Source organism: Oncorhynchus keta, unplaced genomic scaffold (genome assembly GCF_023373465.1).
Source record: "Oncorhynchus keta strain PuntledgeMale-10-30-2019 unplaced genomic scaffold, Oket_V2 Un_contig_4759_pilon_pilon, whole genome shotgun sequence".
NCBI classification, from domain to species: Eukaryota; Metazoa; Chordata; class Actinopteri; order Salmoniformes; family Salmonidae; genus Oncorhynchus; species Oncorhynchus keta.
In genome coordinates this window covers 12,720-84,436 of record NW_026287945.1, presented here as the reverse complement: position 1 = coordinate 84,436, position 71,717 = coordinate 12,720, and the positions used below count along the sequence as shown (strand labels likewise).

The window sequence follows — 71,717 nt, the reverse complement described above, 5'->3', positions numbered from 1 at the left end:
GAGTTATAATAGAGTGTAGAGGGAGTTATAATAGAGAGTAGAGGGAGTTTTAATAGAGAGTAGAGGGAGTTATAATAGAGAGTAGAGGGAGTTATAATAGTGAGTAGAGGGAGTTATAATAGAGAGTAGAGGGAGTTATAATAGAGAGTAGAGGGAGTTCTAATAGAGAGTAGAGGGAGTTATAATAGAGAGTAGAGGGAGTTATAATAGAGAGTAGAGGGAGTTATAATAGAGAGTAGAGGGAGTTATAATAGAGAGTAGAGGGATTTATAATAGAGAGTAGAGGGAGTTATAATAGAGAGTAGAGGGAGTTATAATAGAGAGTAGAGGGAGTTATAATAGAGAGTAGAGGGAGTTATAATAGAGAGTAGAGGGAGTTATAATAGAGAGTAGAGGGAGTTATAATAGAGAGTAGAGGGAGTTATAATAGAGAGTAGAGGGAGTTATAATAGAGAGTAGAGGGAGTTATAATAGAGAGTAGAGGGAGTTATAATAGAGAGTAGAGGGAGTTATAATAGAGAGTAGAGGGAGTTATAATAGAGAGTAGAGGAGTTATAATAGAGAGTAGAGGGAGTTATAATAGAGAGTAGAGGGAGTTATAATAGAGAGTAGAGGGAGTTCTAATAGAGGGTAGAGGGAGTTATAATAGAGAGTAGAGGATTTATAATAGAGAGTAGAGGGAGTTCTAATAATAGAGAGTAGAGGGAGTTATAATAGAGAGTAGAGGGAGTTATAATAGAGAGTAGAGGGAGTTATAATAGAGGTAGAGGAGTTATAATAGAGAGTAGAGGGAGTTATAATAGAGAGTAGAGGGAGTTATAATAGAGGGTAGAGGGAGTTATAATAGAGAGTAGAGGGATTTATAATAGAGAGTAGAGGAGTTCTAATAGAGGGTAGAGGGAGTTATAATAGAGAGTAGAGGGATTTATAATAGAGAGTAGAGGAGTTCTAATAGAGGGTAGAGGAGTTATAATAGAGAGTAGAGGGAGTTATAATAGAGAGTAGAGGGAGTTCTAATAGAGAGTAGAGGGAGTTATAATAGAGAGTAGAGGGATTTATAATAGAGAGTAGAGGGAGTTCTAATAGAGGGTAGAGGAGTTATAATAGAGAGTAGAGGGAGTTATAATAGAGTAGAGGGAGTTCTAATAGAGAGTAGAGGGAGTTATAATAGAGAGTAGAGGGAGTTATAATAGAGAGTAGAGGAGTTATAATAGAGAGTAGAGGGAGTTATAATAGAGAGTAGAGGAGTTATAATAGAGAGTAGAGGGAGTTATAATAGAGAGTAGAGGGAGTTATAATAGGAGAGTAGAGGAGTTATAATAGAGAGTAGAGGAGTTATAATAGAGAGTAGAGGGAGTTATAATAGAGAGTAGAGGAGTTATAATAGAGAGTAGAGGGAGTTATAATAGAGAGTAGAGGGAGTTATAATAGAGAGTAGAGGGAGTTATAATAGAGAGTAGAGGGAGTTATAATAGAGAGTAGAGGGAGTTATAATAGAGTGTAGAGGAGTTATAATAGAGGTAGAGGGAGTTATAATAGAGAGTAGAGGGAGTTATAATAGAGAGTAGAGGGAGTTATAATAGAGAGTAGAGGGAGTTATAATAGAGAGTAGAGGGAGTTATAATAGAGAGTAGAGGGAGTTATAATAGAGAGTAGAGGGAGTTATAATAGAGAGTAGAGGGAGTTATAATAGAGAGTAGAGGAGTTATAATAGAGAGTAGAGGGAGTTATAATAGAGTGTAGAGGGAGTTATAATAGAGTAGAGGGAGTTATAATAGAGAGTAGAGGAGTTATAATAGAGAGTAGAGGGAGTTATAATAGAGAGTAGAGGAGTTATAATAGAGAGTAGAGGGAGTTATAATAGAGAGTAGAGGAGTTATAATAGAGAGTAGAGGGAGTTATAATAGAGTGTAGAGGAGTTATAATAGAGAGTAGAGGGAGTTATAATAGAGAGTAGAGGGAGTTATAATAGAGAGTAGAGGGAGTTATAATAGAGAGTAGAGGGAGTTATAATAGAGAGTAGAGGAGTTATAATAGAGAGTAGGGAGTTTTAATAGAGAGTAGAGGGAGTTATAATAGAGTGTAGAGGAGTTATAATAGAGAGTAGAGGGAGTTATAATAGAGAGTAGAGGGAGTTATAATAGAGAGTAGAGGGAGTTATAATAGAGAGTAGAGGGAGTTATAATAGAGAGTAGAGGGAGTTATAATAGAGAGTAGAGGGAGTTATAATAGAGAGTAGAGGGAGTTTTAATAGAGTAGAGGGAGTTTAATAGAGAGTAGAGAGTTATAATAGAGAGTAGAGGGAGTTATAATAGAGAGTAGAGGAGTTATAATAGAGAGTAGAGGGAGTTATAATAGAGAGTAGAGGAGTTATAATAGAGAGTAGAGGGAGTTATAATAGAGTGTAGAGGAGTTATAATAGAGAGTAGAGGAGTTATAATAGAGTGTAGAGGGAGTTATAATAGAGTAGAGGGAGTTATAATAGAGAGTAGAGGGAGTTTAATAGAGAGTAGAGGGAGTTATAGTAGAGAGTAGAGGGAGTTTTAATAGAGAGTAGAGGAGTTATAATAGAGTGTAGAGGGAGTTATAATAGAGAGTAGAGGAGTTATAATAGAGAGTGTAGAGGGAGTTTTAATAGAGAGTAGAGGGAGTTATAATAGAGAGTAGAGGGAGTTATAGTAGAGAGTAGAGGGAGTTATAGTAGAGTAGAGGGAGTTATAATAGAGTGTAGAGGAGTTATAATAGAGAGTAGAGGAGTTATAATAGAGAGTAGAGGGAGTTATAATAGAGAGTAGAGGGAGTTATAATAGAGAGTAGAGGGAGTTATAATAGAGAGTAGAGGGAGTTATAATAGAGAGTAGAGGGAGTTATAATAGAGAGTAGAGGGAGTTATAATAGAGAGTAGAGGGAGTTATAATAGAGAGTAGAGGGGAGTTATAATAGAGGTAGAGTTATAATAGAGGGTAGAGGAGTTTAATAGAGAGTAGAGGGAGTTATAATAGAGAGTAGAGGGAGTTATAATAGAGAGAGGGAGTTATAGTAGAGAGTTATAGAGAGTTATAATAGAGTAGAGGGAGTTATAATAGAGAGTAGAGGGAGTTATAGTAGAGAGTAGAGGGAGTTTTAATAGAGGGTAGAGGGAGTTTTAATAGAGAATAGAGGAGTTTTAATAAGAATAGAGGGAGTTTTAATAGAGGGTAGAGTTAGAAAAGAGGGGATGATGAAAAAGGATGATTTGAGGTCATCTCATGGATCAACATCGTTGCTTTGTAAACAACAGGTGTAGACGAACAGTGAAATTCTTACTTATGGGTCCTTTTCCAACAATGCAGTTAAAGATAAAGCTAAAAAAGAAACATCTAATTACAATGTGAATCTATTAGACCGTAATCCATAACCATGTCATGCTATTTTCAGGGCTCTGCTCTAAGTTGACAAGCATCACCATCTTTCTCCCTCCATCCGTTATTATTGAATCTTTCTTATCAGTAGTCTGTGTAGATAAACACTGTAGATAATGTAGCAGGCAGAATGAATGTAGCCTGGTCCCAGATCCCTTTGTGCTTTCTTGCCAATTGAACCCCTTTGATCATTGTCAGCACAAACTGATCTGGGACCAGGCTAAAGGGACTGCATGGGGCTCAGTCTAGGGAACAGTGCTTCTAGCTGTCAGACTGGTTTACAATTATGTCAGATTTATAAAGTTGCAGTCAGCCGATGCTAATCTTGTAGTCACTTCAGCTTCAGAGAGATGTGTAACCCAAGAGAGCAACCGTGGAGAAACTCAGGAGGGACTCTCTCTTTCTCTCCACTTTCATTCTCTTTCTTTTGCTCTTTCTCTCTCTCTCTCGCGCTCTTTCCGTACCCAAACTCTATTCACATTTCTAATCCACTGCACTCTCTCTCTCTCCTTCCCTCTCTCCCCCTTCTCTCTCTTATCTCAGTTGATTAAGGAAGCTCCATACGATCAGATGTGGTGTTATTAGCTCTGAGGGCTGAATTCACTGAGAAAATGCCACCAATGGAAAATGTACACGTGATCTGGTCCTACAGTATATATGGAACCAGCCTGGGTTAAATGTGGAGTCTAATGTAGAGATAGTGTCCTGGTGTTTATGTATGAAGTATGAAGAGGACATGGTTGTTATGTATGAAGTATAGAGAGGACATGGTTGTTTATGTATGAAGTATGGAGAGGACATGGTTGTTGTGTATGAAGAATGGAGAGGACATGGTTGTTATGTATGAAGTAGAGAGAGGACATGGTTGTTATGTATGAAGTATAGAGAGGACATGGTTGTTATGTATGAAGTAGAGAGAGGACATGGTTGTTATGTATGAAGTAGAGAGAGGACATGGTTGTTATGTATGAAGTATAGAGAGGACATGGTTGTTATGTATGGAGAGGACATGGTTGTTTATGTATGAAGTATAGAGAGGACATGGTTGTTTATGTATGAAGTATAGAGAGGACATGGTTGTTTATGTATGAAGAGGACATGGTTGTTATGTATGAAGTATAGAGAGGACATGGTTGTTATGTATGAAGTATAGAGAGGACATGGTTGTTATGTATGAAGTATAGAGAGGACATGGTTGTTATGTATGAAGTATAGAGAGGACATGGTTGTTATGTATGAAGTAGAGAGAGGACATGGTTGTTATGTATGAAGTATAGAGAGGACATGGTTGTTATGTATGAAGTATAGAGAGGACATGGTTGTTATGTATGAAGTAGAGAGAGGACATGGTTGTTATGTATGGAGAGGACATGGTTGTTTATGTATGAAGTATAGAGAGGACATGGTTGTTTATGAAGTATAGAGAGGACATGGTTGTTTATGTATGAAGTATAGAGAGGACATGGTTGTTTGTATGAAGTGAAGAGGACATATAGAGAGGACATGGTTGTTTGTGTATGAAGTATAGAAGGACATGGTTGTTTATGTATGAAGTATAGAGAGGACATGGTTGTTTATGTATGAAGTATAGAGAGGACATGGTTGTTTATGTATGAAGTATAGAGAGGACATGGTTGTTTATGTATGAAGTATAGAGAGGACATGGTTGTTTATGTATGAAGTATAGAGAGGACATGGTTGTTTGTGTATGAAGTATAGAGAGGACATGGTTGTTTATGTATGAAGTATAGAGAGGACATGGTTGTTTATGTATGAAGTATAGAGAGGACATGGTTGTTTGTGTATGAAGTATAGAGAGGACATGGTTGTTTGTGTATGAAGTATAGAGAGGACATGGTTGTTATGTATGAAGTATAGAGAGGACATGGTTGTTTGTGTATGAAGTATAGAGAGGACATGGTTGTTTATGTATGAAGTATAGAGAGGACATGGTTGTTTGTGTATGAAGTATAGAGAGGACATGGTTGTTATGTATGGAGAGGACATGGTTGTTTGTGTATGAAGTATAGAGAGGACATGGTTGTTTATGTATGAAGTATAGAGAGGACATGGTTGTTTATGTATGAAGTATAGAGAGGACATGGTTGTTTATGTATGAAGTATAGAGAGGACATGGTTGTTTGTGTATGAAGTATAGAGAGGACATGGTTGTTATGTATGAAGTATAGAGAGGACATGGTTGTTTGTGTATGAAGTAGAGAGAAGACATGGTTGTTATGTATGGAGAGGACATGGTTGTTTATGTATGAAGTAGAGAGAGGACATGGTTGTTTATCTATGAAATATAGAGAGGACATGGTGTTTATGTGTGAAGTATAGAGAGGACATGGTTGTTATGTATGAAGTATAGAGAGGACATGGTTGTTATGTTGAAGTATAGAGAGGACATGTTTTTATGTATATGAAGTATAGAGAGGACATGGTTGTTTGTGTATGAAGTATGGAGAGGACATGGTTGTTTATGTATGAAGTATAGAGAGGACATGGTTGTTTGTGTATGAAGTATGGAGAGGACATGGTTGATTATGTATGAAGTATAGAGAGGACATGGTTGTTTATGTATGAAGTATAGAGAGGACATGGTTGTTATGTATGAAGTATAGAGAGGACATGGTTGTTTGTGTATGAAGTATAGAGAGGACATGGTTGTTATGTATGAAGTAGAGAGAAGACATGGTTGTTTATGTATGGAGAGGACATGGTTGTTATGTATGAAGTATAGAGAGGACATGGTTGTTATGTATGGAGAGGACATGGTTGTTATGTATGAAGTATGGAGAGGACATGGTTGTTTGTGTATGAAGTATAGAGAGGACATGGTTGTTTATGTATGAAGTAGAGAGAAGACATGGTTGTTATGTATGGAGAGGACATGGTTGTTATGTATGAAGTATGGAGAGGACATGGTTGTTTGTGTATGAAGTAGAGAGAGGACATGGTTGTTATGTATGAAGTATGGAGAGGACATGGTTGTTTGTGTATGAAGTATAGAGAAGACATGGTTGTTATGTATGAAGTATAGAGAGGACATGGTTGTTATGTATGAAGTATGAGAGGACATGGTTGTTATGTATGAAGTATGGAGAGGACATGGTTGTTATGTATGAAGTATGGAGAGGACATGGTTGTTATGTATGAAGTATGGAGAGGACATGGTTGTTATGTATGAAGTATGGAGAGGACATGGTTGTTATGTATGAAGTATAGAGAGGACATGGTTGTTATGTATGAAGTATAGAGAGGACATGGTTGTTATGTATGAAGTATGGAGAGGACATGGTTGTTATGTATGAAGTATAGAGAGGACATGGTTGTTATGTATGAAGTGGTTGTTATGTATGAGAGGACATGGTTGTTATGTATGAAGTAGAGAGAGGACATGGTTGTTATGTATGAAGTAGAGAGAGGACATGGTTGTTATGTATGAAGTAGAGAGAGGACATGGTTGTTATGTATGAAGTAGAGAGAGGACATGGTTGTTTGTGTATGAAGTATAGAGAGGACATGGTTGTTATGTATGAAGTATAGAGAGGACATGGTTGTTTGTGTATGAAATATAGAGAGGACATGGTTGTTTATGTATGTATGAAGGACATGGTTGTTTATGTATGAAGGACATGGATGAGAGAGGACATGGTTGTTTGTGTATGAAGTATGGAGAGGACATGGTTGTTTATGTATGAAGTATAGAGAGGACATGGTTGTTTGTATGAAGTATAGAGAGGACATGGTTGTTATGTATGAAGTATAGAGAGGACATGGTTGTTTGTGTATGAAGTATGAGAGGACATGGTTGTTATGTATGAAGTATAGAGAGGACATGGTTGTTTGTGTATGAAGTATGGACATGGTTGTTATGTATGAACATGGTTGTTGTTATGTATGAAGTATGGAGAGGACATGGTTGTTATGTATGAAGTATGGAGAGGACATGGTTGTTATGTATGAAGTATGGAGAGGACATGGTTGTTTGTGTATGAAGTATAGAGAGGACATGGTTGTTATGTATGAAGTATAGAGAGGACATGGTTGTTTATGTATGAAGTATAGAGAGGACATGGTTGTTTGTGTATGAAGTATGGAGAGGACATGGTTGTTTATGTATGAAGTATAGAGAGGACATGGTTGTTTGTGTATGAAGTATGGAGAGGACATGGTTGATTATGTATGAAGTAGAGAGAGGACATGGTTGTTATGTATGAAGTAGAGAGAGGACATGGTTGTTATGTAAGGTTGTATGTAAGGTTAGCAGTGTGGTTATAGTTAGGGGTAAGGTTAGCAGTGTGGTTATAGTTAGGGGTAAGGTTAGCAGTGTGGTTATAGTTAGGGGTAAGGTTAGCAGTGTGGTTATAGTTAGGGATAAGGTTAGCAGTGTGGTTATAGTTAGGGATAAGGTTAGCAGTGTGGTTATAGTTAGGGGTAAGGTTAGCAGTGTGGTTATAGTTAGGGATAAGGTTAGCAGTGTGGTTATAGTTAGGGATAAGGTTAGCAGTGTGGTTATAGTTAGGGATAAGGTTAGCAGTGTGGTTATAGTTAGGGATAAGGTTAGCAGTGTGGTTATAGTTAGGGATAAGGTTAGCAGTGTGGTTATAGTTAGGGATAAGGTTAGCAGTGTGGTTATAGTTAGTGTGGTTAAGTTAGGGATTAGCAGTGTGGTTATAGTTAGGGATAAGGTTAGCAGTGTGGTTATAGTTAGGGATAAGGTTAGCAGTGTGGTTATAGTTAGGGATAAGGTTAGCAGTGTGGTTATAGTAAGGTAGGGGATAAGGTTAGCAGTGTGGTTATAGTTAGGGGTAAGGTTAGCAGTGTGGTTATAGTTAGGGATAAGGTTAGCAGTGTGGTTATAGTTAGGGATAAGGTTAGCAGTGTGGTTATAGTTAGGATTAGTAAGGTTAGCAGTGTGGTTATAGTTAGGGATAAGGTTAGCAGTGTGGTTATAGTTAGGGGTAAGGTTAGCAGTGTGGTTATTAGTTAGGGATAAGGTTAGCAGTGTGGTTATAGTTAGGGATAAGGTTAGCAGTGTGGTTATAGTTAGGGATAAGGTTAGGTGTGGTTTATAGTTAGGTGGTTATAGTTAGGTAAGCAGTGTGGTTATAGTTAGGATAAGGTTAGCAGTGTGGTTATAGTTAGGATAAGGTTAGCAGTGTGGTTATAGTTAGGGGTAAGGTTAGCAGTGTGGTTATAGTTAGGGATAAGGTTAGCAGTGTGGTTATAGTTAGGGATGTGGTTATAGTTAGTGTGGTTATAGTTAGGGATAAGGTTAAGGTTATAGTTAGTGTGGTTATAGTTAGGGATAAGGTTAGCAGTGTGGTTATAGTTAGGGGGTAAGGTTAGCAGTGTGGTTATAGTTAGGGATAAGGTTAGCAGTGTGGTTATAGTTAGGGATAAGGTTAGCAGTGTGGTTATAGTTAGGGATAAGGTTAGCAGTGTGGTTATAGTTAGGGATAAGGTTAGCAGTGTGGTTATAGTTAGGATAAGGTTAGCAGTGTGGTTATAGTTAGGGATAAGGTAAGGTTAGCAGTGTGGTTATAGTTAGGGATAAGGTTAGCAGTGTGGTTATAGTTAGGGATAAGGTTAGCAGTGTGGTTATAGTTAGGGATAAGGTTAGCAGTGTGGTTATAGTTAGGGGATAAGGTTAGCAGTGTGGTTATAGTTAGGATAAGGTAGCAGTGTGGTTATAGTTAGGGATTAGCAGTGTGGTTATAGTTAGGGATAAGGTTAGCAGTGTGGTTATAGTTAGGGGTTAGCAGTGTGGTTATAGTTAGGGAAGGTTAAGTGTTAGTTAGGGATAAGGTGTGGTTATAGTTAGGGATAAGGTTAGCAGTGTGGTTATAGTTAGGATAAGTAAGGTTAGCAGTGTGGTTATAGTTAGGGATAAGGTTAGCAGTGTGGTTATAGTTAGGGATAAGGTTAAGGTTTAGCAGTTAGTGGTTATAGTTAGGGATAAGGTTAGCAGTGTGGTTATAGTTAGGTTGGGGTTAGGTTATAGTTAGGGATAAGTTAATAGTTAGGGATAAGGTTAGTGTGGTTATAGTTAGGATAAGGTTATAGTTAGTAAGGTTAGGTTATATAGTTAGGGTAAGGTTAGCAGTGTGGTTATAGTTAGGGGTAAGGTTAGCAGTTAGGGATAAGGTTAGCAGTGTGGTTATAGTTAGGGATAAGGTTAGCAGTGTGGTTATAGTTAGGGATAGTGTTAGGTTATAGTTAGGGATAAGGTTAGCAGTGTGGTTATAGTTAGGGGTAAGGTTATAGTTAGTGTGGTTATAGTTAGGGGTAAGGTTAGCAGTGTGGTTATAGTTAGGGATTAGCAGTGTGGTTATAGTTAGGGATAGGTGGTTATAGTTAGGGTAAGGTTAGCAGTGTGGTTATAGTTAGGGATAAGGTAAGGTTAGCAGTGTGGTGTGGTTATAGTTAGGGATAAGGTTAGCAGTGTGGTTATAGTTAGGGGTAAGGTTAGCAGTGTGGTTATAGTTAGGGATAAGGTTAGCAGTGTGGTTATAGTTAGGGATAAGGTTAGCAGTGTGGTTATAGTTAGGGATAAGGTTAGCAGTGTGGTTATATAGTTAGGGATAAGGTTAGCAGTGTGGTTATAGTTAGGTGGTAAGGTTAGCAGTGTGGTTATAGTTAGGGATAAGGTTAGCAGTGTGGTTATAGTTAGGGTAAGGTTAGCAGTGTGGTTATAGTTAGGGATAAGGTTAGCAGTGTGGTTATAGTTAGGGGTAAGGTTAGCAGTGGGTTATAGTTAGGTAAGGTTAGTTATAGTTAGGGATAAGGTTAGCAGTGTGGTTATAGTTAGGGATAAGGTTAGCAGTGTGGTTATAGTTAGGGATAAGGTTAGCAGTGTGTTATAGTTAGGGATAAGGTTAGCAGTGTGGTTATAGTTAGGGATAAGGTTAGCAGTGTGGTTATAGTTAGGGATAAGGTTAGCAGTGTGGTTATAGTTAGGGATAAGGTTAGCAGTGTGGTTATAGTTAGGGGGTTAGCAGTGTTTAGTTAGTGTGGTTATAGTTAGGGATAAGGTTAGCAGTGTGGTTATAGTTAGGGATAAGGTTAGCAGTGTGGTTATAGTTAGGGATAAGGTTAGCAGTGTGGTTATAGTTAGGGATAAGGTTAGCAGTGTGGTTATAGTTAGGGGTAAGGTTAGCAGTGTGGTTATAGTTAGGGATAAGGTTAGCAGTGTGGTTATAGTTAGGGGTAAGGTTAGCAGTGTGGTTATAGTTAGGGGTAAGGTTAGCAGTGTGGTTATAGTTAGGGATAAGGTTAGCAGTGTGGTTATAGTTAGGGATAAGGTTAGCAGTGTGGTTATAGTTAGGGATAAGGTTAGCAGTGTGGTTATAGTTAGGGATAAGGTTAGCAGTGTTATAGTTATAGTTAGGTAAGTTAGTTAGCAGTGTGGTTATAGTTAGGGATAAGGTTAGCAGTGTGGTTATAGTTAGTTAGGATAAGGTTAGGTTAGTGTGGTTATAGTTAGGGTAAGGTTAGCAGTGTGGTTAGTTAGGGGTAAGGTTAGCAGTGTGGTTATAGTTAGGGTAAGGTTAGCAGTGTGGTTATAGTTAGGGATAAGGTTAGCAGTGTGGTTATAGTTAGGGATAAGGTTGGGGTTAGGTTTAAAATAGAATTTGAAGAAGAAATAGGCAGTGTTTACGACTTTGTGGCTGTGATAACTAGTGGCGACAGTATGTTAAGACAAGGTGGTTTTACTGACCTTGTGACTTAACCAGGAAATAAACTTTGAGCCCCCAGTGTTTCGTCCGGCGCTAAGAGCGCTCGTCAAAACGTATGATTAAGCCCCGACCTTTTACCTACTCAGGAAAACTCCTGGGCCTATATAGATTACGTTTGGTGAGGGAAGGATATAACATACCTCTGATTGGCTATCCGGATACTCATCTGTCTGTGGTGGAGGCCACATGCCCAGCTTCCCAAGAGACTGTCGTGCTGGAGAGAGTGGGAGGAGGAGAGGAAACTATGGTTACATCATGATCTATAATTGACAATAAAACTATAATTGCTCAGACACGGAGTCACAGAGGACTCTTGTTGTATTAGCACACCCTAACCCTGGCGTTCCTCTATTCAGTACTGTACCCAGATCAGCCTGTCCCTGTCTGTCTGGCAACTACTGTGGGCCTACCGCTGACAACATACACAATACGCCCAGCTTGCCTTGGCACAGCACATCGTAATAATACTGGCACTAATTATTACTGTGATAACAGCTTCATTTGAAAAGCATTTTTCATACTGGTCACATCACTAAGCACTTTGAATGATTTCCAAGGGCGATTTACACCCTGAAATGTATAACCATTAGATTGTATTAGCTCATTACATATTCAGTCAGGTTAAACATTCCCTTAGTGTCTACTAACTCCCAGAATCTAAAGTTGCCTCACAAGCATATATTCTAGGCTGGGTTCTACAATTCATCTTGGAAAAGATTTTCTACACTTTGTGCACTTTGTGTTTTGGTGACACAATGAAGGGTCAAGACATGAGTCAGTGATTTTCACTTTCATATATTTTCACTCACTTTTTGATCTGACAGTTAATTGTACAGACGATCCCAACTTTAGTTTAATCAGTTACCCAGTAGTGTATCATTCAGCCTGTTGGCAAAGGTTGCTTACCAAACAGCACCCACCCTATTCCGTGCACTACTTTGGCACCCTATTCCCTATTTAGTGCACTACTTTTGACCAGAGCCCTGGTCAACAGTAGTGCGCTATTTAGGGAATAGGGTACCATTTGGGATACACACAAAGACTGTGATCTCTGGAGCAGAACTATTGACGACAGTGAGAATGTTGTATTAGATGTTTGATGATGTAGCACTACCTGACCCAATGGGAGATGAAATAATATCCTCACTGAACTATTACATTGTCTTTTCATCATCTCTCCTGACACAGAAGCACACACACACACACACACACACACACACACACACACACACACACACACACACACACACACACACACACACACACACACACACACACACACACACACACAAACAATTGAACACACACACTATACACTAACCTGTTGGTGTTGCAGAGGCTGTCCGCGATGAGGGGGTAACAGATAGGTCAGGGGTCACCAGTCCGTTCTGTAGTAGTAGAGGTGGAGGAGGAGAAGTGGGACTCTGTACCTCCCTACTGGCTGGCCTCCCCCCTCCTCCTCCTCCTTCCCTGTACAGACTGCTCCTCTGCCTCCGCAGCTCCTTCTCTCTCTCCCTGGCTTCCCGGATATCCTGCTCCACCTTGTCCTGAGACACCGATGAGGAGCGCAGCTTGAAGAAGGGGTTCTCCTTTGGAACCTCCTCTTCCTCCTCCTCCTCCTCCTCCTGATCCATCCTCCCTCCATCCTCATCCCTCCAAAACCCCCTTCTCTCTTCTCCGCTGAATGCACTGGTTGAGGAGTATATAGAAGCGGAGTCGACCACGGTGAGGCCCTGTGTCTCGGTGAGCGTGCCCGTACTGTGGGAGTGCCTGAGGGGCTTGGAGACGTGGTGGACGTGGGCCGGAGCGGGGAGAACCAGGTGGTGGTGGTTATCCAGGATGATTATCTGGCCCCGGCGCCCGGAGAGAGTGGGGCCCCGGGGACAGGGGCCCCATGAGGGGTGTAGGTGATGCCTTTAGGTGTTCCGGAGGGGCTCTGGTTCTGGGTCTGGGACATCAGCTCCAGGCTACTACGTCTTCTCTCCCCGAACGAGCCTCCGACAAAGGACACGGATGAAGCGTCGTTCCCCTGGATCTCCAGAGTGGAGAGGTCACTCGCCGAAGCCCAGGAGGGTGCCTTGCTCTGGGACAGTATCATCGAGGAGCCCAAGGATGTCTCCTTGGGCTCCTGGAAAGCTTCGAATAACTTCTTCCTTTCCTTGAGCTGGCGTACTGTCCCCTTGTCATAGGAACCTCTAACTTTCCCTAGTCGAACCAGGACCTGTTCCCTCTGGGTCTCTACACTGATCTCCTTCTGCATCTTCTTCCCCGCAAACAGACGGTCCTTCCCCCCCTGGCTCTTGTCCGACTTGGAAGGCAGGGTCTCAGTCAAGACTGACTTCCTTAGGGGGATGTCCACATATTCCTGGGTGGGAGGATTGTTGTGGAGGCCCCTGGATCTCCTGAGGGACTGCTCACGCTGCACTGCCCGACGGATCTCCCTCTCGATGGGGGTCTCGTCGGCCGGAGGCGAGGTGAGGGTGGGGGTGGGGGTTTGGAGCTCCACAGTACTACCAGGGGAGAAGTCGGCAGATACGCCACTGTCACTCTGGCTGTCATCGAACAAGTCCCCTCCCAACTTCATCTTGGAAGCTTTGCTGTGACTGTCTCTCGACATCAACAACCCAGAGTTTGTCCTCTTTTCTTCGATCCGTTCTCTTTTTCTTCCTGTCTGCCTCGCCCGCTGCGCCAAGTCCACTCGCTCTCTGCCCTCTCTCTCCACCTGTTTGCCTGTTGTCTCCCTCCCTCTTTCCCACCTTTCTCTCTCCACCCGCCTGCTCTTTCACTACAACACAGCCAGAGCCAAGGAGATCTGCCTTGACCTGATTAGCTGGCTCCTTGGCGACTGTCGCCAGGGGCGGAGCCAGAGTTGCTCCCTTGAACACCTGTTGTGCTGCCACTTCCTGGTTACTATGATGCGTCAGAGCAGCAGTGACATTTCGTAACAACTGCTCCCCCTGCTGTTTGTCTGGTGTAACTACACCCGGGGCTGAGCCAGGTCTACTAGGTGGCTACAAGAGGAGGATCTAGAGGAGGTGGATTGCTCAGGCTGAGGGAGTTTGCTTCTGGTACTGTCCAGCCTAACCCATTGCCTCCGGGCTGAGCTGATGTCTAAAGGCTTGGAGTCTACACTCTGGTTCTCCTCTCCATCACCGGCAAGAGCTGATTCAGGATTTTCCGGGGACTCAGAGAATATGTCATCGGAACTCTCTTTTTAGTGGGGAGTGGGTGGTAGTGCTAGTTTCAGCAGCCTTCATAGTATCATGGTTGTTATTGTCTGACATTGTCTTCTCTCTGTCACTACTGATTGGGCACTCACTAACCTCTTGCTTGTCAGCTACCTGCACTGATGGGGGGCTACTGCTAGTTTCAACAGGACCCCCTTCTACAGAAGCCTTCTCAGTAGCACACACCGTCTCTGACAGCCCCTGCTCAAATTCACTCCTATCTGGACGCTCTGCATTCAACTGCAACCGTACAGCGCCATTTTCCATCATCTCAACAGACTGAAACTCCTCTACTTTGTCTTCCTTGGCACCATCTTCTTCTTCTTTGTCTTCCTCCACAACGTCATCAAGGTGAGATCTCGAAGGCCACTCCTGGCTACCCTGGCTGTCAGATGACGACATTTCCTCCTCTACAGAGTTACAGATCACCTCCACCTTACCATCGCTGATACAGTCAATGGTCTCCTCTTCTTCTTCTTCCTCCTCAAATGGATATGGCTGGGTCTCTGGAGCGCCCTCTGCAGGTGAGGCTTGGCCAATGCAGGCAAGAGGCGACCGAAAAGCAGCGACATCTTCCTCCTTCTCACAGTGATTGTCATCTATCATTTTAAGGTCTCGTTCCAATTCACTATCACCCACCTGGATTCTACTACTAGGAACCTGATTTACCCCAGAAAGTGCCTCCTGCTCCATTTTAGGAACCACTTCTTCCATTTTGTTTGTTGAGTCTGTAAGGTTCTCACTTGAGGGAGACACTTGGGGTCTAGGCTTTGGAGTATCTGGAGATTCTGACCCCAGATCTTCTGACTTTGCTCTGGGTGCCTGTTTGACCAACGGGTGAGGAGGAGGGGTAGTGTCCTGGGCCAGAGTGGGGTCCATTTCGCCCTCCTCCATCCCCCAAACCTCGCTGGCCCACTCGACCAATGAGTCGGCTGAGCTCTGTCGGTTGGCCACCGGCTCCATTGTTGCCATGATGAGACGGGTAGACTGCCAATTGGCTGGCTCTGTTGACTTGAAACAACAGTCTGGACTAGAACAGTTTATAACAGTCAGTCTTCAGCAGGTCGGTCTGGGAGAAAGAGGACAGAGAGGAAATGGAACGATTAGCGGAGCTGAACAAAAAACAAACCTGGCGTGAAAACCCATTTCACCAATTTTCAGATCCATTTTCTGTCCTCAAATAGTGTTGTATTATGTCATTCATACTGTATTCCCATACTCCTTACTGTTTGACACACCATTCACTCTGTGTTGTAAAGCTAAATGGTTTATACACCTGTTATAATGCCAACCAGTTGTTGTTGTTAATGCATTGCAGAATGGTTATGGTATTGTATTGCATTGTGTTAGTCTTTGGCAATGAGGTAAAAAATGACTAATACACACGATTCTCCTCCTCTGCAGTAGCCTGACGACTCCAACTGAATTCTTCCTCTGTTCTGTAGTTCGCTACGTACTTCAGTGAAGAGAAGAAACGCTCATGGGCGTGGCGCCGGTTGGAGCAATATGGTTGGGTAGCCAGGCAACCTCTGCAGTGCAACTTGGAAAGTTTTCTGCTGAGTGGGTCAATCTTTAATGTGCTTAACCACCTCAGAGCCAGAGGCTCAGCAATGCTCTCTCTCACACACATGCATGCGAGTGTTGTACACCAGCTGAGTGAGCAGAACAATGGGTCTGTACTTTGTCCTCATTATTGCCATGGCACCCATGGCACCTCTGTCTCTCTCCCTTTCAAACAACTTGAATAGGTTCATTTACACTCCAAAACAGTCTCACCTTCTAATTTATCACTTAAGCCCCCAAAACATTATAGTATATTTTTCTCCCCATCCTTACTTTAATCAACACTTTCTCTCTAGCATCTCATTTATCCCCCTTCTCTCTCCCACAGTCACACTTTCTCTCTAGCATCTCATTTATGCCCCTTCTCTCTCCCACAGTCACACTTTCTCTCTAGCATCTCATTTATCCCCCTTCTCTCTCCCACAGTCACACTTTCTCTCTAGCATCTCATTTATCCCCCTTCTCTCTCCCACAGTCACACTTTCTCTCTAGCATCTCATTTATCCCCCTTCTCTCTCCCACAGTCACACTTTCTCTCTAGCATCTCATTTATCCCCCTTCTCTCTCCCACAGTCACACTTTCTCTCTAGCATCTCATTTATCCCCCTTCTCTCCCAGTCACACTTTCTCTCTAGCATCTCATTTATCCCCCTTCTCTCTCCCACAGTCACACTTTCTCTCTAGCATCTCATTTATCCCCCTTCTCTCCCCCAGTCACACTTTCTCTCTAGCATCTCATTTATCCCCCTTCTCTCTCCCAGTCACACTTTCTCTCTAGCATCTCATTTATCTCCCTTCTCTCTCCCAGTCACACTTTCTCTCTAGCATCTCATTTATCCCTTCTCTCTCCCAGTCACACTTTCTCTCTAGCATCTCATTTATCTCCCCTTCTCTCTCTCCCACAGTCACACTTTCTCTCTAGCATCTCATTTATCCCCCTTCTCTCTCCCACAGTCACACTTTCTCTCTAGCATCTCATTTATCCCCCTTCTCTCTCCCACAGTCACACTTTCTCTCTAGCATCTCATTTATCCCCCTTCTCTCTCACACAGTCACACTTTCTCTCTAGCTATCTCATTTATCCCCCTTCTCTCCCACAGTCACACTTTCTCTCAAGCATCTCATTTATCCCCCTTCTCTCTCACAGTCACACTTTCTCTCTAGCATCTCATTTATCCCCCTTCTCTCTCCCACAGTCACACTTTCTCTCTAGCATCTCATTTATCTCCCTTCTCTCTCCCACAGTCACACTTTCTCTCTAGCATCTCATTTATCCCCCTTCTCTCTCCCACAGTCACACTTTCTCTCTAGCATCTCATTTATCCCCCTTCTCTCTCACAGTCACACTTTCTCTCCAGCTGTCTCATTTATCCCCTTCTCTCCCACAGTCACACTTTCTCTCTAATTCCTGGTTACTCAGGTCATCCCAGTTTCTAACACCAGACAGCTAAAAAAGACACTTTCTCTCATCCATCCCCCTGCTTCCCCTCCCTGCTAAACCATTCACAGTCACACTTTCAGCTATCTCATTTATTTTACAGTCACACTTTCTCTCTAGCTATCTCATTTATCCCCTTCTCTCACCCACAGTCACACAGCATCTCATTTATCCCCCTTCTCTCACAGTCACACTTTCTCTCCAGCTGTCTCTAGCCCCCCTTCTCTCACACAGGTCCCCAGTTTCTAACACCAGACAGAAAAAAGATTCATCCATCCCCCTGCTTCCTCCCTGCTAAACCATTCACAGTGTGATTCACAGTACTGTGGGTTTTAACACACACACACACACACACGCACACACACACACACACACACACACACACACTCACAGTGCCCTGGGTTTTGTCACGCGCTGTAAGGAATCATTAGCAGAGGCATGTGGGACAGAACAGAGAGGACTGGGGGTGAACCAATGGGATGAACAGTAGATCTGGGACAGTATGACAGTGTGCAGCGGTCCTGGCCTGGCATACTGCAGGTTACATTCAGAAAACAATGCCATGTCCTGGACGTGATTACATTCACATAACAATGCCCTGTTAGAGCGGACAAGCCTGGACACCTTCACTATGAATGGAGGAACATGGGATAGGACATGGGGTGATGGGTTTATAACTGGCCATAGGGGCCTGGACTGCAGGCTATTCATTGGTTCACCTCCTGCCCTGCAGGTTATTCATTGGTGGGAAAATGTTGTGGATAGAGCTAGAATATCAAGATTGGACATGCACCTTTTTACAGATAAATTATATTGTGACAGACAAGGCTGTCCCCTCTAACCATTACATTTCTATCTTCAAAGTAGATAATACTTTTTACAACGTAAGAATATTGGAAACGTGCAAGTCAACCACAAAGGTAGTGTACATTGGGACGCAGCCTGACTTGGATTCCAACAGTGAATACATTTCAAATGGATATGTAAATGAGTGTTCCTCCACTTGAGAAAATAACAGGTCCTTGGGCTATGAAAGAGGAGGGACACACACACACATGAAAATGATGTTTCGCCACAGTAGGGAGGAGTAAACATTTAACTATTGTGAGAAAGAAAGCTCCTTAAATCCCTATTTAGGAACACACACACACACACACACACAGACAGTCTTGTTTAACTAACCTTGTGGGGACACACAATTGATTCCCATTCAAAATCCTATTTTCCCTAAACCCTGACTCGAACTTTAACCCCAAAACCTAACCTGAACACTAATTCTTGCCTTAACCCTAAACGGCTAGAATTAGCCTTTTTCTTGTGGGGACAAACAAAATGTTCCCAGTTGGTCAGATGTTTTTTTGTTTACTCTTCGTGTGAGGGAGCTCTAGCAGGGCAGAAATTTGACAAACTGACTTGTTAGAAAGGTGGAATCCTATGACGGTGCCATCTTTAACGTCACTGAGCTCTTCAGTAAGGCCATTCTACTTCCAATGTTTGTCTATGGAGATTGCATGGCGGTGTGCTCGATTTTACACAACTGTCAGCAACGGGTGTGACTGAACTAGCCGAATTCACTAATTCAAAGGGGTGTCCACATACTTTTGCATATATAGTGTATTTTACAGGGAGCACAAAGCTGACCTCCAATGGGACTGTCCCAGGATATTCCCATGTGCAGTGAGGTAACAGGGAGTTGGGAAGATGCAGATCAGTGGGATATAATATAATAGGCTAATATCTCTCCTCATTAGCAACGAGGCTTAACTTGATGAAAGGAGCTTCAGAAAATGTGATCATCATTAAATATACATTTCCCACAGGGGGTATTGCATATAATCTTCATATTTTCTTTTATGGCTGGCAATTATCTGGCAACTAGTGGTATGTAAAGTATGTTTTCCATGTAATAAACATTGAATTGAAAACATCAAACCAACAGCATATTACAAATGAGATCTGTAACAGGAATTTATAATCTGATAAAGCGAACCTTCTCCACACAAGAAGGACTACACTGTACCAGTAGCATGGTTACATACGTTGCATGGCACACACTGTGACATCACTTTAAAAGGAGCTCCTCAATACCTAGTAAGTTTATGGCACCTACCTGTTGATATGGTATCGTCTGTGCTGGTGACGACGCCACTGGGCTGGAACGTTCCTGATCTACAGGGGACCTTCTTATTCTTATTCTTGTTGTGGGATTTGGGACGTCGATCCTACAGGTACGTCATGTCTAATCAGAACCAAGTACCCAAGTAGGACCATGTACCCAATAGTTCTGAAAGTAGGTTACTCTCTCCCTGGTCCTGTCCATGTCCGTACTCACACCCACATTTCCCCCCTTGCTTGTGCACACGCCCACATCTGCAGAAACACTCTCTCTCTCTCTCTCTCTCACAAATGACTAATTGTTCACTGTTCCATCCAGTTTAATCTGAGAATTAACAGTATGAGCACTTTAATGCATATGGACAAATGAGGTTATGCCAAATTATACAAAAGTAATCCAATTATAAAATACTTTTCTTTCCCATTGTGCATAGAGTCCTAATGACGTCCCGACATTCCCGCTGGATCCCACTGTCTCTGTGAATCAGCTTCAACTCTGGGACATTAAATCAGTCTGTGAACGTAATTACATCTGTTAAAGAAGCAAAGAAGACAGAATAATATGACAAATCGTGCATCTTTTTCCCCTCAAAATTCTACAGGTCATCGACAAACAGTAAACACAGAAATGTTGGATTAATAATAATAATATACAAAACAGACGACAGAAAACGTGTCTCTACATCGGTCTCAGGGCCCCCACTCTCTGATCGAGCTTCGTCTTCTTCTCCTCGTCCTCAGTGTTTCCAGGGGAGCTGATAGGAACCACAGAGGGCATCCCCGGCTCCATCACCACTGGCGGCGGCAGCCCCATACACTCCACCTGTTTCCTGAACTCTTCCATCTCCTCTTCCTCTACCTCTCTCCCACCCTCCGTCTTCCTCAGCAGGTACAGGTCCGTGGACTCCCTCCTCCTGGAGCTCACCTCCCACCTAAAAAAATCATTATACTTTACTGTTGTGCTTTCTTTCTTGTACTTCTTGTACTTTCTTGTACTCACACTTGTTTCTTGTACCAGCACTTGTTTTTCTCCCTGTCACTGGTTTAGCTGATAGAGCGAATTCAACTCTTACCCTACGAGATCCAGAGCCTGCTGGTTCTTCTGTTCTACCTGATAATTCATTTCACCCACCTGGTGTCCCAAGTCTAAATCAGTCCCTGATTAGAGGTCCAGAGTTGAGTTTGAGGGTGATAGAGGCTATCCACTGGACACACACTGGTTGAATCAATGTTGTTTCCACGTCATTTCAGTGAAATGACTTCTGTGCCCAGTGGGTGTTTTGAAGAACGGTTCACTTGCAGTGATTGTAATGCAGAATGTGGTTGTTTCTACCTACCTGACCTGAGCTGAATAGCCTACACCAGTGTTTCTCAACTCCAGTCCTAATCTACCCCCCAACGGTACACATTCTTGCTGTAGCCCTGGGCAACCACACCTGATTCAACTTGTCAAGGCCTTGGTGATTAGTTGACTAGTAGAATCAGGTGTGTTTGCGTGGATCTACAACAGAAACGTGGGTACACCTGGACCAGAGTTGAAAAACACTGGAATACCCCCTAACAGTAAGTTGTTCTGGATAAGAGTGTCTGCTAAAATGGCTCAAATGTACAATTCTATAAATGACCCACTTCATCACCAGACAGTCTGGGCAGGAGGTCTCCAGGAAGACCCCAGTGAGGTTGAATCGGCCCCCACGTCGAACTGGAAGGTGCTGTTGTCGTTGATGAGTGAGATATTGTAGGTTAGAGACTCGCAACGGCTGCCGAAATGGTTAGTCTGGGTGTAGTGGACGGTTGTGGTGGTGTTGGAGTTCTGGGTGGTGTTGGGGTTCTGGGTGGTGTTGGGGTTCTGGGTGGTGTTGGAGTTCTGGGTGGTGTTGGGGTTCTGGGTGGTGTTGGGTTCTGGGTGGTGTTGGGGTTCTGGGTGGTGTTGGGGTTCTGGGTGGTGTTGGGGTTCTGGGTGGTGTTGGGGTTCTGGGGGTGGTGTTGGGTTCTGGGTGGTGTTGGGTTCTGGGTGGTGTTGGGGTGGTGTTGGGGTTCTGGGTGGTGTTGGGGTTCTGGGGTGGTGTTGGGGTTCTGGGTGGTTCTGGGTGGTGGGGTTCTGGGTGGTGTTGGAGTTCTGGGTGGTGTTGGGGTTCTGGGTGGTGTTGGGGTTCTGGGTGGTGTTCTGGGGTTCTGGGTGGTGTTGGTTCTGTTCTGGGTGGTGTTGGGGTTCTGGGTGGTGTTGGGTTCTGGGTGGTGTTGGGGTTCTGGGTGGTGTTGGGGTTCTGGGTGGTGTTGGCGTTCTGGGTGGTGTTGGGGGTAGAGGGTGAAAACTCCATGGTGATACCGTCTCTGGTCTGTGAGAGAGATGAGATGTGATTATTATTCGTTTTCATACAGAAAACCACTATAGAAACAATCCATACAACATACAAACTTGTCACAGAACAATTACCGGTACAATGAACGTGGAAAGGCAGGTTAAATGTAGCCTAGTTGACAAGTGTGCTAAAAATCTATTTAAAGGGGGCAATCTGCAGATGTTACATCCATTTTTGGACTTAAACATTTATGATATTATTATGATTTATGATATTTATGATATGTACCCATTGATTCTTGAAGAATAGAACTTATAAATGCCTCATGAGCTTAGTTCAACTGTCACACCCCATACAGAACCCCAAATATAAGCTTGTTTTAATCCAATGTTTTGTAAATATTGTAAATGCCTCAAAATATGCTTAAAACTATAATTGTGATACCTTGGATGGTCAGTCCTTGCTTCCATAGCTCTGTCTATGAATTTGAGAGTGGTTACATTTTTCCAGGCCTATTCCTTGTTTTAACTTTGGACCAGGATCCGCAAAGGGTTCTAGGGAATAGGGTGCCACATAGTGGATAGGGTGCTACCTTGAGACTCTCCAGGGATGCAGGGTGGCTCAGGCTGCCTGCGACGAGGGCCCATTTCCTCAAGAGCTGCTGGTCTAGTCGTGGTGGATCCATGGGCTTAAGGAGGTCCTCACAGGCTAGAGCTGCAGCAGGAGCTGATTGGCTAAAAGGCAGGAAGTACAGGAGAGTCGTGGCACATAGAGCGAACATGGCTTCAGTGTCTAGGTCTCACTATATCTATTCACCAGTATATCTATCTACTGTGGGTCTATCTATAGCTATAGAATCTACGATATGTATCACTATATCTATCCTATATATTTATATGTATCACTATACCTACAGCATCTATCTACTGTATGTCTATGTGTCATTGATGTGTCTGTGTGTATGGAACACTGGTGCTGGGATAGAGGGGTCCAGTCTTATAGCTCTGCTATGGTACAATGTTCTTCAATGTCAGAAAGTTCCACAGTTGCAGAGTACCAGTAAACTGGCACTTTTCCAAGGCAATTCCAAGGTTGCGAAATAAAAACTATACTTTTGTTAATCTATGTTCTGTGCTTATCTGGTGAAAAGTTGCATGCTTTTATCTGAGACATTATTCCATAGTGTCAAACATGAAACAATCCATGAGACTCATTTACGTCTAGTGTTCTCCTAGTGTTCTCCTAACTCTTCTAGTGTTCTGTTCTCTCTAACTCTAACTCTTCTAGTGTTCTCTCTTCTAGTGTTCTCCTAACTCTTCTCTCCTAACTCTTCTAGTGTTCTCCTAACTCTTCTAGTGTCCTCTCTTCTAGTGTTCTCCTAACTCTTCTAGTGTTCTCCTAGTTTTTCTAGTGTTCTCCTAGTTTTCTAGTGTTCTCCTAATTCTTCTAGTGTTCTCCTAACTCTTCTAGTGTTCTCCTAGTTGTTTTCTAGTGTTCTCCTAATTCTTTTAGTGTTCTCCTAACTCTTCTAGTGTTCTTCTAGTGCTCTCCTAGTGTTCTCCTAACTCTTCTAGTGTTCTCCTAACTCTTCTAGTTTTCTCCTAACTCTTCTAGTGTTCTCTCTAACTCTTCTAGTGTTCTTCTCTTCTAGTGTTCTCTCTCTTCTAGTGTTCTCCTAACTCTTCTAGTGTTCTCTCTTCTAGTGTTCTCCTAACTCTTCTAGTGTTCTCCTAGTTTTTCTAGTGTTCTCCTAATTCTTTTAGTGTTCTCCTAACTCTTCCAGTGTTCTTCTAGTTCTCCTAGTTTTTCTGCAGACATACAGTGTATCAATTGTGTTATTGACTATACGTTTGTTTATCCCATGTGTAACTCTGTTTTGCTTTATCTTGGCCAGGCCGCAGTTGTAAATGAGAACTTTTTCTCAACTAGCCTACCTGGTTAAATAAAGGTGAAATAACATTTTAAGAATTGCTCTGGTACAATACGAAGTGCAATTAACCTGTTGTATGTTCAGAACACTGGTGTGGTTTAGCATCGTACCGGTATTTACGAGGTATTTATTTATTTAATTTATTTAACAATTCTAACTTTTACTTTCATGTCTATAAATGCCGAGTTGTGGAAATTGGAACACCCTGGATAAAAACAGGTTTGTATTGTTCGTAGAGATTCTGCCTTTGTTGACAAGAAAAGTTTGGCTTGTAAAACCCTATGGTTTAGAGTTGGTTGATTTTCCAGATTGACTGACCTTCATGTCTTGTAAAGTAATGATGGACTGTCGTATCTCTTTGCTTATTTGAGCTGTTCTTGCCATAATATGGACTTGGTATTTTACCAAATAGGGCTATCTTCTGTATACCACCCCTAACTTGTCACAACACAACTGATTGGCTCAAACATATTAAGAAGAAAATACATTTCACAAATTAACAAGGCACACCTGTTAATTGAAATGCATTCCAGGTGACTACTTCATGAAGCTGGTTTAGAGAATTCCAAGAGTGTGCAAAGCTGTCATCAAGGCTAAGGGTGGCTACTTTTAAAGAATCTAAAATATATTTGGATTTTTTAAACACTTTTTAGGTTACTACAATGATTCCATATGTGTTATTTCATAGTTTTGATGTCTTCACTTTTATTCTACAATGTAGAAAACAGTAAAAATGAAGAAAAACCCTTGAATGAGTAGGTGTGTTGACTGGTACTGTACTTCAAAATACACAATATACAAATATCTTTCAAAACCTAAATACTCTTAAAACGTGACAACATTCTATCGAAAATATTTGGGGTGGGGAATATTTAGGTTTATAACACCACAGCAGAAGAATCTGATGAGTAAGCTAAAAGTGAAGCCCGACAGCGTTCTCTACTACATGGTTTCCCAACCCTCTCCTCGTCCCCCAGACGTTTCACATTTTTGTTTTAACCCTGAACTGGCACACCTGATTCAAATAGTCAACACCCAAAACGAGCTCCTGTAAAACTGCAGGCCTTAACACTGAGAAAGTGTAATGGCATCAGCTCCTAACAAAGTTTTAGCTCTGAATAGTGTGGACCCTATAGACTCTGGAAAAGTGTTAAATTGAACACTCAGAGTTGATTCAATGCTGAAGAATTTGCTGTGAACATCCCTACTGGATTCCACTGTCTCTGTGAATTAACTGAAGCTCTAGGACTTTAACTCAATGAATGTCATTAAATCAGTTAAAGAAGCCAGGAAGACAGAGTATGATGAATCATTCAGTACAGTACAAGCATACAGTACATTGACAAACAGTACATACAGAAACAGAAAAAAAGTGTCACCACGTCTCTCCCAGAATCTATACTTCCATCACATTGATGGGTCTTCTTCTACCCGTCTTAAGAGGGCAGGGAATCAGGGACGAGAGGAATCACAGAGGGATTTCCCAAGATACATCAGCACCCCTGCCCTCCACCTCTGTCCCTCCACCTCTGTCCCTCACTGGCGACGGGAAGAACGGCTCTCCCATCCCGTCTTCCTCCACCTCTGTCCCGTCCCGTCCTCCACCTCTGTCCCGTCCTCCACCTCTGTCCACCTCTGTCCCGTTCCTGCCCTGTCCCGTCCCCGTCCTGCCCTCTACCTCTGTCCCGTCCCGTCCACTCTGTCTCCACCTTTCCTCCACCTCTGTCCCGTCCCGTCCTGCCCTCTACCTCTGTCCCGTCCCGTCCCGCCCTCCACCTCTGTCCCGTCCTCCACCTCTGTCCCGTCCTCCACCTCTGTCCCGTCCTCCACCTCTGTCCCGTCCTCCACCTCTGTCCCGTCCTCCACCTCTGTCCCGTCCTCCACCTCTGTCCCGTCCCATCCTCCACCTTCCTCAGGAAATACAGCTCCGTGGACACCCTTATTACGGAGCTCACCTTGTATTGAAAAGGAGATGAGATACCATTACCTTAGCTTGAATAACATCTTTAATGAGACCAAACAGGTTTATGTTACACAGAGCATTATGGGTACTGTAGTTAATCATGCTACCCACCTCATCACCAGGAAGTCTGGGCAGGAGGTCTCCAGGGAGACCCCAGTGATGTTCCAAAAGCCCCTCATGTCTAACTGGAAGGTGCTGTTGCCAATGGAGATGCTGTCGGGTATGTACACTACTTGCACCAGCCGCCATGCCGGTTCCGGTTCTGGTGTTGGTAGCAGATGTAAACTCCATGGTGACTGTCTTCTCTCTGTGAGAGAAGAGATGTGGTTATTATTGGTTTTCATACAGCAGCCACAAAAAAAATAGAAACAATCACAATATTTTTTTAAAACTATAAAAAAAACAATTACAATGAATAAATGGGGAATGACAAGTAAAATGCAATTTAATCCAAAATGGCACCCGATTCCCTATATAAAGCTTTAATTTAGACCACGGACAAAAGCAGTGCTCTACATACAGGGAAGAGGGTGCCATGTAGGGAATAGGGTGCTACCTTGAGAGCTAATATGGTTGAGTAATACCAGGGGTGGCTCACACTGTCTACGACGAGGGCCCATCTTCCCAAGAGCTGCTGGCCTAGTTGTGGTGGATCCAAGGAGGTCCTCACAGCCTAGTGCAGCAGCAGGAGCTGATTGGCTCGAAGACAGGAAGCAGAGGAGAGCTGTGGCATATAGAGCGAACATGGCTTCAGTATCTAGGTTTCACTATATCTATCATATCTAAAACATGTATCACTATATTTATCTTGTATTTCTATATCAACAGTATGTCTATACTTCATTGATGTGTCTGTGTGTATAGAACACTGGTGCTGGGATAGAGGGGTCCAGTCAAAGCTCTGCTGTCCTGCTATGGTCAAATGTTCTTCAAATGTCAGAAAGTTGCAGTTATAGTGCCAGGAAAATGACTCCTTTCTATGGCAAATTCCAGGATTGCAAAAATAAAAAGCTTTTTTTAATGCTCATCTCATGTACAGTTGTGTGCTTATTCGAACCAGTGATCTTTTGGTTACTGTCCCAATGCTCTTAGCCACTAGGCTACCTGCTGCCCCATTTTTATACTCTCCCAATGAATACATTTCTTAGTAAGGGTTTTTTCTACAGACAGTATTGCTTTGGTATAGCATACTTAAGTAATAAGGCACGAGAGGGGTGTGGTATTTGGCCAATATACCACGGCTAAAGGCTGTTCTTATGCACGAATCAACACGGAGTGCCTGGATACAGGCCATGATATATTGGCCACATACCACAAACCCCTGAGGTGTCTTATTGCTATTATAAACTGGGTACCAAGGAAACAAATGACTGGTTTTGTCATACCCGTGGTATACGGTCTGATATACCACAGCTATCAGACAATCAGCATCCAGGGCACAAACCACACAGTTTATAAAATACAATTGACCTTTGCTATGTTCAGAGCACTGGTGTGGCAAAAGCCTGTGTGGGAAAAAGTTAGTGTCTGCATCCCAAATGGCACCCTAATGCCCAAGAGCCCTGGTCAAAGGTAGTGCCCAAGGGACCTGGTCAAAGGTAGTGCACTATGAAGGGAGCGGGGTGCCATTTGGGATGCACCGTTGTGTGTTTGGACTCTTCCCATCAAAGGTTACTCCATAATCTGTGTGTTTTAGCTTAGAATGGAGCAACATGGTAGTTTTTCATTGTCCAATGTTGACAAATGGTGAGACAGGAGACAGGACATCAAATAATATTTCACAAGTGTCAGTTTAATCACTAAACCATTATTGAATAGTTCAAAAGTATCCTGTTGAAAGAAAGATATACATAAACCCCACTGCCACTTGATTTCATGGTGGTTATATACATGTCAGAGTACTGTTTGTATTCTATGGAAAATACACAGAGAAAATAAAATGCATAGAATTTAGATATAAAAACATACTTTCCCTTTAACAATTGATAATGGACCAAAATAAGATTAAAACATGTTGACTACAATGCTTCCCACAGTTGTGTCAAGTTGGTTGGCTGTCCTTTGAGTGGGGGTCCTTTCTTAATCCACACAGAAAGCTGTTGCAGTTCTTAACACTGAAACCGGTGCACCTGACACCTGTTACCAAACCCTGTTCAAAGACATTTCAATAGGTTGCTTGCCCATTGACCCTCATGCACAATCCATGTGCAAGTGGATTTAACAAGTGACATCAATAAGGGATCATAGCTTTCACCTGGTCAGTCTGTCATGGAAAGAGCAGGTGTTCCTAATGTTTTGTACACTCAGTGACCTACTTTCAACCAGAGCCCACAGACCCTGGTTAACAGTAGAGCACTTTGTTAGGACTAGGGTTTCATTTGTGACACATACCTACTGTACTGGTCATGATTCAAACCACAGGCCTTTCTGACACATACCTACTGTACTGGTCATGATTCAATCCTCAGGCCTTTCTGACACATACCTACTGTACTGGTCATGATTCAATCCTCAGGCCTTTCTGACACATACCTACTGTACTGGTCATGATTCAATCCTCAGGCCTTTCTGACACATACCTACTGTACTGGTCATGATTCAATCCTCAGGCCTTTCTGACACATACCTACTGTACTGGTCATGATTCAATCCTCAGGCCTTTCTGACACATACCTACTGTACTGGTCATGATTCAATCCTCAGGCCTTTCTGACACATACCTACTGTACTGGTCATGATTCAATCCTCAGGCCTTGCATTGGACAAAAGATGATAAGGGCCTTCGATAAGCATTTCCCTTGTAAGATACAGCATAATGGATCAAGACTGGTCTTTCATTCTCAGTACCAGCCAACAGTAACACAGCCAAGGCTAACAGGGTTGTGTTCATCAGGGTTGTGTTCATCAGGTTTGTGTTCATCAGGGTTGTGTTCATCAGGGTTGTGTTCATCAGGGTTGTGTCCATCAGGGTTGTGTTCATCAGGGTTGTGTTCATCAGGGTTGTTTCATCAGGGTTGTGTTCATCAAAAGAAAAAACTGACTCGAACAGGGAGGGCCTACCTGGACCTGGTCCAATAAGAAAAACAATGGTTTTGAATTTTCATTTCAAAGCACTTCGCCCTACTGAACAAAACCCAGGTTCCTCTGGATGGGTAACTGAGCTATACCCTTAGGGAAGGAGATCCACAAGGCACTTCAGTAATAACACCATCTTACCACCCCCCATCATTCACAGTGTTAGAGGCAGACTCAAGTCCCTCTTGTAGTATTAGACAGAGAAAGCATTGGAGAATTTGGTAGAGATAGAGAGCGAATGAAATGATTGATCACATGACAGAGCAGCACTGGCAGGTCTTGCGTTTGGGAGCCACATCGACCCCTCCCTCCGCCTCTCCCCTGGTAGCGGTCAGTGTCTCTGGGGCAGCTGGAGCCTGCTCCCCCAAGGCCAGGGTCTGGGCCTTGGATGGGAACAGCAGGGGCTCCTGCTCTGGCTCAGTCCGGGGCTCCACTAGGGACACCTCCAGGAACTGGCCCCCAGGGAGGATGGCTGATTCTGGGGCCACCGAGGCCTCCTCTTCCCCCTCGACTTCCACTTCAGTCTTCACTTCCACATCGCCCTCTGCCGGCTCGCCTGCAGCCTCTCCCTCTGCGTCGGGCCTGGGGGTGAGTAAGGTCTCAGAGTAGACGGGAACGGCAGCCCCAACGCCATCTGGGGCCTGCAAGTCAGACACAGGAGCTTCCTCTACTGGCTGTGCCTCTTCCTCTCCACCACTGTTTCCCACACCCTCCATCTGTCCTTCTCCTAAATCTCCTATTACTGTGTCCATCTGTCCTTCTCCTAAATCTCCTATTACTATGTCCATCTGTCCTTCTCCTAAATCTCCTATTACTATGTCCATCTGTCCTTCTCCTAAATCTCCTATTACTGTGTCCATCTGTCCTTCTCCTAAATCTCTAGTTACTATGTCCATCTGTCCTTCTCCTAAATCTCCTATTACTATGTCCATCTGTCCTTCTCCTAAATCTCTAGTTACTATGTCCATCTGTCCTTCTCCTAAATCTCTAGTTACGGGGTCCATCTGTCCTTCTCCTAAATCTCTAGTTACGGGGTCCATCTGTCCTTCTCCTAAATCTCCTATTACTGTGTCCATCTGTCCTTCTCCTAAATCTCTAGTTACTATGTCCATCTGTCCTTCTCCTAAATCTCTAGTTACGGGGTCCATCTGTCCTTCTCCTAAATCTCTAGTTACGGGGTCCATCTGTCCTTCTCCTAAATCTCTAGTTACTGTGTCTGCCTCTGTCTCAGTCTCTTTTGCTACTTCTGAGGACTCTTCAGGAGTTGTCTCTGGTTTCGCCTCCTCAATTCCTCCTTCCTCAGGAGATTCTGACCTCTGATTGGACGCAGCCGAGTCAACTTCCTGTTCCTGACCCGTAGAGGAAAGATCATTTGCCAGCTCGTCTCCCTCGTCATTGATAATCACTCGCTCCGCTCGCATCATGATCAGTCCGCCTTCTTCGATTACCGGAGCCTCGCCTGGCTCCGTCTCCGTGAACCCCAGGAACGTCATGGTAATGGCACCATCTTCAGGGACGACCGTCACTGGACCGTTGGTGCCGTTGTGCAGTCCGCCCTCCTCTGATGCATTGTGGGTAGCAGCTTGCCCCTCCCCCTCTCCTCTCCCATTGGTGAGGATCTCAGCTCGTTCCAATAGTGCTGCCTCAACTGTTCCTAAAACTGTGACAAGACAGACAGATCATAGTTAGAAATGTTTCACTCATCTTCCCAGTCTTCTATCAGCAAGACCCTTGGCAAGGATGCACATTAATCTTACCAAGCTCTGGAAAGTCCAGCTAGAGTAGTGAGCACGGAAGAGGCAGGAGAGTGGAACATTTGTAGAAACTTGGAGAAAGTTATGGAGAGTAAAGGAGAAAGACAAGAAAAGAGGCCGGCCAATGGGACGAGTGATATTAGAAATCTAAAAGAAGTGAAGAGAGAGCAGCTTCCAGAATCAACGCTGTTCTGGACTCATGACAGAAGGTCCTAATGATAGGAGTGACATTTCAGCACCAAGCCAAAGGCATGTTGCCCATCCCTGTGACCCTGAATCCAACCAACCAGAACATTTCCACTGACTTGGCTTGTGTTGTGTGCTCTTTGCCCCATAGAAATAGAATTACTAGACCCATCATGGTGCAGCCAAACAGCAGTGGTCTAAAGGAATTTTCACGTTCTAGAAATTCTATTTCTATGCTTTCCCCTGATAACTTTACACATGAGATTCTTCATCAGCATCAATTTATATGTATTCCATCTCATTCAAATGCATAGATACTGTATGCATGTATGAACTTCCACTGACGAATGAATACAACGTATTGCCTTTGTAATACAAATACCATCAAAGACCAGTACAGTCTGTAGTGTCTTCTGGGACTAGAACCCATTTCAGTTGATTCAGAGTAAAGGAGAGATGAAGGTAACATTGTTAACCCCTTACCGGATTCAGCCTCTACTTCTTCCTGTCCATTCTCCAAGATAACTGCTTGGTCTGCTTCTGTGGGAATATATGGAAATAAGACTCTTTTTAAATCAGTGTTTATTAAGCCCAACATTCAACTGTCCCGATTCTGTTCAAATCTATTGGGTTATTTACGATGTCTTTTTACCACACATCACATTCATTACCAACTCAAACAGAAACAAAGATGTATTATTTTATCTTTCAACAATTCAATTGATTGGGTCAAGTAATATCAAGCTGGAGCAACGACTGCTACCAGCGGTTGCCAACAGTAACCGGTGGTGACAGCTAGACAGTCACTCATTCATTCAGAGACGGGTGACACCTACCTGCTGTAGCCTCCACCACCACCACCGCTGCATTCTATTGGAGGAGACAGACAGGGGCGGGGTTAGACACTCCAACCACATACCATTCTTTTATTATTTTCAGTCTCAAGTTGTAACCGTGACCCTAGATGAGGAATGCCATTATAAAAGGGTAGATGAGCAATGTCATTCACGCATTTTCAACCCACAAGAGGGAGCTAATGAGACTTTAGGGCCCAGCATCCACCAGCGACTACTCAATACCTAATATCCCTACTTTAAAAAAGTAGACTCAGTGAAATGACGTTGCCACAAGCAGCACCGCAGATATTGAGATGAGTGAGATGCAAAGACTTCCCTCTCACACAGTATCTGCGCGTGTGTACGGGGTTCTCTCAGTTACAGCCTGGTAGCCAGGGCACCGAAACAGCATAGAAGTTGAGCCTCGCGCTTCAGCGCTTTAGTTGTTACGGAAATTGACCCACTATGCTGTTTCACTTTCTGCTTCTACGTTGGATCACCGAGTCGACCTTTAAAGAGGGTGGGAGGACAACCCCTTTATAACAAAAGCTCAGTGTTGAGGGTAGCCCCATCTCTGCCATGCCACAAAAACCCCCACTATCATACAAGTCAACCTTCACCGGTCTGCTCCTTGGCTACGAGACTAAACAACACGCTCGGCGTGCGATTCCCGTCTCTACAACCTCTAAAATCAAAGGTTAGGAGAAGAAATACAAACATAAGAACAAAAGACTTGAAGAGGAGGAGAATTCTTTGTTGTAATATACAAGGTCATTCTGAGGTAAACAGTCACAGTTGCCTTGAGGTGGAGCGATCACACACGTCTAAGTGGTACATTGTTGATGCAAGGAGGGCTTGGTCTTGGTAAAGCTCCTGCCTCTGAACGAGAGGTGCTACATCAAAGCTGCATGGTACATTGTTGATGCAAGGAGGGCTTGGTCTTGGTAAAGCTCCTGCCTCTGAACGAGAGGTGCTACATCAAAGCTGCATGGTACATTGTTGATGCAAGGAGGGCTTGGTCTTGGTAAAGCTCCTGCCTCTGAACGAGAGGTGCTACATCAAAGCTGCATGGTACATTGTTGATGCAAGGAGGGCTTGGTCTTGGTAAAGCTCCTGCCTCTGAACGAGAGGTGCTACATCAAAGCTGCATGGTACATTGTTGATGCAAGGAGGGCTTGGTCTTGGTAAAGCTCCTGCCTCTGAACGAGAGGTGCTACATCAAAGCTGCATGGTACATTGTTGATGCAAGGAGGGCTTGGTCTTGGTAAAGCTCCTGCCTCTGAACGAGAGGTGCTACATCAAAGCTGCATGGTACATTGTTGATGCAAGGAGGGCTTGGTCTTGGTAAAGCTCCTGCCTCTGAACGAGAGGTGCTACATCAAAGCTGCATGGTACATTGTTGATGCAAGGAGGGCTTGGTCTTGGTAAAGCTCCTGCCTCTGAACGAGAGGTGCTACATCAAAGCTGCATGGTACATTGTTGATGCAAGGAGGGCTTGGTCTTGGTAAAGCTCCTGCCTCTGAACGAGAGGTGCTACATCAAAGCTGCATGGTACATTGTTGATGCAAGGAGGGCTTGGTCTTGGTAAAGCTCCTGCCTCTGAACGAGAGGTGCTACATCAAAGCTGCATGGTACATTGTTGATGCAAGGAGGGCTTGGTCTTGGTAAAGCTCCTGCCTCTGAACGAGAGGTGCTACATCAAAGCTGCATGGTACATTGTTGATGCAAGGAGGGCTTGGTCTTGGTAAAGCTCCTGCCTCTGAACGAGAGGTGCTACATCAAAGCTGCATGGTACATTGTTGATGCAAGGAGGGCTTGGTCTTGGTAAAGCTCCTGCCTCTGAACGAGAGGTGCTACATCAAAGCTGCATGGTACATTGTTGATGCAAGGAGGGCTTGGTCTTGGTAAAGCTCCTGCCTCTGAACGAGAGGTGCTACATCAAAGCTGCATGGTACATTGTTGATGCAAGGAGGGCTTGGTCTTGGTAAAGCTCCTGCCTCTGAACGAGAGGTGCTACATCAAAGCTGCATGGTACATTGTTGATGCAAGGAGGGCTTGGTCTTGGTAAAGCTCCTGCCTCTGAACGAGAGGTGCTACATCAAAGCTGCATGGTACATTGTTGATGCAAGGAGGGCTTGGTCTTGGTAAAGCTCCTGCCTCTGAACGAGAGGTGCTACATCAAAGCTGCATGGTACATTGTTGATGCAAGGAGGGCTTGGTCTTGGTAAAGCTCCTGCCTCTGAACGAGAGGTGCTACATCAAAGCTGCATGGTACATTGTTGATGCAAGGAGGGCTTGGTCTTGGTAAAGCTCCTGCCTCTGAACGAGAGGTGCTACATCAAAGCTGCATGGTACATTGTTGATGCAAGGAGGGCTTGGTCTTGGTAAAGCTCCTGCCTCTGAACGAGAGGTGCTACATCAAAGCTGCATGGTACATTGTTGATGCAAGGAGGGCTTGGTCTTGGTAAAGCTCCTGCCTCTGAACGAGAGGTGCTACATCAAAGCTGCATGGTACATGGATGCAAGGAGGGCTTGGTCTTGGTATTGCCTCTGATGCTACATCAAAGCTGGGACGTATTATTATGCAAGGAGGGCTGTCTTATTCCTCTGAAAGGAGCCAAAGCTGCATGGTACATTGGTCAGGACTGGTGGGAAGAACGGACGTAATTGTTGATCGGGGCTACTTGTTCTAGCATGTATTCTAGCTAGCCCATTCAATTGGTCTGCGTGCATCAGTGAGTGTTTATGTGCGTTACTCACAGCTTGGCCATCCTAATTCTCTGTGTCTGTAGGTGTGTGTAGGTGTGCACATTTTAGTGCCAGATGTCCTCACAAGAGTAGTAAACCAAGTGAGGCCAGTCCTGACTTGTAAAAAAATATATTTTAGGATTAGAATTAGGGGAAAATGTTTAGGGAAAATGTGAATCAATTGTTGGTCCCCAAAGGTCTTCACAAGTATAGTAAGACAGTGTGTGTGTCACTCACAGCTCGGCCATCTTCCATCTGCTGCTCCAGCTTCTCCTCCTCCTCCGTTAACCGTCGACTCTCTGTCTGCAACCTGACACACACACAGACACACAGTTCTTTAGCGTTCGGTTCCAACCTCAGCCAGAAAAAAACATTCACTTTTAACCTCACGTTGATAAAAAGGTAGTGCTATAAGAAACTTACAATACATGTAAATACACTACGAGGTACAGAGACTATAACCCCTGAGGTGTAGAGACTATAACCCCTACGAGGTGCAGAGACTACAACCCCTACGAGGTGCAGAGACTAAACCCCTACGAGGTGTAGAGACTATAACCCCTACGAGGTGTAGAGACTACGACCCCTAAGAGGTGCAGAGACTACGACCCCTACGAGGTGCAGAGACTATAACCATTACGAGGTGTAGAGACTACAACCCCTACGAGGTGCAGAGACTACAACCCCTACGAGGTGCAGAGACTACAACCCCTACGAGGTGTAGAGACTATAACCTACGCCAGGTGTAGAGACTATAACCCCACGAGGCAGAGACTATAACCATTACGAGGTGTAGAGACTACAACCCCTACGAGGTGTAGAGACTATAACCCCTACGAGGTGTAGAGACTATAACCCCTACGAGGTGTAGAGACTATAACCCCTACGAGGTGTAGAGACTACAACCCCTACGAGGTGTAGAGACTACAACCCCTACGAGGTGTAGAGACTACGACCCCTACGAGGTGCAGAGACTACGACCCCTACGAGGTGCAGAGACTACGACCCCTACGAGGTGCAGAGACTACGACCCCTACGAGGTGCAGAGACTACGACCCCTACGAGGTGCAGAGACTACGACCCCTACGAGGTGCAGAGACTACGACCCCTACGAGGTGCAGAGACTACAACCCCTACGAGGTGCAGAGACTACAACCCCTACGAGGTGCAGAGACTATAACCCCTACAAGGTGCAGAGACTACGACCCCTACGAGGTGCAGAGACTACGAACCCTACGAGGTGCAGAGACTACGAACCCCTACGAGGTGCAGAGACTATAACCCCTACGAGGTGTAGAGACTATAACCCCTACGAGGTGTAGAGACTACAACCCCTACGAGGTGCAGAGACTACAACCCCTACGAGGTGTAGAGACTACGACCCCTACGAGGTGCAGAGACTACAACCCCTACGAGGTGTAGAGACTATAACCCCTACGAGGTGCAGAGACTATAACCCTACGAGGTGCAGAGACTATAACCATTACGAGGTGCAGAGACTACGACCCCTACGAGGTGCAGAGACTACGACCCCTACCAGGTGCAGAGACTACGACCCCTACGAGGTGCAGAGACTATGACCCTACGAGGTGCAGAGACTACAGCCTACGAGGTGCAGAGACTACAACCCCTACCAGGTGCAGAGACTATAACCCCTACCAGGTGCAGAGACTATAACCCTACCAGGTGCAGAGACTACGACCCCTACGAGGTGCAGAGACTACAACCCCTACGAGGTGCAGAGACTACGACCCCTACGAGGTGCAGAGACTACGACCCTACGAGGTGCAGAGACTACGACCCCTACCAGGTGCAGAGACTATAACCCCTACGAGGTGCAGAGACTATAACCCCTACGAGGTGCAGAGACTACGACCCCTACGAGGTGCATAGACTACGAACCCTACGAGGTGCAGAGACTACAACCCCTACGAGGTGCAGAGACTACGACCCTACGAGATGCAGAGACTATGACCCCTACGAGATGCAGAGACTACGACCCCTACGAGGTGCAGAGACTACGACCCCTACCAGGTGCAGAGACTACGACCATAGACTACTACGAGGTGCAGAGACTACAACCCCTACGAGGTGCAGAGACTACGACCCCTACGAGGTGCAGAGACTACGACCCCTACGAGGTGCAGAGACTATAACCCCTACGAGGTGCAGAGACTATAACCCCTACGAGGTGTAGAGACTATAACCACTACGAGGTGTAGAGACTATAACCACTAAGGTCAGAGGTGGGTGTATAATCTGAAGCTGGGATCTAACAAACAGCCACAACCCTAGACAGACAACATGGAGAGTATAGAATGTCTTAGGTGGTCCTTACTGTGTAGACTAGGGCCTCCTAGAGCATGTACAGCACAACACATAAGAGTAACGAAAGCCCTAGGAAAGTGTGGGATCTATGGGTGAACCACCCAGAGTACGTAGAATGTATGCACCTATGACTGTTAAGTGGTGAGTATACATGATAAAAGCAGAACATGGCATATATTATTATATTATATTATAATGTCTTAGAGAATAAGAGTCCTCATACAGCTACTGTGTAGACTATGAGGGTGAGGCTGGCCCTATACAAACAACTGCATGTACAGCACAACACATAAGAGTGAGAGATAGAAAGCCCTAGAAAGAAAGTGTGGTGAGTATGGTATCTATGGTGTGAACCAAGCATTGAGAGTATCTAGTAAGTATCTAGCCCTATACAGTTAACGTGGTGAGTATACATGTAGCCCTATACAGGTAATGTGGTGAGTATACATGTAGCCCTATACAGGTAACGTAGTGAGTATACATGTAGCCCTATACAGGTAATGTAGTGAGTATACATGTAGCCCTATACAGGTAATGTAGTGAGTATACATGTAGCCCTATACAGGTAACGTAGTGAGTATACATGTAGCCCTATACAGTTACCGTAGTGAGTATACATGTAGCCCTATACAGTTACCGTAGTGAGTATACATGTAGCCCTATACAGGTAACGTAGTGAGTATACAGGTAGCCCTATACAGGTAACGTAGTGAGTATACAGGTAGCCCTATACAGGTAACGTAGTGAGTATACAGGTAGCCCTATACAGGTAACGTAGTGAGTATACAGGTAGCCCTATACAGTTAACATAGTGAGTATACAGGTAGCCCCTATACAGTTAACGTAGTGAGTATACAGGTAGCCCTATACAGGTAATGTAGTGAGTATACAGGTAGCCCTATACAGGTAATGTAGTGAGTATACAGGTAGCCCTATACAGGTAACAGGTAATGTGGTGAGTATACATGTAGCCCTATACAGGTAATGTAGTGAGTATACAGGTAGCCCTATACAGCTAATGTAGTGAGTATAGAGGTAGCCCTATACAGGTAATGTAGTGAGTATAGAGGTAGCCCTATACAGCTAATGTAGTGAGTATACAGGTAGCCCTATACAGCTAATGTAGTGAGTATACAGGTAGCCCTATACAGCTAAGCTGTAGTGAGTATAGAGGTAGCCCTATACAGCTAATGTAGTGAGTATACAGGTAGCCCTATACAGCTAATGTAGTGAGTATAGAGGTAGCCCTATACAGCTAATGTAGTGAGTATACATGTAGCCCTATACAGCTAATGTAGTGAGTATACAGGTAGCCCTATACAGCAATGTAGTGAGTATACAGGTAGCCCTATACAGGTAATGTAGTGAGTATACATGTAGCCCTATACAGCTAATGTGGTGAGTATACAGGTAGCCCTATACAGGTAATGTCGTGAGTATACAGGTAGCCCTATACAGGTAATGTAGTGAGTATACAGGTAGCCCTATACAGGTAATGTAGTGAGTATACATGTAGCCCTATACAGCTAATGTCGTGAGTATACAGGTAGCCCTATGCAGCTAATGTAGTGAGTATACAGGTAGCCCTATGCAGCTAATGTAGTGAGTATACAGGTAGCCCTATACAGGTAATGTCGTGAGTATACAGGTAGCCCTATGCAGCTAATGTAGTGAGTATACAGGTAGCCCTATGCAGCTAATGTAGTGAGTATACAGGTAGCCCTATACAGGTAATGTCGTGAGTATACAGGTAGCCCTATGCAGCTAATGTAGTGAGTATACATGTAGCCCTATACAGGTAATGTAGTGAGTATACAGGTAGCCCTATGCAGCTAATGTAGTGAGTATACATGTAGCCCTATGCAGCTAATGTAGTGAGTATACAGGTAGCCCTATGCAGCTAATGTAGTGAGTATACATGTAGCCCTATGCAGCTAATGTAATGTGAGTATACAGGTAGCCCTATACAGGTAATGTGGTGAGTATACAGGTAGCCCTATACAGGTAATGTAGTGAGTATACATGTAGCCCTATGCAGCTAATGTAGTGAGTATACAGGTAGCCCTATACAGGTAATGTAGTGAGTATACAGGTAGCCCTATACAGGTAATGTAGTGAGTATACAGGTAGCCCTATGCAGCTAATGTAGTGAGTATAGAGGTAGCCCTATGCAGCTAATGTAGTGAGTATACAGGTAGCCCTATGCAGCAAATGTAGTGAGTATACAGGTAGCCCTATGCAGGTAATGTAGTGAGTATACATGTAGCCCTATGCAGCTAATGTGGTGAGTATACAGGTAGCCCTATACAGGTAATGTCGTGAGTATACAGGTAGCCCTATGCAGCTAATGTAGTGAGTATACATGTAGCCCTATGCAGCTAATGTAGTGAGTATACAGGTAGCCGTGAGTATACAGGTAGCCCTATGCAGCTAATGTAGTGAGTATACAGGTAGCCCTATGCAGCTAATGTATGAGTATACATGTGAGTAATGTACAGGTAGCCCTATGCAGCTAATGTAGTGAGTATACATGTAGCCCTATGCAGCTAATGGTAGCCCTATGCAGCTAATGTACATGTAGCCCTATGCAGCTAATGTAGTGAGTATACAGGTAGCCCTATGCAGCTAATGTAGTGAGTATACAGGTAGCCCTATGCAGCTAATGTAGTGAGTATACATGTAGCCCTATGCAGCTAATGTAGTGAGTATACAGGTAGCCCTATGCAGCTAATGTAGTGAGTATACAGGTAGCCCTATGCAGCTAATGTAGTGAGTATACATGTAGCCCTATGCAGCTAATGTAGTGAGTATACAGGTAGCCCTATGCAGCTAATGTAGTGAGTATACAGGTAGCCCTATGCAGCTAATGTAGTGAGTATACATGTAGCCCTATGCAGCTAATGTAGTGAGTATACAGGTAGCCCTATGCAGCTAATGTAGTGAGTATACATGTAGCCCTATGCAGGTAATGTAGTGAGTATACAGGTAGCCCTATACAGGTAATGTAGTGAGTATACATGTAGCCCTATGCAGCTAATGTAGTGAGTATACAGGTAGCCCTATACAGGTAATGTAGTGAGTATACATGTAGCCCTATGCAGGTAATGTAGTGAGTATACATGTAGCCCTATACAGGTAATGTCGTGAGTATACAGGTAGCCCTATACAGGTAATGTAGTGAGTATACAGGTAGCCCTATACAGGTAATGTAGTGAGTATACAGGTAGCCCTATACAGGTAATGTAGTGAGTATACATGTAGCCCTATACAGGTAATGTCGTGAGTATACAGGTAGCCCTATACAGGTAATGTAGTGAGTATACAGGTAGCCCTATACAGCTAATGTAGTGAGTATGGGGTATATAATAGAGATTCCTACTTGTCTATGTGTTGCTCCATCTCCTGGGCCTGGGAGCCCCACAGCGGGGAACGAGGCTCTGAGGATGTGGGGGAAGAGGGGCCGTCCATCAGCCACTGGTCTCTAAGAGACTTCCTCTGGATAGAGAAAGAAAGCGCGAGAGAGGGAGGGAGGACACAGGGAGAGAGAGAGGGAGGGAGGGAGGGAGGACACAGGGAGAGAGAGAGGGAGGGAGGACACAGGGAGAGAGAGAGGGAGGGAGGACACAGGGAGAGAGAGAGGGAGAGAGGACACAAGGAGAGAGGACACAGGAAGAGAGGGAGGACACAAGAAGAGAGGACACAGGAAGATAGGGACGACACAGGGAGAGGGGGAGGGGGGACACAAGGAGAGAAAGAGAAGCATGTCAGTCAACATTGTCAACTTCATAGGCATTATCCAAATCATGCACTCCTACTCCTAGTCTTTAAATCTGACAGGTTTGTCTTCATTCTCACACACTATTGTTATGGTGTCAGCCGGTGGCTGTGACCTTTAAACCTCCCCATCCAATCAGCTTAGGTCACATCTCTCTATTAGACCTCATTCCCCACTCCACTTCCTTTCAATAACCGCTCAACAGGTGTCCCATCCCTTTAACACTCCAATAAAGCCCTCAACAGGTGTCCCATCCCTTTAACACTCCAATAAAGCCCTCAACAGGTGTCCCATCCCTTTAACACTCCAATAAAGCCCTCAACAGGTGTCCCATCCCTTTAACACTCCAATAAAGCCCTCAACAGGTGTCCCATCCCTTTAACACTCCAATAAAGCCCTCAGCAGGTGTCCCATCCCTTTAACACTCCAATAAAGCCCTCAACAAGTGTCCCATCCCTTTAACACTCCAATAAAGCCCTCAGCAAGTGTCCCATCCTTTAACACTCCAATAAAGCCCTCAGCAGGTGTCCCATCCTTTAACACTCCAATAAAGCCCTCAGCAGGTGTCCCATCCTTTAACACTCCAATAAAGCCCTCAGCAAGTGTCCCATCCTTTAACACTCCAATAAAGCCCTCAGCAGGTGTCCCATCCTTTAACACTCCAATAAAGCCCTCAGCAAGTGTCCCATCCTTTAACACTCCAATAAAGCCCTCAGCAGGTGTCCCATCCTTTAACACTCCAATAAAGCCCTCAGCAGGTGTCCCATCCTTTAACACTCCAATAAAGCCCTCAACAGGTGTCCCATCCCTTTAACACTCCAATAAAGCCCTCAGCAGGTGTCCCATCCCTTTAACACTCCAATAAAGCCCTCAGCAGGTGTCCCATCCCTTTAACACTCCAATAAAGCCCTCAACAAGTGTCCCATCCCTTTAACACTCCAATAAAGCCCTCAGCAAGTGTCCCATCCTTTAACACTCCAATAAAGCCCTCAGCAGGTGTCCCATCCCTTTAACACTCCAATAAAGCCCTCAGCAAGTGTCCCATCCCTTTAACACTCCAATAAAGCCCTCAACAAGTGTCCCATCCCTTTAACACCTCCCTTATCGATTTAAGATTACTAGCCTATGCTTACCCAATCCAATGCTTTTAACACTGCATGAATAATGAGCCCTCAACAGGTAACGTCCCATCTCTCCTATCCCACCACTCCTTCCTCCCCCTCCCTCAACAGGTGTCACCACCTCAGCTGAAGGTGAAATGCACAGCAGAGCATGACAGGAACTGCAGAGAGCACTTCCTTCCTGTTTCCCCACAGGTCCTCTCAGAGTGCCAAAATGTGTGTTTGCAGAACACCTCCCTCTAACCCAACAGGACTAATATGAAGTTCAATTAAATGCATTGTTTTCTCATTCTAAGAAACACCTAATCAAGAGGGCCAGACGTTTGAAAAACCCAGAAACACCTGAGGGGAGTGAATGAGTGCACACCTAATCAAGAGGGCCAGACGTTTGATTGGGACACAGGGTCACCTAATCAAGAGGGCCAGATTGGTGGGTAAAACCCTACCTTCAAGAGGCCAGACGTTCCCACCTGGGTAAACCCAGAAACACCTAATCAAGAGGGCCAGACGTTTGATTGCTGGGTAAACCTCAGAAATACCTAATGCAAGAGGGCAGAGTTTGACACAGAAATCTAATCAAGAGGGCCACGTTTGATTGCTGGGTAAACCCAGAAATACCTAATCAACAGGGCCACGTTTGAGGTCCTCCTCAATTAAGAGTGGCCAAAATGTGTGATTTGCAGAAATACCTAATCAAAGGGCCAGACGTTTGATTGGTGGGTAAAACCCAGAAATACCTAATCAAGAGGGCCAGACGTTTGATTGGTGGGTAAAACCCAGAAATACCTAATCAAGAGGGCCAGACGTTTGATTGGTGGGTAAAACCCAGAAATACCTAATCAAGAGGGCCAGACGTTTGATTGGTGGGTAAAACCCAGAAATACCTAATCAAGAGGGCCAGACGTTTGATTGGTGGGTAAAACCCAGAAACACCTAATCAAGAGGGCCAGACGTTTGATTGGTGGGTAAAACCCAGAAACACCTAATCAAGAGGGCCAGACGTTTGATTGGTGGGTAAAACCCAGAAATACCTAATCAAGAGGGCCAGACGTTTGATTGGTGGGTAAAACCCAGAAATACCTAATCAAGAGGGCCAGACGTTTGATTGGTGGGTAAAACCCAGAAATACCTAATCAAGAGGGCCAGACGTTTGATTGGTGGGTAAAACCCAGAAATACCTAATCAAGAGGGCCAGACGTTTGATTGGTGGGTAAAACCCAGAAATACCTAATCAAGAGGGCCAGACGTTTGATTGGTGGGTAAAACCCAGAAATACCTAATCAAGAGGGCCAGACGTTTGATTGGTGGGTAAAACCCAGAAATACCTAATCAAGAGGCCCAGACGTTTGATTGGTGGGTAAAACCCAGAAATACCTAATCAAGAGGCCCAGACGTTTGATTGGTGGGTAAAACCCAGAAATACCTAATCAAGAGGGCCAAACGTTTGATTGGTGGGTAAAACCCAGAAATTCAGACAAGTAAAAAAGATGTGATGGGTCCGTACTCCAAAGATGTCGCATAAACCTTATTACATTTAAAGATAAAATAATATGTATTTTCACTGCATCAGGGATAGAGTACACAGACGTTTCAGCTTTACAGTGTGTAGGTACTGAAGACGGCTGCAAAGACGAAACATCTGTGCACGCTATCCCCGACGCAGGGAAAATAGTCATATCTATTCTTGAAATACAGTAAGCTTTATGAGACATCTTTTGAGTGCGGACACCCTCACAAATTTTTGCATAATTAAGAAATACCCATCGTCCTCCAAGAGTGGCTGAAAACAAAAGTCCACCTCCTTCCCCAGAGGACTAAAATCAGATCAGGTTACATGATTATAAAAATTAGAAGGCTATAGCACCTCTGTTGAACTGCGAGGCAGCAACTTTATAGGCGACTTTTACACTACCTTCAGAGTATGCCGCTTCAATGAGTCTGTTCCCTTAATAGACGACCTCTTTAAAACGGTCCATTTAAATGCATTTCACTGAGTGGACTTTGCAGTTAGCATTGCGTGGCTTCTTCTTATTCATGTTAGGCCACTTTAATAGCCCTTTAAAGCTGGGGGTGATAGCAGGCTGTAATTGACCTCTGAGGAAGTCTAGAGACCACTGCTGGTGACAGCCATTGAGAGGTCAATACTACCTTTACCTCTGAGGAGTACAGAGCAGGGTTTGTTCCTTCGGTAGTCGACACAGTACAGTTTCAGACAAGAGGCGTTATTGTAGGCTAGAAGTTAGCCAACCAAAAATGGTGGTTTATGCAAGTTCGTTACAATTTAGCCTCATAAGGGTGGTTGGGGAATCATTCTTGGAGGTGGATCCAGATAGCAGACTAAGGCTGACCAGTCACCTGAAACCAGATTCTCATTGGGTGTACACAAGCACACAGCAAGAATTTGAGGAATGCGCCCCAGGGCAGTGGGAACGCCAATCTGGAAGTGGTGTGAAAACAATGGAGCCGTCCAGTGCAGAGAGCAGAGCACGTAAACACACGCACACCATTCTAGCGAAGGAAGGACAAACCTCCGTTTCAGGAAGGGTGTGTGTGTTCTCAAGTAGACTAGGAGTGTTGTTTGGAATGGAGTTTGGAACTGAAGTAGGCCCCTTGCTAACAAGCTGGAATGAGTCCGTACAGAGTTTTGCGGAACAACATTATGGCTACATTCTACATTTGTGGGGAAAGATGAATGAGTGTGGGGTTCTGTCCAGTATCCACCACCATATTCACAGAGAGCCTGTGTGTATGTGGTCACTTTTCTGGCCATTTGACGTTACACTTCAGAATAAATAGTCCTACATAGTGAGAGGGGTGACAGGAGAGGGGTGACGGGCCGGGGACAGTGGGACAGTGAGAGGGGTGAGAGGGGTGACGGGTCGGGGACAGTGAGAGGGGTGACGGGGGGGACAGTGAGAGGGGTGACGGGCCGGGGACAGGGAGGTGGTGACGGGGGGGACAGTGAGAGGGGTGACGGGCCGGGGACAGTGAGAGGGGTGACGGGCCGGGGACAGTGAGAGGGGTGACGGGCCGGGGACAGTGAGAGGTGGTGACGGGCCGGGGACAGTGAGAGAGGTGGTGACGGGCAGGGGACAGTGAGAGGTGGTGACGGGCCGGGGACAGTGAGAGGTGGTGACGGGCCGGGGACAGTGAGAGGTGGTGACGGGCCGGGGACAGTGAGAGGGGTGACGGGCCGGGGACAGTGAGAGGTGGTGACGGGCCGGGGACAGTGAGAGGTGGTGACGGGCCGGGGACAGTGAGAGGGGTGACGGGCCAGTGAGAGGGGTGACGGGCCGGGGACAGTGAGAGGGGGACGGGCTGAGAGGGGTGACGGGCCGGGGACAGTGAGAGGGGTGACGGGCGGGGGAGTGAGAGGGGTGACGGGCGGGGACAGGGAGGGGTGACGGGCCGGGGACAGTGAGAGTGGTGACGGGCTGGGGACAGTGGCGGGCGGGGACAGTGAGAGGTGGTGACGGGGGGACAGTAGGAGGGGTGACGGGGACAGTAGGAGGGGGTGAGGTGGAGGGGTGACGGGCCGGGGACAGTGGAGAGGGGGGGACAGTGAGAGTGGTGACGGGTGAGAGGGGTGACGGGGGGGACAGTGAGAGGTGGGGCCGGGGACAGTGAGAGGGTGACGGGTCGGGGACAGTGAGAGGTGGTGACGGGTCGGGGACAGTGAGAGGTGGTGACGGTCAGACCTTCAGAGTGTGTGTGTGTCACCTTGAGCTGCTGTAGCCTCAGCCGCTCCTCCTCCATCTCCCTCTTGGCCCTCTCCTGTTCCTCCTGCAGACGACGCTTCTCCTGAGAGAGAGGGGAGAGAGCGAGAGAGAGGGAGGAGAGGAGAGAGGGAGAGAGGGGAGAGCAAGAGGGGGAGAGCAAGAGAGTAGAGAGAGAGGGGGGAGAGCAAGAGAGGGGGAGAGCAAGAGAGGGGGGGGAGAGCAAGAGAGGGGGGAGAGCAAGAGAGAGGGGGAGAGGGGGAGAGAAGAGAGGGGGGAGAGCAAGAGAGAGGGGGAGAGAAAGAGAGAAGGGAGAGAAGAGGAGGGGGAGAGAAAGAGGGGGAGAGAAAGAGAGGGGGGATGGAGGGGGGGAGGGGGAGAGAGAGAGATGGAGGAGGTGAGAGAGGGAGAGAGAGAGAGGATGGAGGGGTGAGGGGGCCCGAGAGAGAGAGGTGGAGTGATAAACAAAGAGGAAGAAAATAGGAACAGAGGGAGAATAAAGAGAAAACAGAAAGAAGAGGTGAAGATGTAAAAGAAAAGGAGAACACCTGGTCAAACCTGTCACACAGGAACCCTCACCATAGAGAGGTGGTCACCCTGTCACACAGGAACCCTCACCATAGAGTCAAACCTGTCACACAGGAACCCTCACCATAGAGAGGTGGAACCCTCACCATAGAGAGGTGGTCTGTCACACAGGAACCCTCACCATAGAGAGGTGGTCACCCTCACACAGGAACCCTCACCATAGAGAGGTGGTCACCCTGTCACACAGGAACCCTCACCATAGAGAGGTCACCCTGTCACACAGGAACCCTCACCATAGAGAGGTGGTCACCCTGTCACTGTGGTCTCACATGGAACCCTCACCATAGAGAGGTGGTCACCCTGTCACACAGGAACCCTCACCATAGAGAGGTGGTCACCCTATAACAGTTGTGTTCCATGGAAATACTGGGCGTTGTTTTAGGGCTGAGGGAGGCGGCCTGGTGCGACACACTGCACTATGGGTAAATTATTCAGTAGCTACGGACAGACAGCGCAAGGAGCAGTGCTTAGTTTCCATGGGCCTGTATGTGTGGTTGTGTGTGTGTCAGGTGCTTGACTCACAGTGATCGCCTGCAGTCTCTGTTGGTACTTCTCTGCCTCGTCCATCTTCAATCTGTGTGACAACAAGTTAAAGGTTATAGGTCACAGATATCATTTACCTTAGGAAGTAGTTAAAGTGCTGCTCTAGGAACAGTTTAGCCTTTAAGAGCACAATTAATACAGTTATATGGAGAGGTGGGGACCTGATCCTAGATCAGCACTGACCCAGAGATACCTGGAAGCCTTAGTTGTTTATCTGGACGTTTCTATCTAGCTTGTGTTGTTTCACATTACGTATCCCTTGTGACATGGCCTCAGGCATCACAAGGCAAATGACTGTGTAACTACATGTTTGTATCCTCACAGCTGACACACAGCGGGACAATATGACTAGCCTGACTTGGTACGTATGAACACAGCCTGGAGGATGTGCTGTACCCGCCAACCTTTATTATAGAGCCTTTGTTTCCTACAACGTAGAAACAGATCATATATGCCATTTAGCAGACGCTTTTATCCAAAGCCTGCATACATTATACATACAGGTGGTCCCAGGAATTGAACCCACTATCCTGGCTTTGCAACATCCATGCTCTACCAACTGATCTATAGAGGACCAGGAGATATATTTCTACTGTGTAGAAACAACAGTGATATTTCCTACTCCCCAAGGGAATACTGGAGACTAGACCCAACGCACACAAAATGATCAAGTCCACTAGAAAACATGACAATCACTAGTTTATACCTGCGATCTGGTGTAAAAAGCAACCAATCCCCACCTAGCCTTCATTCTTCTACACACAGTTCCCATCCTCTGCTCCAAGCCTTAGAAAACTCCCTGATACCTCCTCAAACCCCAACCTCCCTGGTGTTTGGAGGCATTGGGGCTATGGACAGCTTATAACCAGCTTATGAGCCTCCGTAGGGACTACGCCAGGTCTCATGGGGAGCCAGGAATAGCAGTGAGGAGATAAACAAACCGTCTTTGATGAGGAGCATTGTTGAGCTCCCTACAGACCGAGTCTGATAATTAGATACAATATGATGATACGCAGCAGAGAGAGGGAGAGAGAAAGTTGGAGAAAACTTGCACAATGACTTCGTATTAGTCCAAGAGGGGTGGTGATCTCCTACATGCTTCTACGCCACATGAGGGCCAGTGTGTAGACACTCCTTCCAGACCAGGTCCATACGCACTACACTGTTAACTCAATGACATTTACTAATCAAATTGTAAGTGTAGACTAACAGTGAAATGCTGACATACAGTTCCTTCCCAACAATGCAGAGAGAGAAATAATAACACAAGGAATAAATACACAATGAGTAACTAATATATATATGTATATAGTGTCTGTTACAGTAGGTGAGAAACCCTGTCTTATGGACCCACCACACTAGCTAGCGGTGGCTAACGTTTATTTGGTTGGCATGGCTTCAGTGCAAACACTCTCAGAGCCTTGGTGTGAAACACACACAGTGTGTAAAAGGATGTATATTTGCCCTGTGGGGAGGCTACATGGTTTCTGCTAGCGTAGCGATAGCCCTCGCTGTGGGAACAGGTGGTTGTATAGCAGGGGCAGTAGCGCATCTTAATCACGATGGGCCCAGGTGCCCCAAAACAATTACGGGCCCCTACCACCACCCATATTTCCCTTAAAATGTCAATGATTTTGTTGGTACGGCTGTGTGTTAATATTACTAAGCATTGTAACAGCAGAGCAGAACCTAATCTAAGGGCACATTTGAAACTTTTACCAGAGAAGCCGCAATATATCCAATATATTCAGCACAAATACAACAAAAGAAAATCATTAAAATAACTATTTTATCTGCAAATAATAGGCAATCGCCTATATTATAAAACATAAGTATATAGATCAATCTCTTGACAGAAACACAGCTAATGACCCAGGACATGTTCGCTGAAGTCGTGCACGGAGGCAAAACTGACATACCGCTATTTCAAATGATCTGCCTCCTGCAGAGGCCGATAGCAAAAACACCAGCAAATCAATCAAGAGGAGCATTCAAACAGATGTCTTAAATGGCAGAATGTCTCTTAACGGTATATGATACGCATGTGCTTACTAATTATTCATATAGCCTAGTTAAACGTATAGGCTATGATGACAATGAAATGGCTCAGTGGCCGTGCACCAAAACATGGTTTCCTTAAGACAGATCGTGCATAGTCGTAGATTGACAAGCAATGTAGATTCATCTCAATAAATCTGGATTTAAATAGGCTGTCTGGGCAGCCTGCCCTGTACAAAATATAAGCTTACTCACTCATTTGATTGACATTCGACGGGCCTTGCGCTCAGCGAAGTCATTGACTAAGGCATTCAAATCCATGGTGCCGGCCCTGGTGATTTCAGCGGACAGAACAGCCAACCCACTCAGTCTCTCCTGTCCCATGCTGCTCCTCAGGTATGATTGACTTGTTTTCATTTTGGAAAAGGAGCACTCAGCACTGGCTACCGTTACAGGCAGAGTCATGAAAAGGAGCATTGCTGTAACTACTTCCCAAAATGTGACTGAATTGTAATGCACAATCCTGACCAGGTCTCTCAGCGTAGTGTGCTTGGCTATTTCCTTCTTACAAATAGGCCCTGAGAGAGAGTAATTGGCCAGGGAAGCTTGCTGATACATCTTTGCTGTGATGTTCAGCCAGTCAGGCCTGAGGTCTCGTAGAGCGCATCATCATCTGCGTTGGCCAGGGTCGTGGGATGGATGGATGGAGTCAAACAGACTCGACGTTGCCCGCAGACTTTTAAATCTGTTTGACAGCTGGTGGATAACGATGTCAATCTTTGCATTAAAGTTGTTGACTCTAAAACTACTCTCCCCAGAAGACAGTCGCTCGTCCTCGCATAAGCACATCAAAATGACACCTCGCCTTCCTCCTCGGAGTGTCTTCAAATGTGTTCTGAGCTCCCCATTTGTCGGCAAGGGTCTTAGCAGCGACTTTGGCATTCACAGAATCCTGTAGGAATCCGGACAGGACCTCTATAATGTCATTGAGTGGGATGACTGCCCTGTGCAGGCCTGTAGCATTTTGGAGACGACGTTCACATTTTAAACCTAAACTAAAACCATTTTCTAAACCTTAGGTCTGGAGACTAAAACCATTTTCTAAACCTTAGGTCTGGAGACTAAAACCATTTTCTAAACCTTAGGTCTGGAGACTAAAACCATTTTCTAAACCTTAGGTCTGGAGACTAAAACCATTTTCTAAACCTTAGGTCTGGAGACTAAAACCATTTTCTAAACCTTAGGTCTGGAGACTAAAACCATTTTCTAAACCTTAGGTCTGGAGACTAAAACCATTTTCTAAACCTTAGGTCTGGACTAAAACCATTTTCTAAACCTTAGGTCTGGAGACTAAAACCATTTTCTAAATCTTAGGTCTGGAGACTAAAACCATTTTCTAAATCTTAGGTCTGGAGACTAAAACCATTTTCTTTTTCAGTGCTGCTGCATCATCCCTCTCATCCTTCTTGTTACTTAACAGCACCGTCTCGGTGAGGGCCGTCATCACGTTCTCACATCTGTATCTCAGGGCGTCAAGGGACTCGTATCTAGATGACTGTGTCCCACCCGCTCGTGGTTTTAGAGTTGCATTGTCTTTTCTGATGCTAAATCAAATACCACTCAACACTTACCATCTCTTTATGCTATGCCCGAAGACGTTGTATAACAGTTCAACAGTATCATAAAACTGTTTCATCTCTGGCACATTTTTGACAGAGTTGTTGAGAATCAGGTTAAGATTGTGCGCAGCGCAATGCACATAAACAGCAAGCTGCTCTTTATCTGATATTCTGGCCGGCACACGCCGGATAGACCCGGCTCATGTTAGCAGCTCCATCATACCCCTGCCCACGCCATTTTGAAATATCCAGCCCATTATCCTCTATGCTGCCCAGGATTTTATGTTGAGTCTCCAGAAATCACAAAAACAACTGTGATGGTCAGATCTGTGGTGACATTATTTACATCCCTTATCTCACATAGTGATGAACTTTGAACTTGTCCATAATAGAAAGAAAAGAAAAAAATGGGTCTCCCTGAATGTCACACTTCACTCGCTCTGCGAAGATTTAAATCAGCTCATTTTGGATTTGAGGACTGGGATAGTTAACGGATCCTGAGGTAGTTAACGGATGACAGCAGTTCAATTATACTGAGAAAATTCCCACTGTTGGCTTGCCTCAGCTTTTCACAGTGCCCTCTGAACGCCAAGTTACATGATGCAAGCGTGAAAGTTACATTAATAGGATAGGCGTCCCGCTATCGGCACACCTCGACAACATCCGGTGGAATTGCAGAGCGCGAAATTCAAATTACATAAATATTTAACATTCATGACAATACAAGTGTTATACATCAAAATAAAGATTAACATCTTGTTAATCCAGGCTTTACGGCGAAAGCATACCATCTGAAGACAGCGCCCCGCTTACAAAAGCATACAAACATTTTCAAGCCAAGTAGAAGAGTCACAAAAGTCAGAAATAGCGATAAAATTAATCACTTACCTTTGATGATCTGGTTGCACTCACAAGAGTCCCTGTTTTGTTCGATAAAGTTCCTCTTCATCTCCCAAAAACTCAGTTTTGTTGGCACGTTTTGTTCAGTAATCCACTGGCTCAAAGGCGGTCACAACAGGCAGACGAATTCATCCTAATAGTACCGGTAAAGTTTGTCGAAACATGTCAAACAATGTTTATAATTAATCCTCAGGTTGTCTATTGTCTAAATAATCGATAATATTTCAACCAGACAATAGCGTCTTCAATTGAAAGGAAAAAGAACAAAGGGTGCGCATTTGGTCACATGCGCAAAGGAGCTCTGGTTCATTCCGCATGCCACTTACAAAATGGTCTCATTCTTCCTCATTTTTCAGAATACAAGCCTGAAACAAATGTCTGACTGTTGACATCTAGTGGAAGCCATAGGAACTGCAATCTGGGTCCTAACCCAACAGAATGTATAGGCCTTCAATTGAAAATTACACACATCAAAAATATCCCACTTCCTGGATGGATTTTCCTCAGGTTTTCGCCTGCCATATCAGTTCTGTTATACTCAGACATCATTTTAACAGTTTTGGAAAAGCCAGAGTGTTTTCTATCCAAATCTACCAATTATGTGCATATCCTAGCTTCTGGGCCTGAGTAACAGGCAATTTGGGCAACTCAGTCATCCAAACTTACGAATACTGCACCCTATCCTAAAAAATTTAACTAGGCGTTGCGCACGCCTTTCTCCATTTCTGCGTCAAAGGGTGCCATTGAGCTTCCACTGCTCATATACCAAACAGGCACCCATGTGAATCTGGGATGTCTCATGACATGCTATTTTGGATGTTAGATGGCACCAATCTCTCACCCCATTCACCCTCGCATCAGAGAAGAAAGGGGCACTCCAATCTCCGAACAGCCAGCAAGGATCACAATACGCGCAATCTAGCTTGGCCGAATAACATAGCCATGTAAGTGGTAATTTGATTCCAGCCTTGGTTGTAGTGGTGTAGTATGACTTGGAAAAACACCGCCTTTCATCATCTCTTGGGAATGGGCCAGTAGGTTTACACGAGCCTAATGCACATGCCATTTAACTTTTGCATCCACACTTGTTGCATAATGCCCCGTCAGTTGGATAGGTAAAAGGCCATCTGTCCCACTTCCACAGCCGCTATGATTCTAGCCTCGCCCTGCTCCTCTTCCTCCACACCCGGGATAGCTTGTCCGGCCAGGCTTGTGCTCAGGGTCGTATCCTCCGATATCTGACAACCTGTATCCTCCTCTGTCAAAGCTGCTTCTTCTGGCACGATGGAACAGCTTGGCCTTGGCTCACTTGACCCGCTAAAAGCTGCTGCTGGCGATGAGAAACCTACATCCTCTTCTGGTCCCGTTACATTGCTTGTGCTAGTAAACGGCTGCACTTGAACTGCATCTGAAAAATGAAATTAATTTGGATACCTCCTCTGCTTTCTCATTTTTGGCCTTTTGGCTCCACTTTTTAAACCCGTAATTTTTATTCTCGACTTTCTCTCTTTACTCATTTTTACGGCCGTTGTCTCGATAGTTAGCTCAACGATGACAGAAACAACAACGCTTTGGAGAGTATTTGCCCAATGAATCCCAGAATGCATTTCATTATCTTAACATGGCATTGAAACTATTAAATAATATGATTTATTTAGCAAGTTAATTGGATTTATTGTCATCAATACACTAAAATATCACGCTGACGTATGTAGTGGCAAAAAAAAACACATTTTGTTGGTGAAACCATCAGTGGGATCATTTATCATATAGCCTACGATAAAGAAAGATCTTCTCGTCAAATGGTAAACGCAATGGACCCGCATCAACAATGAATACTTGGGCACGGTGGGGCGGTATTCAAATTACATAGGGGGCCTGCAGCTCCGGGCATGTCGAGGGCCCTGGTGCGACTGCACCGGCTGAAGCAGGGTTTATATGGAGCATTCTTCCTTTAAGGTGCCGCCACCATGTCGGTCTCTCACAGACACACGGTTACTCAGCAGTAATAGAAGGTTGTGGACGTGTCGTGCACAAGTACACATTGAGGTGTTTCTAGTCAAGTCTCAGATCAAATGATGAGGGTCAGGTTGGGAAAAGGCTAAATCAGTCCATACGGTGACATCACCGTGGCGATCAAACAGAGTTCAGCCACGCACACTGACACAATTACCCCCGTGTTGCCGTCGGCGAACGACGCAGCACGACACACTTCAAAGCAATGACTGTTTCTGCTCCATTTCCTCCTGACATTTGGAGTTAGAGGGGGACAGAGACCAGGCTGACCCTGTGAGGTTCAAACAGGAAACACACACACACACACACACACACACACACACACCCTTTGTCCATTAGCACAGGTAGAGGTTGTACTTGCTAGTGGAGCATGTCAACACTACCTCAATTAGCGCAGTAATGTTAAGTAAATGTGCGTGTATGGCTTCATTTACATGCATGATGGTTTTAGGGTGCAGACAACAGTTGTACAGTAGTGGCTAAAGCATAAACAGACTGGGATCCTATCCAGGCTATTCCACTAGTACCCCGGGGTTCTGATCTGTACCTAGTAAGCTACTACGAAGGCGTCATGCCATGGGATAAGACAATGGTTTACACTACACTGGAGGTCGTACTGGAGCAATACACATTGCACTGAAGGTTGGGTCATTTGGGAGTGAAGATGAGATCGTAAAAGGGCTCACTTGTTGCCATGGAGACAGAGTTAATCCAATCTAGAGTGTGAATAAGTATATTTTAAGTCTGAGCGGCCCGAGGAAGTATTTTACTTTCCGAGAGGACTTCAACAAATCAGAATTATCTGGGCTCTACGCCCCTAGCCTCTGGGAGGAAGTGCAACTGTGCTCGACTAGCCTTGACTGGCTACCTCTTGTCGACAGAAAGGAAGTCCGGTCTGGTGTGTGAATGTGAGAGAGATGTGTTGTGGGGATAAGGTGGTGTGTGTGTCTGTGGGGTGCAGAGGGGGTGGACAGGCGTCAGCATTCAGCATCCAACACAACAAGACAGCCTTTCAAAGGATGCAGAATAGCACCATGGGCCCAACAAATAAAAATAAAGAATCAAGGCTTCTTCCTCTGTCTATCCGTGTCAGACACATTGCCACAGTCCAAGGCCATTGGAAACTGGCATCGCATCTCTCTCTCTCTGTGTTTGGGAAGAGGGAAAGAACACACACCAGTAAGTGTCCTCCAGACGATCGGCGACGAGCCATCCAATCACAAACACCCAGACCTCACACACATCCCCTGCTGTTGTTATTGGCTGCCAGTCAGGAGTTGATTGAAATAGACCCCACCAATCATAACATAGAGTTCCTGGAAAGAGTCCTCATTCTTTATGTGTGTGAGAAAATAATCAAAGGCAATTCCTCTGTGTGTGTGTGTGTGTGTGTGTACACTCAATCATAGAGTCTGTAGCTTGAGGGGGCGAGTTGATGCAAAGTGCTTTTTCATCACCCATAGATTTTCAGTTCCTCACAGAGGGTCAGTCTGGTAGAGAAATCCTCTTTGTCATGGTTGTGCTGCTGGTTTAGATACAGACACCAACCTAGGAGGAGCCAGATGAATCAATCATAGTGTTCCGAGTGTGTGTGAGAGAGATGAGAAGAGTGTGTACGTGACCGAGTGTGTCTGATATACAGTACAAGTCAAATTTGGACACCTACTCATTCAAGGGTTTTTCTTTAATTTTACTATTTTCTACATTGTATGACATAACACATATGGAATCATGTAGTACGCAAAAAAACAAGTTCAATTAAAGTAGCCACCCTTTGCCTTAATGACAGCTTTGCACACTCTTGGCACTCTCTCAACCAGCTTCATGAGGTTGTCACCTGGAATGCATTTCAATTACCAGATGTGCCATGTTAAATTGTATTTTGTGGAATTTATTTCCTTCTTAATATGTTTGAGCCAATCAGTTGTGATGTGACAAGGTAGGGGTAGTATACAGAAGATAGCCTTATTTGGTAAAGTCCATATTATGGCAAGAACAGCTCAAATAAGCAAAGAAACAAGAGTCCATCATTACTTTAAGATATGGTCAGTCAACACAGAACATTTCAAGAACTTTGAAAAAGAACCATCAAGCGCTATGATGAAACTGGCTCTCATGAGGACCACCACAGTAGTGGAAGACCCAGAGTTACCTCTGCTGCAGAGGATAAGTTCATTGGAGTTACCAGCCTCAGATATTGCAGCCCAAATAAATGCTTCAGAGCTCAAGTAACAGACACATCTCAACATCAACTGTTCAGAAGAGACGGCGTAAATCAGGCCTCCATGGTCAAATTGCTGCAAAGAAACCACTACTAAAAAGGACACCAATAAGAAGAGACCTGCTTGGGCCAAGAAACACGGGCAATGGACATTAGACCGGGGTCGTAATCTGTCCTTTGGTCCAAATGTGAGATTTTTAGTTCCAACCGCCGTGTCTTTGTGAGACGGAGAGTAGGTGAACGGGTGATCTCTGCACGTGAAGCATGGAGGAGGAGGTGTTATGGTGTGGGGGTGCTTTGCTGGTGACACTGTCAGTGATTTATTTAGAATTCAAGGCACAATTAACCAGCATGGCTACCACAGCATTCTGCAGAGATACACCATCACACCTGGTTTGCGCTTAGTTGGACTGTCATTTGTTTTTCAACAAGACTATGACCCAAAACACACCTCCAGGCTGTGTAATGGCAATTTGTCCAAGAAGGAGAGTGATGGAGTGCTGACCTGGCATCCACAAATCACCCAAACTCAACCCAATTGAGATGGTTTGGGATGAGATGGACTGCAGAGTGAAGAAAAGCAGCCAACAAGTGCTCAACATTTTGGGAACTCCTTCAAGATGGTTGGAAAAGCTTTCCAGGTGAAGCTGGTTGAGAGAATGTCAAGTGTGCAAAGTTGTCATCAAAGCAAAGGGTGGATAATTTGAAGAAACTAAAATATATATTTGATTTGTTTAACACTTTTTTGGTTACTACATGTATTTCATAGTTGATGTCTTCACTATTATTCCACAAAGTATAAAACAGTAAACATAAAGAAAAACCCCTGAACGAGTAGGTGTGTCCAAACTTATGACTGACACTTTATATATATATTGTGTGTGTGATGACAGGAATCTATGGTGTTTGCTTGGGTCAGATCCAACAGCACACTGCCCACTATAATGTCTTTGTGACAGGCTGGGTCAGGGGAATGAAAACACTGCAATTCCTATTGAGCAGTGTTTGTATGTATGTGTATGCTGCAATAGCAGCCCAGTGTCAACAGTGAACAGACTGGGAGTGTGGCAGGGATCACCAAAGAAAACTACAGATCACTATTCTTAGTCATTTATCAAGTTACTCCACATAACAAATGTCTGGTGGATTCAATGACTTCCTACACACACACACACACACACACACACACACACACACACACACACACACACACACACACACACACACACACACACACACACACACACACACACACACACAACACACAATTATTTCAGTATTGCATCATTATCTGCAACGGTGCTTGGAGTGCACAGTAATGTCATTATACAGTACATGACAAATAACATGTAGGTTAGTGTGGGATGTTTCCTCCTCTTCACAGTGTTGGGCTGTAAGGAGTCTCAGCCCAGGGTGCATCAATGCCCCCTCTGTCAGGTGCTCCTTTGAGTACCGCACACACACACACAATAATGTCTCTGTTTGTCCAGGGGCCGGGCTTCTCCTCCTCCACCGCGCTCTCTGCAATATCCTCCACTGGTGCAGTGGAAACTAAGGTACAACACACACACACCATCCCTTCGCTCACTGCCTACCTGATCCCTCAACCCTGGAGGCAGCTCTCTAAGCCTGGCCTACTGAACACTTCTCTGAGGGGAATTACCAGCTGAACTATCTGAGCTACACTGGCTGTGTCCCAATGGCAACCCATTGCCTACATAGTGCACTACTTTTGACCAGAGCTCTATGGGCCTGGGTCAAAAGTAGTGTACTACGTATGGAATAGGGTGCCATTGGGACACATCCAGTGAATTGAGGGGAGTTAAAAGGATAAAGTACCAGACAAAAAAAGAGTGTAACTTTTGCCATTGATCAGGCATAGAGCTGAGGGTTCTCTGTAGTTGGAGAGTAAGCCATGCTGACTGTCTAAGACTAAGCCATGAGAGCGAGAGAACAAGAGATGAGAGGACAACAACATTCTACTGAGACGGAGCAGGACACGACATGCTGTTGAAACACTGATATGTCTGTGATTGTGTGTGTGTGTGTGTGTGTGTGTGTGTGTGTGTGTGTGTGTGTGTGTGTGTGTGTGTGTGGCTGTATGTTGTGTGTGGCTTATTTGATTATTCATAAGCCATCATATGTCAGGCTCTATATCTTCAGGAAATGTGGGAGTGTGTGCATATATAGAGATGAGACAGGGGTGAAAGGTCAGCATGTAGGTCTCGTATCTAGAACCACTGTTTAAACACAACCTGACAGGTAACACAAATCCCACCACACACGCGCGAGGTGAAGCACCAGTTGATTGACATAACCAGGAGAGGGGGAGGAGTCAGATAGAGGAGGAGTCGGAGAGACAGAACTGCTGGGTACATTATTATTTCTTTCTTTTCAAGGTTCTTACACGTTTGCTTTGGCAAAATGTTTGACTTTGTAAGTTGCTACACTTTCCATATCAATAAACTTTTTTTCTTGAATTTAATTGAAAGTGTCAGAGAGAAACAGAGTGAGCAAGGGAGAGAGAGAGAGCGATCGAGCGCGAGAGAGAATAAGATCAAGAGACTAACAGGGGCCCAGGTTGAGACACCTGTTCTGACAAGACACTCCGGGCTGCCTCACAGCACAAACATGTCACACACACGATTTCCAATTGTCGCCAGAGACGTTCAGATGTTTCAGAGAACCGACATCCCTACTTATTATCCCCTTTGTCATCACTGACTCCATTAGTTAAAGCACAAAATGACATGTCAAACCAGCTCGTTGAATATACACAGGGCCACGTGTATTCACACACGCACACACACACACACACACACAGACACACACACACACGCAAAATACAAACAAGCCTAATACAAACAAGCATAACACACCTAAACCTAGCTGCTCACACAGACAATAGGATATGATATTGTATGGTTCTGTCATTTGACCTACTTTTGATCAAACTATTTTGGGCTGTTCTGTAATGAGAATACTGAGTCACCTCCGCCTAACATTGTCTGTGTGCAGCAGCAGCAGCAGTCTCATCCCAGCTCTGAGAGGTGTGACATGTAATGGCTTGCTTCAGTACTTTCCCCTGTTTTGTCTCTGTGTGTGTGTAAAGGATTATAGCGTGTGTGTGTGTGTGTGTAAAGGATTATAGTGCGTGTGTGTGTGTGTGTGTGTGTGCCTGCATGTATGCATATCTGTTTAACTCTGAAACAGGTTTGGAGAAAGGTATCCAGGACTGGTTTAATCTGGTCTCAGTTCATCTCCACTGTTATTATTGGATGAAGACCAGGAGCTGTGTTTGCCTTGGGGCCTAGCAGCTAAGCTAACGTGTCTAAGCTAAGTTAACAGAGAAAGCAAATCTAAACTGAAGGACCCATTTCAGACAGGTCACAGTGACTCCTTACCCTACTTCTGATACAGAGACAAAGTCCTAGAATAGATGTGCTCCATCTGCCGGCAGACAGACAACTGCTGTAATGTTTAACGTCAACATTCCTCATTATCACCCAGGACAAACATAGTCCCATTCCAAATGTCCCATTCCAACCGACAAACACTTCCCATTCCAACCGGACAAACACCCATTCCAACAGTCCCATTCCAACAGGACAAACACTGGACAAACACTGTCCCATTCCAACCGGACAAACACTCCCATTCCAATTCCAACCGTCCCATTCCAACCGGACAAACACCCAGTGTCCCATTCCAACCGTCCACCAACCGGACAAACACGGTCCCATTCCAACCGGACAAACACTGTCCCATTCCAACCAACCGGACAAACACTGTCCCATTCCAACCAAACACTGTCCCATTCCAACCGACAAACACTGTCCCATTCCAACCGGTCCCATTCCAACCGGACAAACACGGTCCCATTCCAACCGGACAAACACGGTCCCATTCCAAACCGGACAAACACTGTCCCATTCCAACAGACAAACACGGTCCCATTCCAACCGGACAAACACGGTCCCATTCCAACCAAACACTGTCCCATTCCAACAGGACAAACACTGTCCCATTCCAACAGGACAAACACTCCCATTCCAACAGGACAAACACTGTCCCATTCCAACAGACAAACACTGTCCCATTCCAACCAAACACTGTCCCATTCCAACAGGACAAACACTGTCCCATTCCAACCAAACACTGTCCCATTCCAACCGGACAAACACTGTCCCATTCCAACCGGACAAACACGGTCCCATTCCAACCGGACAAACACTCCCATTCCAACAAACACGGTCCCATTCCAACCGGACAAACACTGTCCCATTCCAACAGGACAAACACTGTCCCATTCCAACAGGACAAACACGGTCCCATTCCAACAGGACAAACACGGTCCCATTCCAACACGGTCCCATTCCAACCGGACAAACACGGTCCCATTCCAACCGGACAAACACGGTCCCATTCCAACAGGACAAACACGGTCCCATTCCAACAGGACAAACACGGTCCCATTCCAACAGGACAAACACGGTCCCATTCCAACAGGACAAACACGGTCCCATTCCAACCGGACAAACACGGTCCCATTCCAACCGGACAAACACGGTCCCATTCCAACAGGACAAACACGGTCCCATTCCAACCGGACAAACACGGTCCCATTCCAACCGGACAAACACGGTCCCATTCCAACCGGACAAACACTGTCCCATTCCAACCGGACAAACACTGTCCCATTCCAACAGGACAAACACTGTCCCATTCCAACAGGACAAACACTGTCCCATTCCAACCGGACAAACACTGTCCCATTCCAACAGGACAAACACTGTCCCATTCCAACCGGACAAACACTGTCCCATTCCAACCGGACAAACACTGTCCCATTCCAACCGGACAAACACGGTCCCATTCCAACCGGACAAACACTGTCCCATTCCAACCGGACAAACACGGTCCCATTCCAACCGGACAAACACTGTCCCATTCCAACCGGACAAACACTGTCCCATTCCAACAGGACAAACACTGTCCCATTCCAACCGGACAAACACGGTCCCATTCCAACAGGACAAACACTGTCCCATTCCAACAGGACAAACACTGTCCCATTCCAACAGGACAAACACTGTCCCATTCCAACAGGACAAACACTGTCCCATTCCAACCGGACAAACACTGTCCCATTCCAACAGGACAAACACTGTCCCATTCCAACAGGACAAACACTGTCCCATTCCAACAGGACAAACACTGTCCCATTCCAACAGGACAAACACTGTCCCATTCCAACCGGACAAACACTGTCCCATTCCAACTGTCCCATTCCAACAGGACAAACACTGTCCCATTCCAACAGGACAAACACTGTCCCATTCCAACAGGACAAACACTGTCCCATTCCAACAGGACAAACACTGTCCCATTCCAACCGGACAAACACTGTCCCATTCCAACAGGACAAACACTGTCCCATTCCAACCGGACAAACACTGTCCCATTCCAACAGGACAAACACTGTCCCATTCCAACAGGACAAACACTGTCCCATTCCAACCGGACAAACACTGTCCCATTCCAACAGGACAAACACTGTCCCATTCCAACAGGACAAACACTGTCCCATTCCAACAGGACAAACACTGTCCCATTCCATTCCACCAGGACAAACACTGTCCCATTCCAACCAGACAAACACTGTCCCATTCCAACAGGACAAACACTCCCATTCCAACAGGACAAACACTGTCCCATTCCAACAGGACAAACACTGTCCCATTCCAACAGACAAACACTGTCCCATTCCAACCAGACAAACACTGTCCCATTCCAACAGGACAAACACTGTCCCATTCCAACAGGACAAACACAGTCCCATTCCAACAGACAAACACTGTCCCATTCCAACCGGACAAACACTGTCCCATTCCAACCAGACAAACACGGTCCCATTCCAACCAGGACAAACACTAAACACGTCCCATTCCAACCAGACAAACACTGTCCCATTCCAACCAGGACAAACACTGTCCCATTCCAACAGGACAAACACTGTCCCATTCCAACAGTGTCCCATTCCAACAGACAAACATTGTCCCATTCCAACCGACAAACACTGTCCCATTCCAACCAGACAAACACTAATTCCAACCAGACAAACACTGTCCCATTCCAACAGGACAAACACTTCCCATTCCAACCAGGACAAACACTGTCCCATTCCAACAGGACAAACACTCCCATTCCAACACACTGTCCCATTCCAACCGGACAAACATGGTCCCATTCCAACAGGACAAACACTGTCCCATTCAAATCCCATTCCAACAGGACAAACACGGTCCCATTCCAACCGGACAAACACGAACTGGTCCCATTCCAACTGGACAAACACTGATTCCACAGGACAAACACTGTCCCATTCCAACAGGACAAACACTGTCCCATTCCAACAGGACAAACACTGTCCCATTCCAACAGGAACAAACACTGTCCCATTCCAACAGGACAAACACTGTCCCATTCCAACAGGACAAACCAAACACTGGACCTAAACAAACAGGACTCCTCCAACAGGGACAAACACTGTCCCATTCCAACAGGACAAACACTGTCCCATTCCAACAGGACAAACACTGTCCCATTCCAACAGGACAAACACTCCCATTCCAACAACAAACACTGTCCCATTCCAAGCAACCTGAAGCAAACAGTCCCATACCATATCCCATTAGACAAACACTGTCTGATGTCAGGTTGCACCCCAGACATCCAAACATGGCAAACACTGTCCCATGACAAACACTGGTATTTCACTGCTTGACAAACAGATTAAGTGTCCCATTCCAACCCAAACACTGTCCCATTCCAACAGGACAAACACTGTCCCATTCCAACAGGACAAACACTGTCCCATTCCAACCAGGACAAACACTGTCCCAGCACATATCTAACAAACAACCGTAGGTGATCATGCAAATAGTATTCAAAGGAGACTCCAAAATACAAACAGTCCTTATCACAATGAGCAAACTAACACTGTCAGCTAATGTTGTCCCACAATGTAGTGAATGATTCTAAACAAACTCCCATTAGACAAGAGACCATACCAACGAAACCAACCAGACAAACACTGACTCAAAGCCCAACAGAAATTCCAACCAGGATTCAACCAGGTCCCATTCTTAGTCCTTATTCCAACCAGACAAACATATTCCAACCAGTCCACACCCAACCAGACAAACTAGGACAAGTCAGCCCTTTCACACCATGGCAACCTCTTGGCGTCATGACAACCTGCGGGCAGCTGAAATGCCCATTGATCAAAAACCTCATTCACAAACCAGGCTCCTCTACCTTATACTGAGTAAGCACACTGCTCTCTCTCTCACACACACACTGCAGTAAAAGCAGTCTCAAGGAGTCTCTACTATCATTGTTAACCAGACAAACATAGTCCCATTCCAACCAGATACAAACATTGTCCCATTCCAACCAGACAAACATAGTCCCATTCCAACCAGACAAACATAGTCATTCACCAGACAAACATTGTCCCAATTCCAACCAGCAAAGACAGTTAAGGTTAGATAAACATTGTGACAACCTTAAAATATCCTCTCATCCCTGTCATAGATTAGGTGCCTGGAATAGCTTCCTTAACTAGGGTCTCTTGGGTAAAACTACTACTACTGGGCAATTCCACAATAAAATGTGCAAAGTTTGGTAACAGAATTACAGTTTGTACAACACAAACCGTACTTCTGTTACCAAAATTTGATCAAAAAAACCTCGTCACTATTCAAGAGAATGTGTTTTTGTGGAATTTATTTCTGTGGAAATTGTTAAAAGTAGTCCTTGTGCATAGAGCTATATGATTTCTCTAACTTTGCAATCATTGGTTTTTGTTTGGCATACATTTTAAAGTGAAAAACCTGAGTCAGAGTAATTTGGGTATCTTGGACTTCCACACACACCAGTTTCATGGGTTGCTCGCTATGATGAAGGGCTAGGTAATTACTAAGAGCTAAACAGCTGACTTTATCATGTCAGAATAGGCCCTATTTCCTTGTTTATACTATCACCCCCAGACCATTTCCTCGACATCAATAATACATGATTTAAAGTGTCACATAATTGTCTTGGTGTTTTATGTGGTCTGTAGTGATGCCTTGCCAGCAGGCGTGGAGGAGGGGTTTGTACTGTGGGGATAGGAGAAAGAACTTCTCAAAAGAGCAAGTTTTTTTTTGTCGGGTCACTGTCGGATGATTCTAGACCGTGGAGACACACAAAATGTAAACTGTACCTTCTCCAGGTCACACTACCTTCCCGGACAAAGTCAAGACACTGACAAACAAAAAGATTCCCACTTACACATACCACAAACACCTTGGGAGCCTCTAAGATCAGGTACGAAAGACTGACATCACACAGACTGATGAGACAGATCACTGGAGTTGTGTACTATAGTGTAGAGAGCATGGGATCTCTGCTACAGTACTTCTAATGGTAATAATTAGTCAGTGTCATGTACAGGAACTGTTATGTTGTGCAAGTGAGCAGAACTGAACCGGAGGAATTGGGAGAAACGAGATGAAAGAGAGAAACAGTCAACGAAGGAATTGGGAAAACAGACAACGATAGAGGAATTGGGAGAAACAGACAACGATAGAGGAATTGGGAGAAACAGACAACGATAGAGGAATTGGGAGAAACAGAAACATAGAGGAATTGGGAGAAACAGATAGAAACAGTCAACGAGGAATTGGGAGAAACAGACAACGATAGAGGAATTGGGAGAAACAGACAACGATAGAGGAATTGGGAGAAACAGACAACGATAGAGGAATTGGGAGAAACAGACAACGATAGAGGAATTGGGAGAAACAGACAACGATAGAGGAATTGGGAGAAACAGACAACGATAGAGGAATTGGGAGAAACAGACAACGATAGAGGAATTGGGAGAAACAGACAACGATAGAGGAATTGGGAGAAACAGACAACATAGAGGAATTGGGAGAAACAGAACGATAGAGGAATACAACGATAGAGGAATTGGGAGAAACAGACAACGATAGAGGAATTGGGAGAAACAGACAACGATAGAGGAATTGGGAGAAACAGAAACGATAGAGGAGGGAGAAACAGACAACGATAGAGGAATTGGGAGAAACAGACAACGATAGAGGAATTGGGAGAAACAGACAACGATAGAGGAATTGGGAGAAACAGAAGAGGAAAAGAAACAGACAACGATAGAGGAATTGGAAGAGAGAAAGACAGTAAAATAGAAACAAAGAGGTAGAGAAAAAGAGGCATATATAGAAACAGAAAGAGAGAAAGACATTTAAATAGAGGGGAACATTGTATTAAAGAGAGGAACGGAGAGAAAGAGGGGTAGCGTAGTCACTGCAGGGCAGTGTGTGAGGCATTGAGGAATTTCCTCCAGCAGACTCGTCATCCATCACCCAGGGAGAGAGAGATCTCATCACTCCATCTCTCCCTTCACCATGATTTATCTCTCTGTTTTTATCTCCCTCAGTCTTGTCAGTGTGACACTCGCTCTCCTCAGCAGGATAGCAGAGATAAAAATCCAACTGATGTGGTTACACTTAATTCACAGTTTCATCTTTCTTTTGCACCCCTCCTCCTCTCTCCCCACAACAATCTCACACACACAGTGTACATACACCAATATATTTCAGTGTACACATACAGTATACACATACATACATACAGTATATATACATACATACAGTGCTGTGAAAAAGTATTTTACCCTTTCTATTGTACTAATCTTGTCACGGTATATCAGTGCATTCAAATTGTCATCGATAAAATAGCTTATGCCTGACCATACCATAACCCCACCACCAACATGGGGTACTCTGTTCACAACGTTGCCATCAGCAAAAGGTGCACCTTGTGCTGGGGACAATAAAAGGCCACTCTAAATTGTGCAGTTGTCACACAACACAATGCCACAGATGTCCCAAGTTGAGGAAGTGTACAATTGTCATGCTTACTGCAGAAGTCCCCCAGAGCGGTTGTCAGATAAATTAACAGAAAATGATCTACCATAAACTGCCTCTGTTGTTTTAGAGAATTTGGCAGTACGTTCAAACAGCCTCAGAACCCCAGACCACGTGTATGGCGTTGTGTGGGCACAGTTGCACCCCAGCACAAGGTGCCATTCACGTGGTACATACACAACGCCATACACGTGGTCTGCGGTTGTGAGGCTGGTTGGACGTACTGCCAAATTCTCTAAAACAACGTTGGAGGCAGTTTATGGTAGAGAAATTAACAGAAAAGTATCTGACAACAGCTCTGGGGACTTTCCTGCAGTCAGCAGGACAATTGTACTGGGACATCTGTGGCATTGTGTAGTGTGACAACTGCACAATTTAGTGGCCTTTATTGTCCCCAGCACAAGGTGCACCTGTGTAATGATCATGCTGTTTAATCAGCTTCTTCATATGCCACACCTATCAGGTGGATGGATTATCTTGGCAAAGAAGAAATGCTCATTAACAGGGATGGAGAAAAAAATGCACAAAATGTGAGAAATATTTTTTTTGTGCGTATGGACCATTTCCGGAAACTTATTTCAGCTTATGAAACGTGGGACCAACACTTTACATGTTGAATTTGCACACCCACACACACTCGGTGGCCAGTTTATTAGGTACACCCATCTAGTACCATGTCGGACCCACTCCAGAACAGACTATTCTTCGAGGCATGGAAATGTTACTCAATTGGTATCAAAGGACCTAACGTGTGCCAGGAACACCTTCCCCACACCATTACACTACCACTACCACCTGTACCTCTGACACCAGTCAGGGTGGGGCCATGGACTCATGCTGCTTATGCCAAATCCTGACTGCCATCAGCATGACGAATCAGAAACCAGGATTAGTCAATTCAGGAATTGTTTTTCAACTCAATTGTCCATTGTTGATGACCGTGTGCCCACTGGAGCCACTTTGTCTTGTTTTTAGCTAATAGGAGTGGAACCCGGTGTGGTTCATCTGCTGCAATAGTCAAATCCGTGACAAGCACTGACGAGTTCCGAGATGCCGTTCTGCTCCGTTATTTGCCCGTTTGTGGCCCGTCTGTTAGCTTACGCAATTCTTGCCATTCTCATTCAACCTCTCATCAATGACCTGTTTTCGCCCACAGGACTGCCGTTGACTGAATGTTTTTTCACACCATTCTCTGTCAACCCTAGACACTGCTATGTGTGAAAATCCCAGGAGGCTGGAACTGGCGCACTGGCACCAGCAATCACACCACACTCAGTCACTTAAGTGACTTGTTTTGCCCATTTTAACGTTCAATTCGGAAAGTAACTGAATGCCTCGATGCCTGTCTGCCTGTTTATATAACGAGCCATGGCCACGTGGCTCAGTAGTTGTAGGAGCGAACCAATTTCATGAACGTGGTGGTGTGCCTAATAACATTTAAAACAAATATGTAAATAACGTACTTAATCTAATAGTGCACTGCGTTACATTTGACACAAACCAACCACACACACAGGCATCAGAGAGAAAGACTTAAGTCAAAGGCGAACACAGATGGTTTAAAGCAGAACGACCAGTTCGATGTCTCTGAACCCTGTCTGGTTCACGTCCACTCAGCCTGGTCTCATAGACTAGACGCAACATAGTAAATGTAAATCTGAGACACCTCAAATTAGTATGATATGTTACGTTTGGTATGGTTACATAAGACAGATGGTTACTCAAGGTAAAAATTAAAAGAGGGTCTATAATGTGAACGTCTAGCAACCCAAAGTGTGTGTTTTTGAATCTCATCACAGACAACTTTAGCATTTTAGAAACTTTTTACCTACTTACTAGTGTTTAGCCTTAAACCCTAACCTATCTAACGTTTGCCAGATAGCTAACTTTAGCCACAACAAATTGGAATTAACATATATGTTTAGCAAATTCGTAACATATTTTATTTATTTTTATTTCATTTCCACCTTTATTTAACAAGGTAGTCCAGTTGAGAACAAGTTCATTTACAACTGCAACCTGGCCAAGATAAAGCAAAGCAGTGCGACAAAAACAACACAGAGTTACACATCAACAAACGTACAATCAATAACACAATAGTGTTATTCAATGTACAGTGTGTGCAAATGTAGAAGAGTAGGGAGGTAAGGCAATAAATAGGCCATGGAGGTGAAATAATTACCATTTAGCATTAACACTGGAGTGACAGATGTGCAGATGATGATGTGCAAGTAGAGATACTGGGGTGCAAAAGGGCAAGTGGATAAGTAACAATATGGGGATGAGGTAGTTGGGTGTGTTATTTACAGATTGGCTATGTACAGGTACAGTGATCGGTAAGCTGCTCTGACAGCTGATGCTTAAAGTTGGAGAGGGAGATATAAGACTCCAGCTTCAGTGATTTTTGCAATTCGTCCCAGTCATTGGCAGCAGAAAACTGGAAGGAAAGGCGGCCAAAGTAAGTGTTGGCTTTGGGGATGACCAGTGAAATATACCTGCTGGAGCGCGTGCTACTATTGCTATGGTGACCAGTGAGCTGAGAAAAGGCGGGGCTTTACCTAGCAAAGACTTATAGATTATCTGGAGCCATACGATATGAATAATGACATTCACAAACATATACACCATACGAAACATCTGAATAAATGAAGTATTTCGAATTTACATCCAAAATAATACAAAATGCTCTGAGACCAGGCAGGTTCACTAGATACCAAACGGAAGAAAACGGATGAAACGGAGTAACTACCTGAAATTGTCCATTAAGAAACATTTGTTTTTCAATTTTCTGTTGCAAAACAGAAAGCTACAATGTGCAGTAATGAATATGCCCCTGGTTATAGGGACTTAAAGAGTGAACTGAACACCATACTACTTCCTAGAAACAAAATGAGTCAGGGGTTCAATTATGTTCACAACACCCTCGGGCTAGCACACAGTTAGGGCCTAGGGGTTCAGCGAAGGGAGACTTTAAAGAGTACGTCCCTCGGGACCTGTTGGGAGTCTCCCTGTAACCTGGGGTCCCTCCCCCACATGCATATGTCTCTGTTTGCTAGCTAAGCAGATCTATGTGCTGTTGGTTTTAGATGACTCAGGTTAAAGCCCCTGGCTTCTTCTCTCAGAATGAGACCAGGCTTGGTCTACATAATGACGTCACCTCAGCAGTTTACAATGCAGCAGAGTGAATGAGCAACTCTGTGCATTGAACATCACATAGGCAAGAAGACATGGACATTACACACAGTCCATGTGTCTCAGCACATTAGTAGGAACATACCGTACGTGTTCACATATTATATGCAAGTCAGTTCCTACATCTAACAGTCCCTTGCATTTACGCAGGACACATAATCAGTGTGAGCCAAGGGATTCTGTTAGATGGGTAATAGTTTAGCATGTCGGCTATGTTGTTGTGTGTACAATATTGGTGGTGTGTGTATGTGGTGCAACAGCAGCTAGACACTATCACCAAGCTCTATTAGTCTCCGAGATAGAAAGCTGTCCCAATGTGTTCCCGTCATCCCAGAACGCATTCATTAACTAGGTTATAATGAGCTACATTTATCATCCCTTTGAGGTAGATTATATTCTCTCTATTTAAATACTCCATTCAAGTGTATCATGATTTCTGAATGTACCCTCTAGAAATGTGGGAGATCTGTGAAATAACTCGAATTGATATGGAAAAGCTCAACATCTGTTTTGGCAACATTATATAACCTCTCCTTCCAAAATGTTTTTTTCTTCTTTGTAACTATCCACACTCACTGTCAAGTTCATTTCTAAGCTGATGAATGAATATATCAACAAATAAGATGGGACCAAATGTAACTATGATTCTAAAATTGTTTGGTGAATCTGTGGCTTAATGGTTTACAGAGGTCATGCACGTTGCAAATCATCAGCTTGCAGCCAGGCCTGTCGTTGCGCGCGCACACGGATCACATTTGTAGCACGAGTTGGCACGAGTTCAAAAGGTGTCAACCCAAGGACGTTTACTAACTTTCTGCAGTCGGGAAAAATGTCAAATTCAGTAGAAAACAAAAGCAAAGTAACTTTGAAATCGACAGGTGTTGGCTGATAATATTATTGCAGACACTTACCTGTTTGTTCCAACGTGGCCACTCGGCGTTGTCGGTGGTTAGAAATGAAATAATTAAAAACGAAAGCAAGAAAAACACTGACGTGGTTTAACAAGAGTTTTGCAATAAAGAAATATACCGCAGGGGAAAACCTCCTGTCGTTGCTCTACTTAGGAATGGTTTTTTAAAAGGCAGAAAATCCACCTATGAAAAACAAACACCTGAGCGTTTTATCCGCTTGTGAAACGCCAAACTCGTCACATCAGTGCAGCAGACACACGAAAACGTGAAACTTAAAACGTCTCTAAGGTTTTTAAAATAGACATGGGAGTACAGCAAAACCCTTTCAGAGAAATATGTTTGTCACTCCCTGCCTCCCAAACCGAGTCGGTGCGTGTCCAAAATTCACCGGAGCTCAGAAGCAACGTTCTGTTACAGTTACCTGACTCATGTTCCGTGTTGTGCTGTGCTGGGTGGCCAACCCTCTTTTCAGAGAGCAGCACAGGGATAGTTGCGTGTTGTTCGTATGTACCAACTGTAGGTAGTGAGAAGTGGATTTTATATTCCACAGGAGCAACCATAGACATTGAAACCAGGGAGCAACAGGAACACAACTGACAATATTTTATTGTGTGACGTGAAATTGAGAATGGGCAATGTGAACATCACAAAAGTTATCGACAAAACAAAGAGTAAATAGTTGAATAGTAGCGCATCTAGAAGGGAGCAGTAGTAGCCAGTATCCTCCTATGTTCTCATTATACAAGCGGGATATTGGAATATAGGCTAAATGCACCCAGAGCAACAGTGGCATTACTATTTTAACGTCTGAAGATGTGGGCAATATTCTCGTCCCCGTAAATTACAGATTACATATATATATTTCATTGCTCCATATTCCGATCTGAATAATTATGTCCAAACTAACTCCCAAGCTATTTAAACATAATATTCTTGACTGCAATCCATCAAATGGACTCTCACAAACACACACATGGGCACAATAACACGTACCCTGAATCGCCCTAGTTTTGATTCTTGAATAAAAAGGAAACCGTAGGAGTTCTTCACATTGAGAGCCAAACACTGTATTAGTCATGTCCCTTCCAACAATGTGTGTGTACGCGCATTGCATGTGCCTGTGCCTGCATACATGCCCCACGCGTCAAGAGAGTTGCATGCGTGTGCCTGTGCCCTGCATACATGCCCTTATTAAAACATCGTGACTTTGACTCTTCTGTGCACAAGGCAAGAGAGTGTATGTTAGTCGTTGTCTCAGGCTCTACTTTCATCTCCACAGTGGAACTGTCTATTGAGGTTGCTACTGTCCTGACTTGTTAAAACCTGACTTGCCCTTAATTCCACTTGACTTTGACTCTTATTAAAACTACGTTCATATGCATGACTTTGACTCTTGTTAAAACTATGTTAATATGCATGACTTGGCATCTGTGCTTGAGCTCTCACATTATCATAATGGCTTTCAGACAGGTAAAAAATGATGCATCATAATATCTCATATCACATGATTGAAAAACGCATATCTGCAAAGTAGTGAGAAAGTATTTAATGTTATTTGTCCTTTGAGGGACTGCAGTAAAGATATGAATAACTACTGTTACTCTCTTTGCCAGGTGGTGTATTGTTGAAACCTCTTCCTTTAGACCTCATTAAAATCGTCTGGGGTTGATGCAGTACAGTCCCAGCCAATGTCCCTCTCCCCCTACTGCGTGTGGGTGTACGTGTGTACATGTGTGCGTGCCTCAATGAATGTCACTCCTTGTCATGGGAATGGGATGCTGTGTTTCCATGGGAACAACACACACAAAAAATCTTGATGCTTTTAACAGTCAGTCACAAGGAAACTAACTCTCTCCCTTTGCCAGGTCTATGCACTGGACATATTGTATTGAAGGCATGTTTACATGATATATCCTATCCACCCTCTCCAACAGGCTTATTGAAATGCAGGCCTCAAGTTGTCATCCTTCCCCTCCAATCAGGACTGGATTCAGACCCGGGGCGACACCGGGGTGAGTGACTCCTTGACCAATCAGTGACATTACCAATCAATTAACTACCAGGGAGAAATGATAACCAGCCCCACCACAGACCTGAAGGCCTTGCTTTTCATACCCCTGGTCTGTAGCTATGTGGAATATTCAATAGTTGTTCATTATGGTAAACTAGTACAGTATGTACAGAACTCTTCGTAGAGTAACAGGCACATCCAGCAGCATGATGCAAGTCATACCACATCCAGGCTGGAGCAGCAGCCCCCAGGACGATGCTTTATAGCTCCTCACACTGGTGATAATGAACATGCATGAATACACAGCCCACGTACAGTACATACTGCCTTGGGGAGTCATGCACACACACACACACACACACACACACACACACACACACACACACACACACACACACACACACACACACACACACACACACACACACACACACACACACACACACACACACACACACACACACACACACACACACACACACACACACACACACAC

General features: G+C 44.7%; 2 protein-coding genes and 4 long non-coding RNA genes across 8 annotated transcripts; 2 read left to right on the top strand and 4 right to left on the bottom strand.

Annotated features, from left to right (window-relative positions):
- The first annotated feature begins 7,306 nt into the window (after positions 1–7,306).
- LOC127924931 (uncharacterized) lies at positions 7,307–10,765 on the top strand. Its single transcript, XR_008119382.1, has 5 exons — positions 7,307–7,756; positions 7,817–7,906; positions 8,191–8,280; positions 9,845–9,934; positions 10,622–10,765. It is a non-coding gene; the product is annotated as an uncharacterized LOC127924931 (long non-coding RNA).
- A 3,578-nt stretch (positions 10,766–14,343) lies between these two features.
- On the bottom strand, positions 14,344–21,462 carry LOC127924942 (neurofilament medium polypeptide-like). Its single transcript, XM_052509614.1, has 3 exons — positions 21,119–21,462; positions 19,485–20,421; positions 14,344–15,442 (listed from the first exon to the last, which is right to left on the bottom strand). The coding sequence occupies exon 3, from the start codon at positions 15,343–15,345 to the stop codon at positions 14,344–14,346; it is 1,002 nt and encodes a 333-aa protein (XP_052365574.1). The 5' UTR covers positions 15,346–15,442; positions 19,485–20,421; positions 21,119–21,462.
- A 4,148-nt stretch (positions 21,463–25,610) lies between these two features.
- LOC127924937 (uncharacterized) lies at positions 25,611–26,595 on the bottom strand. Its single transcript, XR_008119392.1, has 3 exons — positions 26,284–26,595; positions 25,797–25,992; positions 25,611–25,677 (listed from the first exon to the last, which is right to left on the bottom strand). It is a non-coding gene; the product is annotated as an uncharacterized LOC127924937 (long non-coding RNA).
- A 2,113-nt stretch (positions 26,596–28,708) lies between these two features.
- On the bottom strand, positions 28,709–69,737 carry LOC127924925 (paralemmin-3-like). Of its 2 annotated transcripts, none has more exons than XM_052509596.1 (8): positions 69,632–69,737; positions 46,335–46,386; positions 45,229–45,309; positions 39,992–40,107; positions 34,522–34,594; positions 31,537–31,570; positions 31,184–31,240; positions 28,709–30,420 (listed from the first exon to the last, which is right to left on the bottom strand). In XM_052509596.1, exons 2-8 carry the CDS (start codon positions 46,377–46,379, stop codon positions 29,012–29,014), a joined length of 1,815 nt encoding a protein of 604 aa, XP_052365556.1. In that variant the 5' UTR covers positions 46,380–46,386; positions 69,632–69,737; the 3' UTR covers positions 28,709–29,011. The 2 variants fall into 2 exon arrangements, with proteins under 2 accessions (XP_052365556.1, XP_052365555.1); XM_052509595.1 differs by lacking the exon at positions 69,632–69,737 and adding an exon at positions 69,211–69,529.
- LOC127924927 (uncharacterized) lies at positions 40,176–41,437 on the top strand. Its single transcript, XR_008119380.1, has 4 exons — positions 40,176–40,592; positions 40,753–40,911; positions 40,951–41,145; positions 41,185–41,437. It is a non-coding gene; the product is annotated as an uncharacterized LOC127924927 (long non-coding RNA).
- LOC127924926 (uncharacterized) lies at positions 42,213–42,978 on the bottom strand. 2 transcript variants are annotated; one of them, XR_008119378.1, is made up of 3 exons: positions 42,932–42,978; positions 42,491–42,833; positions 42,213–42,392 (listed from the first exon to the last, which is right to left on the bottom strand). It is a non-coding gene; the product is annotated as an uncharacterized LOC127924926 (long non-coding RNA). The 2 variants fall into 2 exon arrangements; XR_008119379.1 differs by having other exon boundaries at positions 42,491–42,784.
- Positions 69,738–71,717: the final 1,980 nt, after the last annotated feature.

Excerpts from the sequence above, each read along its gene's own strand:
- LOC127924942 (XM_052509614.1), bottom strand. The coding sequence starts at position 15,345 with ATGGCAACAATGGAGCCGGTGGCCAACCGACAGAGCTCAGCCGACTCA.
- LOC127924925 (XM_052509596.1), bottom strand. The coding sequence starts at position 46,379 with ATGGACGAGGCAGAGAAGTACCAACAGAGACTGCAGGCGATCACT. Across the intron at positions 45,310-46,334 it reads AGAGACTGCAGGCGATCACT|GAGAAGCGTCGTCTGCAGGA; the intron begins GTGAGTCAAGCA and ends CCTCTCTCTCAG. Across the intron at positions 40,108-45,228 it reads TGAGGCTACAGCAGCTCAAG|AGGAAGTCTCTTAGAGACCA; the intron begins GTGACACACACA and ends TTCTCTATCCAG.